This window comes from Magnolia sinica, chromosome 14 (genome assembly GCF_029962835.1).
Source record: "Magnolia sinica isolate HGM2019 chromosome 14, MsV1, whole genome shotgun sequence".
NCBI lineage: Eukaryota > Viridiplantae > Streptophyta > Magnoliopsida > Magnoliales > Magnoliaceae > Magnolia > Magnolia sinica.
Genome location: NC_080586.1, coordinates 27,535,672 through 27,607,760, shown reverse-complemented (window position 1 = coordinate 27,607,760; position 72,089 = coordinate 27,535,672). Strand labels below are relative to the sequence as shown.

At 39.6% G+C, this 72,089-nt stretch overlaps 2 protein-coding genes across 4 annotated transcripts; one reads left to right on the top strand and one right to left on the bottom strand.

Moving 5' to 3' along the window:
* The first annotated feature begins 20,528 nt into the window (after positions 1-20,528).
* Positions 20,529-28,842, top strand: LOC131226228 (inactive beta-amylase 9-like). The gene is made up of 3 exons (XM_058222007.1): positions 20,529-21,058; positions 25,997-26,470; positions 27,609-28,842. Exons 1-3 carry the CDS (start codon positions 20,813-20,815, stop codon positions 28,512-28,514), a joined length of 1,626 nt encoding a protein of 541 aa, XP_058077990.1. The 5' UTR covers positions 20,529-20,812; the 3' UTR covers positions 28,515-28,842.
* Positions 28,843-37,991: 9,149 nt separating this feature from the next.
* LOC131224823 (tubby-like F-box protein 3) lies at positions 37,992-48,434 on the bottom strand. 3 transcript variants are annotated; one of them, XM_058220228.1, is made up of 7 exons: positions 48,188-48,429; positions 47,574-47,952; positions 44,952-45,039; positions 41,844-41,973; positions 40,016-40,192; positions 39,277-39,755; positions 37,992-38,546 (listed from the first exon to the last, which is right to left on the bottom strand). In XM_058220228.1, exons 2-6 carry the CDS (start codon positions 47,934-47,936, stop codon positions 39,284-39,286), a joined length of 1,230 nt encoding a protein of 409 aa, XP_058076211.1. In that variant the 5' UTR covers positions 47,937-47,952; positions 48,188-48,429; the 3' UTR covers positions 37,992-38,546; positions 39,277-39,283. The 3 variants fall into 3 exon arrangements, with proteins under 3 accessions (XP_058076211.1, XP_058076213.1, XP_058076212.1); XM_058220230.1 differs by having other exon boundaries at positions 37,992-38,572; positions 47,574-48,434; XM_058220229.1 differs by having other exon boundaries at positions 37,992-38,549; positions 47,574-48,434.
* Positions 48,435-72,089: the final 23,655 nt, after the last annotated feature.

The following is a 72,089-nucleotide window of genomic DNA, read 5'->3' as shown; positions in this document are numbered from 1 at the left end:
TGAACTAAGTCCAGTGTGCTAACATAAACTTGGATTACAACTAAGGATTATCAGCAACTTTATTATTGTTATAGATTATGCTACAGAATGTAAAGCAGAGGATTTGAAAAGTAAAGATTACACTAAGAAATGTAACTTAATAAGAAAAGTAAAGGAATATACTATGGAATGTACATTGACTGGTAATTAAAAGATAATGTTGGGTTTGTTTGGTTTGGTATGAGACGAAGTTTTCTGTTGAATTCCTATGCTATTTATAACTTTGACAAGGCCATCTGGATCATTTCCACATTCTGACGGTTATGGTAACCACTCTCCATTATTTGGATTCTAGACACTTCCCATGTTCTACTTCATTCTCTTTTTGCCACTTATCTGGCGACCGTGTGAGCTCGATTGCTTCTCCAATCATTTAGGATCGACCATTATTCCTCTCAACCGCTTTAGTCGTTCACGGTAACAATTGATATGTTATGGCTCCACTTTTTATTTTCTTGTACCCCAAGTGCAAGGTTGCGCTATAGTGATAATCTTGGTGAGACTGAGGTCGTACCCACAGAGACTAAATATGTGTAAGTTTCTGAACTATCTAAGAATTAAAACTAGTTATTAATTTAATCTGGAAATTAAAGGAGAGAATGTTTGTGAATAAAAACTATTAATGAAATAAACGCTAGAGCACCAAGGATCCTTATGTAGTCATCATAATGTGTCCTTACTTGATCCAATCAATACTTCACCTGGAATTGAAGTCCTAATCTATCCAGTTGGATAATAGAGCGATTAAAACATCATAATTAATTCCAATATAAATATGGACATTCATAGCATTGCTTCAACATATAAATGTCTTATTTAATTGATTATAGGGAGGTCAAAGCATCTACCATACCCGTAGTCAATGGTAGATCAAGGAATTCTACACATCAAACAATCACAAATAGAGAATAAAGCATTCAGAGAGTTCCTAAGCATGTACCATGCCCGAGAATCAAAGTAATAATCAAAATACTTCTTAAATTCAAACCATAAACTATAAAATATCCAACATGAAGATCAAACAACTTAAATCAAAGTAAGAATAACATTAAAACAAACTACAAGCTTCACCTTTTAGCTCTAAATAAGGGATTAGCCACCCAAAGACATGATTACAACTAATACTCTTAAACAAAATATGAAAAACTAACTACAACGGAGGATTAAGAGAAAATGGAAGACTTCTTGAAGTTCTCCAGCTCCTTGCTCTCTTCCTTCTGCCCTAATTTGTGCTTAAAAACTCCTAAAGGACTTCTATTTATAAGCTTTGCTTGGACCGACTTTTAAACTGCCTCCAATTTATGCAATCGAGTTATGCTTTGGTCGCACTGAAGTCAAATTTGATTTATATCTGGACTCTCTGTCTCCCTTCAGTCGCACCGAATTAATCCTCGAGTGGACCGAATTAGCTCTGAAATTCACGTTCGTCGCTAAACTATTTTGTGCACTTTCAATCGCACCAAACCTATCTTTGGTCACACCGAATTTGTCTTCGGTCGAGCCAAACAGTCTATTTCTTCTGTTGCTTTTGCAATTTTTTCAGTCTTTTCTTCCTCCTTTATAGTTGGTTTTCTTGGGTCCTTGGCATGTAATTTCTTCTTTCTTGACCTCCAAATCTCCAAGCCTTACTTTGGTAATCTTTTAAGCATTAAATTATGCTTTTAGCACCATTTTCACATTAAGCTCTCAAAATCACATTGCACGAGAAAATTAGTAAAAATAGATCGATTAAGAACTATCATGTTCATAAAACCAGGGAATAAATAAGGGAAATATGCAATATTTCAATTCAAATTTTGATGAAATTAAAGACTACTCGATAGCATCGACAACGACAGATTTCTGCCCATTTTTTACCTCTCGATTATATCGAAGTGCACGTCGATAAAATTGAAGGGTGATCGATTAAATTGAGCATAATCTGTTCTACACAAAATAAATATATGTGTGTAGAAAATCGATGCAATCGAAGTAGTCTCGATAACATTTGAAATTTAAATTTCAATGGAATTGAAGACTACTCGATAGCATCGACAACGACAAATTTCTGCTCATTTTTTTACCTCTCGATTATATCGAATTACCTCTCAATTATATCAAAGTGCACGTCGATAGAATCGAAGGGTGATCGATTAAATCGAGCATAATCTGTTCTACACAAAATATGTGTGTAGAAAATCGATGCAATCGAAGTAGTCTCAATAACATTTGAAATTTAAATTTCAATGGAATTGAAGACTACTCGATAGCATCGACAACGACAGATTTCTGCTCATTTTTTTACCTCTCGATTATATCGAATTACCTCTCAATTATATCAAAGTGCACGTCGATAGAATTGAAGGGTGATCGATTAAATCGAGCATAATCTGTTCTACACAAAAATGAATATATGTGTGTAGAAAATTAATGCAATCGAAGTAGTTTTGATAACATTTAAAATTCAAATTTTGATGGAATTGAAGACTACTCGATAGCATCGACAACAACAGATTTCTGTCCATTTTTTTAATCGTTGGGAATCTTCATTTATAAATACCATAGGTTGCTTCTTATCAAAATGAGCTAGAATTTAGGAAAGTTTAAGAGAGTTACTTCAAAGATTAACTCCCCCTTCCTTATTCTCTCTTTCCTATTAGAGTTCATCATTCAATCTTGGTGTAAGCTTTTACTCATCATCTTCACTGCTTAGATTGAATTATGAACTCTAACATTCAATGAGTTTCCAACTATCCTCATCATCGAAAAATCTACTTAGATTGAATTATGAACTTTAACATTCAATGAGTTTCCAACTGCCCTCATCATAACCAAATCCTTAGGATTGGAACTCTTGAATGCATAGCTCATGGGAATCTTTTTTATGAATTTAAATCATATTATTTAAATAGAGAAGAACAACAAAATCCAAAACCTCAACCTTAGCGCATTCATCGAAGCATCAAAAGTAGTTGCGGTTCAAAGGAGCTAAAGATTCTTCAAATATCAAAGACCTTCAGATTGTGCGAGAAAGGGACTCACTCACTTATCAGTAAGTATATTTAGTCTATTAAGTCTAAAGCTTTTTCCTTGTGTAAGATTGATATTTAGAGTTTGAGTGATAAACTAGCCAAGACCTCGTTGTAGGCCTCCGACAGGAGAATACATAGTCCTTATGTAGGACATGTAGTCCTTGTGTAAGACGTGTTGTCCTTGTGTAGGACATGTTGTCCATGTAAAGGACGGGTTGCCTTATGTAGGCTCTCAGTTGTGTCCTTGTGTAGGACTTGTTGCCTTGTGTAGGCACCTAAGGCAACCTTGTGTAGGTCCCTTAATTAACCTTGTGTAGGTTGTGAAAGTTCATGGTTAGCCTGATTTAAAACCATTGGATAGTGAAATCTGGTACACTATAGGAGAGAGTGCATTCGCCGGGAGTGGAGTAGGCAAGTACCCGAACCACTATATATGACCGTGTTTGGGATTGCTTTGTGTACATTGATCTAGTTATGCCTATGCTATCAAATGATTATTATGATGCATGATTTAGTTACTGTATAAGTATCGATAGGAATCACATCCTGCACACTATTACATACACTATCCTTATAGGCTTGTTCTTTACATGTAAATCTTGTATAAGCCTATGTGATTTGGACCCTTTATTGGCATGGAAGCCATAGAGTTACTTTGCCTTACTCTTTTGTTTAAAGTTAGGCATTATTTATTCTTATAGGAAAATAATTTTTGAAAATTCCTATTCATCCTCCTCTAAGACATTTGGACATACTTTCATACTTCGGTAATAGCGGTTCTACCGCAATTTCAAGACATATGGTCTAGGATGGCTCACTGGACAATACGAGCCAGATGATGAGTACTTGGCCGGTCAATCGCACCACACCTTGGCCAGTTATATTCGCATCTGAGACCTTGCCTATGGGGGAACGATCGAGACAGGAAAGAATGTCAAAGCTAGAGTTGAATAGTACCATGCATCACTATTTGTTTGGCAACTCAATTTCGTTCAATGCATTCCATGCCCTCTTACTCACAAAACCCTCCCTATGACCATTTGATACTGATGGATGTGGCACTATACATATCTCTGAGTACCACATACTGTAAGGAGGCCATCGCTCTAGCAATCCCTAGCTATCCCGATTCCCCTGTGGTGACGAATGGTTTCCTTGTATGGTGGGATCTTCAATATTACAAGATGTTGGGTGATAGTAGTGTGCTCGAGCTCATCACACGTACAATTTACCTCCCAGTTAGAGGTGAAGAAAAGAACCGTTGCTCCTCTACCTGCTCTTATGGTCAAAAGGATGACGAATAGACCAAAAACCAGATCGGCTGCTATCCTTCCTGCTCCAGCTTCAACAACTGAGGCTATTGTTACAATGAGCCAAGAGGTTATAGAGGAGGAATTTGATGTTCCAATACCTATTCAATAATAAAGGGTGGCCCTGAGGAAAATCTCAGACTTGGGAGCTCTCCCTGACTATTGAGTGAGAAATATTGTATAATTTCCCCTATTATAACTTGCTTTTATGAGAATTAGTATGCTTAATTGAACTTATTACGTGTATTCTCTCTTGCAAAGTGATTTCGAGAGATAAAAGTGAAATGGATGCCAAAAGCATGGATTTGATGCTCAAGAATAACCAAGGTGAGGATTGGATCTTTGGTGGTCAAGATTAAAGAATTCAAGAGTCCAAGATCCAAGAAAACCAAGTGAAGAATGAAGAAAATCGAGATTGCAAAATGCATAAATCAAGAACTATTTAACTAAAGAGTTCGATGGCATCAAACATAGCTTCGATGCCATCGAAGTGTTCAATGTCATCGAAGGAGGTTCGATCCTATCAGAAATTAAGGAAAAAACAAGTTTGATTGTTGGATAAAAATATGTAGTTCTCGATCCCATCAGAGACAGGTTCGATGTCATCAAAGCCAGTTCAATGACATCGAAATTATCAGGAAATATGGGAATTACTTGTTGAACTGTTTCAGACGATTCTTAATTCCATCGAACATATGTTCGGTGACATCGAAGCCAATTCGATGACATCGAAGGTCGAGCAATCTTATCAAAGGACTTATGCAAAAAGTTACTGTCAGTTTCCAAATTCGAATTAAACTCGAAGATAGGGCTTCAATGTCATCGAAGTCCCATAGAAGGTGCCATCGAAGCTGCATAAAGTTGGGTAAATTGAAGTCAGTTCTGAAGTTAGTTCTTACAAAGCTTATAAACATTGGTTTTCTAGATCCTCCCAAGTAAGAATTAAGGTTAGAAAAGTAATGCAAGGAGTGGTGGAATCTTAAGGAGTCTCTTCTTCTTCTCTGATCTTCTTCTTCTAGTTGGTATTTATGTTTTTGTTTGAGAGTTTAGTTTCAATCGTGTCTATGTTTGGCTAAATATCTTAGCTAGAGATAAGAGGTGAAGCTTGTAGTTTAATTTGATGCTTTCTTTACTTTGTTTCAAGTTTATGTTGAACTTCCATTAACTATTTTTTTGAATAAAGGAATATTTTTAATTTTCTATGATTTATTATGACTGTAATTACAGTAGATGCTTAGGAAGCTTTTACTATCTTCTTGCCAATATTGCAATTGTGTGATGTATAAAATTCATGATCCACCATCATCTATGGGCATGGTAGATGCTTGAATTCCCTGCGATCCTTGCATTGATACTTCATGACGAAACTAAACCAATGAAAGTTCAGAATCTATTTTAACTGTTCTATCATCCAACTAGATAGGATAGGACTTTGATTCCAGTTCTGTTCAATTGAATCAAGTAAGGTAGCATCATAATAACTACAAGTGGACCCGTAGCACTCTAGTTTTCTCATTATTATTTATAGTTTATCACCATCGATCTCTCCTATTTCAGATTTTAGTTTTAGCCTAGATTCTAGTTCTAATTCTAGTTATTTCATAAGACACACACATAAAAAGTCCTTCTAGATTCGACCTTGGTCTCACCGAGTTATTACTACAACGCAACCTTGCACTTAGGTTTGTGAACAAGTTTTTGGTGCCATTGTTGGGGATTAATGTATTTTCTGGATTATTTTAATTTTAGAATTAATATATGAATTAGGACAAGCTCTTTCAGATTTTCTAATTTAGTTCTGATTTTCCTAGATTAACCTTGTTTCTATTTTAGTACTAATCTAACTTTTTGTTTTGTAGCATCTAACTTAGCGGTTCTTCTTTAGTAATATCCTTCTAACTTCTCTTCTTCTTTTTTTCTAGTTTCTGAATTTCTATTTTTTGGAGTAGGTTGTTTAGAACTAGAGGTGTGTTGAGTGTTTCATGCCAAGTGAGTACGTGACAACACTTTACATCTTTTGAGCGAATGAGGATTAGTTAAAGGGTTGTATATCGGTCACCAGATTAGACACCATTTAAGATCCTCTGAGTTAGTTGAAGTGATAGCTGCAAATCAACGTTAGCATCCAGCTAAGGAAGTTCAAGATGAAAATGAGGTGCATAATGCTCCCCTGCCTAGAACATTGCGAGATTACTTACAACCGATGAGGGCGAGTACACATTCCTGTGTGATTTTTCCACTCAATGCAGAAAATGTGGATTTTAAGTCGTGACTGATACAACTCCTTAAATTTCATGGTTTAGATTCTGAAAGCCCATACTTTCACTTAAAGGAATTTGATGAGATAGTTGTCACTCTATAGTTTAATAACGTTTCTGAAGATGTTTTAAGATTGAAATTATTTCCCTTCTCATTGAAAGAGAATGCTAAGTCGTGGTTATATGCCTTAAGGCCAAGGTCCATTGGCACGTGGACCGATATGACCAGGAAGTTCCTTAAAAAGTTCTTCTCGGTCCACAAAACAAACATCTTAAGGAGGACAATCATGAATTTTGCCCAAAAAGAGGAAGAGACCTTCTTCCACTATTGAGAGAGATTTAAGGATCTCTTGAATTCGTGCCCACATTATGGCTACGAAACATGGTGGGTAATAAGCTTTCTTAACGATGGATTGACTTCGCTCATGCGCCAGTTCGTAGAGATGATGTATAACGATGAATTCATGAATAAGGAGGTTGATGATGCGTGGGATTATTTTGACCAACTTGCCAAAAACGCTCAATCATGAGACACATCCTTAAGACTCACCACTTCTAAGCCTACTCAATCGAGAGAGAAGGGAGGGATTTATGTCTTAAAGGATAATTATGACATAAGCTCTAGGATGGCCAATTTCACAAGGAAAGTCGAGGCCATGGAACTTAAGAAGGTAGAAACTGTCAAGCCCAATGAAGTTGTGGAAGTTTCCTGTGGTATTTGCGCTAGCAACATACACTTAACCCAGGATTGTCCCATAATTCCTATGTTTCAAGAGTTGTTGCATGAGCAATTGAATGTCGTGAATAACTACCAATGCCCCTTTAGCGGATCCACCTCGAATATATACAATCCCAACTAGAGGAACCATCTAAACTTCAGTTTGAGGAATAGACAAACAGCTACACCTCAGGAGGCCTTAACTTAACTTCTTAATCAAAGTAGGCCTCAAGAGAATTTGGTTAAAAAATTTATCCAAAATCAAGAGCAATCAACCAAAATACTTACAAGCATTCCAAGATATCAAAACAACTTCGAGAGCATTTGCATCGTTTATCTAAAAAATTGAGTCACAACTAGCAGTTAGGGAGTAAGGGACTCTGCCAGCCCAACCTCTCCCTAACCCGAAACAACAATGTGAAATTAATGACCCAAGCTCATCTAATCAAATGGAGCAAGCTATGTCTATCACCACTCTGAGAAGTGGAAAGACAATTGATAAGACCATCCCAACGAGGGCTGAAAATCCCAAGGACTAGGAAGAAGCTGAGAGAGTTAATGGACCTAGAATTGCTCCACAAGAAAGAGAATCAGAAAAAACATCCTAGCCGATTGCACCATTCCCTAATGGTTTATTGTACCAAAACCTCTATCTAACACTTAGGATATTTTAGAGGTTCTTAAATAGGTGAAGGTCAGCATTCCTCTATTGGATGTCATTAAGCAAATTCCCTCATATACTAAGTTCCTAAAAGATCTATGCACTGTCAGAAGATGACAAAGCATTCAAAAGAAAAATCTTCTAACTGAGAAAGTGAGTGCGATCCTTGTACAAGGATCCATGTAGCCCAACCATCTCTTGAGTAATCAGGGATCACCGGATCGAGCACACACTTCTTGACATAGGAGCAAATGTGAATTTGATTCCTTACTCAGTCTATGAGTAGCTGGGTCTAAGTGAATTAAAACCCACCCGGACCACACCACACTAAATTGGCCCAACCCAACTCTAGTCACTTAGCATTGTAAGGTTACGTCTTGGGTCCCTAAACTTGGCCCAAGGGCCAATTTGGGAGCAATGATATATGGCCTAGCTCAGCCAATTGGCCCAGTCCAATTATCAAGTGGATCAATACTGTATAAAATTAATGAACAATTTAAAGACACTTATGAAGTCTCTATTTAACACACGTGTAATTTAAAAGCTAATTTAAATGTCAAATTCTTTTTATTAAAAATTTCATTTTATTAAAATCATTTATGTTATGCCTTATTGTGGAGGGAGAGATACTAAAAAAATAATGCGCTCTTAGGTCAGAGCATATTTGGTTTAAGAGATAAAGAAACCATTAGGTTGCTGTTTAACTTGCAACCCTAGAAAATAATTCAATTCTCCAACCATGCTCATTTCAAATTTAGACTTCATAAGATCTGCAAACTCAACAGTTATATTAGCACAGGTAAATCCATAGATAATATCATCAACATAAATTTGCACTATTAAAATGTGATCATTATATTTACAAACAATGTTTTATCAACACTTTCCATTATAAAGTTATGACTTAGTAGAAACTTAGTCAAATTTTCATACCATACCTTGGGAGCTTGTTTCAAACTATAAAGTGCCTTTTTTAGGCGATAGACATGATTAGCATGCTTAGGATTTTCAAAACCCGAAGGTTGTTCAACATACACTTTTTCATGCAAATCGTCATTCAAGAATGCACTCTTTACATCCATTTGATAAATCTTGAAGTTTCTAAAGCATGCAATGGATATAATTAGTCTGATTGATTCAATACGAGTTACTAGGGCAAAGGTTTCATCATAATCAATGCCTTCAATTTGAATGTACCCTTGTACAACCAGCCTAGCCTTGTTTGTAATAATATTACCAAGTTCATCAGACTTATTTTTGAAATTTCATTTTGTTCTAATAATGTGTTTATCTTTCAGTCTTGTAAGTAAGTACCAAACATCATTTCTAACAAATTGATTGAGCTCTTCTTGCATCGCAACAATCCAGTTTTCGCCAGTAAGAGTTTCTTTTACTTTAGCCAGTTTTATCTGAAATGTTAAGTACACGTAATTACACAAAAAGTTTGACATTCAACTTAACATTAGTCACCGGGATCTTCCTATCTAGGAGATTTTGGAGCATACTCCATCCACTGTAGGACAACTGACAGACGATCCAGATTACAGACAGATGGGCCCCACTTATCAAAACTGAAAACCCATGTACGCTGTGCCGATCCATGGGTCAACTATCATGTAATTTCTCATAATAATGATGTGGGGGAAAAAATGTTTTTGTGTCCCTATCAGTACACAGGAGATGGTCTACCAAACACCTCTCACCCACTTTCCTCAAAGTAGGTGGGAATCGACATTTGAAGGAACGCAGGGATTCCCGCCCACCACAAATGGACGGTGGAGATGTGCCCGGTAACAGCATCACGTGTACCAGTGACAACACGTGATGATTATAAAAATCGTGTTCGTGTCTACCTTACCAAGACGTTTTCTTGTGAAATTTCATCATCCACATTTTCCGACTCCGTTTCCAAACCCCAAACAGAGAAAACAAAAGCCCCCGTAATTCGAAAGAATCAAGGATAAACCAATCCAGACCAAATATTGCAAATTGGGAGAGAATTCGATCTAAAACTGAAATTCCCCAATTCGCAAACAGAGAGAGAGAGAGAGAGAGAGAGAGAGAGAGAGAGAGATGCCTGAGTTCTTGCAATGAGAAACGATCTCTTGATCTCCACAAAGAAAACCACATGTTGGAGAATCAGGTCCGGGATCCAAACATGGCTTCGATTCCAGATTTCTCGATTCCCCGAAAATCCGTTCTGCTTTTCTTCTTTCCGTTTTCTCTTTTATCTCTGAAAGAGAGAGAGAGAGAGAGAGAGAGAGAGAGAGAGAGAGAGAGATTTCACAGTTCTTCGTTTTTCCCCGTCTGTTTTGTGGATGAAATGTCGGGTCTGCCCGATGCATGGGAGAGGAGCTGTATGATACGTGTGACCCGACCCGCATTTTCGTTCCTAATACATGCATTCTCAGTTCTGATCAGTGGGGCCCATTTTTCAGAAATTGGTACCGTTGATATGTTGAGTCCCACTATTTTGAATGGTTTACATCGTCAAAAATATCTCATACTGGTAGATCACAGCGACTATATTCAGTTGAGTGTGGACCATTGTTTTGCTTCTATCCTTTACTGTCTATATGCAGGCAGTACATCGAACGGTTATTATTGTTCTTGTTGAAAACGATTTTGAGGCATGGCCCATCCATGGTGGGATACACAAACCAACGGTATGTATTGGCTAAACATCCCACTCGTGGGAGTTGAAAACTCGTGTGTATTGTCAATAACGTGGGCCGCGTATCTTGTAAACTCCTGTATTTTTCGGTTCCCGCGGTTCGTTGATGTTTGCCGTTGATCTGATTGGGATCCTCGGAGAAGAGGGGAGCGGATTAGGTGTTACCCGGGTAACCCCGTGGTCGGTGTTTCCCTGACTGTGGGGTCCACCTTGATGTATGTGTTTTTTATCCACACCATCCATCAGTTTTTTCAGCTAATTTAAGGCTTGATACCAAAAATGAAGCAGACTAAAATCTTAAATGAACCACGCCATAGGAAACGATGATGAGTGGCCATTAAAAACATCCAGTGGGCCACAAAAGTTCTGAATGGGTGCCTGTCATGCTTTGTATGGGCGCCCATATCGAGCTCCACATTGTTGGGTAGAAGTTGGCGAGAAAAGTCTGGTTGGCCCAGACTTGTTACAGGTGACCTAAGAGAATATCGATATTATTAAGCGTCGACTTCTTGCAGTCCAGAGCAGACAAAAAAGTTACGCTGATACAATACGGAAACAGCTGGAATTCGATGTTGGGGACCATGTATTTCTTAAGGTTTTCCCAATGAAGGAAGTCATTCATTTTGGCAAGAAAGAGAAACTCACGCCTAGATTCATGGGCCCATTCCAGATCCTAGACTGAGTGGGTGTCGTGGCATACCGCCTCGCATTGCCCACACCACTCGCCGGCGTGCACAACATATTTCACGTGTCCATGTTGAAGAAATATGTTCCTAACCCTACCCACATTATCAAATGAGAGTAAGTACAGTTAAGTGAAGATAATACCTATGTACTACGACCAACACGTGTTCTCGATAGGAAGAAACAAGTGCTACGCAACAAAGTTATCCCACTCATGAAGGTATTATGGATGCATCACACTAAGGAAGAGACTACTTGGAAAACGGAAGCCGGGGTCCATAAGAACAACCCTCAAATTCTCGAGGAGTACGAAAAGGTACTAATTTCGGAGACAAAATTTTTCTTTTAGGGGGGTAGATTGTAACGTCTCGAAAAAATCTGTACAAAGACTCGAGTACCACCTCAGGAAGAAAGATCTAAAGACTGTATTCTATAGTAATTTAAACGGAAATTAATTAAGTACTAAACTGAATTAATCGATGGATTTAGCTCAGACCACCATTTGCACAAACATCAAGACCCAAAACCATCAATACCATTGACACAACACTACTTAAAAACCTAGGAGAAATCCCATGAGTCTGCTACTCTCGGAAGTATATTGAAACTCCGTATTGGACTTGGACCGCACATTGAAAGTCCGATGACCGCGAAACTATAGGATTATTTCCATCCTACTGGGCTTGACGACCTTCACGAGAATCGAGCCTAGATAGTGTCTAAAAACGCACAACTTAAGCCCTGAGTGAAGCATGTGAGAAATGCGAATACCTTTAGAAAATGTATTGAAACTTAAGTAAATTGAGTCGTTTACTCACATGTGAAATTAAGAAATTCAGACCGTCAGTTTCTGACCAAACTTCACCCATGGAAAAAGAAAATTTCGCTACACGAATCCATATACTTGTGGCCCCGATCGAGTAAGTATGACCTTTGATCTGACATAGGTCTTCCACGGTCGATCGGCCTATCCAATCGCACCGAAACTACATCCTGGCTTAGATCCATTATCAGGGAACCTACCCTATGACATAGATGATAAATGGACCTTCCTTTGAGCCCTGTTTGCCAAAAACAGTCACCCATTGGATGGAAACTAAGTATATTATGGCCCTTGGCCATTTACATCAGTTCTAGGCCTATATAGCCCTTAAATCACCTCATTTTTATTCCATACGAATATCTCTAACCCTATGAGAGAGAAGAGAGAAGAGAAGAGAAAAGAGTAAGGAGAAAAGAAAAAGTTTGGGAGATCGTTGTTGTGATTCTTCCCCACGACTCCACACACTGAATCGCCTTCCTGTTATGCTACACGATCCGTTTCAGCTACGATCTGCGTAAGGAAACCTAGCCCTAATCTTGATTTAGAGATCCGGATAGCGTAATTGATGAACTAGCTAACCTATTTCATTGTTTAGGTGTCCGACGTTCCGTTTTCGGGAACGTAGTGTTTAAACCTAGTCCGAATCGAGTATTCCGACGAAAGGTGCGGACCGTAAACGTTTAGGTTATGATTTTCAATGCTTTCAATGTTAGCTAATGATTTGTGTCTGACTTGACTGCTGTCATATTGCCTTAGATACGACGTTTTTGTTATATTATACATGTGTGAACTATGTTGAATACAAAATGCATCCCATGTGTGTGTTGAAATATTTGAAATCCTGATTTGTGCTTGCCGTGACTGTTAATCTAGGATTCATATTTGTCGTATGCATGACGATCTTTTTGTGTAAGGAATTGCCATAATATATGTCATAACTAATTTAGTCTATGTACTTGGTGAAGTGTAACTTAGGCGTTTGATGAAATGTCTGAATGAGAAAATGTTAATGAATTGTATTTATTACAGGTATTAAGATAGGATTCTCAATCACCTTAATCATGTGCATAGCTTTTTTCTCGTAACCACAATTGCCGCTACGCGATTTATGGATAAAATACAAGCGTCTGGTAACATGTTCGATGTGCTCGATGAACTGCTCAAATGAGAATTTTCTCTTGGATTGTTTGTTAAATACTGAATTGGTTATTCCGTGTACTTGATTGCTGCATCTGAGTAAGATTGGGGCTACGACCTAGCCCAGGCAATCGGTAACAATCTATGTACAGGTGATTGGATTAGTCTCGCCACATTGGGTAACTTGACAAATCCAAGTCGCACGACGATTATTGACAGTGGTTAGGACACAAGGGGTGCTTATGCACTTCATGTCGATTAACTCAACGTGTGCTCGTACCAATCGAACTTACCAAACAAACCGATTAACCTAATATGTGTTTACCATGTATAGACATCATTGCTTGAATCTAAGGTACCACTTACCAATGTAAAAGTCCGTTTCAACCACGGTACCACGATCCGCTAAAACTCATAAGCCGAGCATGGTGGTATGGGACACCGTGGTCGAGCTGTCGACCTACACTGGGGTGACGAACCTCCCCGTAGTGATCAGTGAGAAGCCTAAACTCGTAAGCTGGGTATGGTGGTATGGGACAATATGTTCGAGCTATCGGCCTATGCTGAGGTGACAAGCCTCCCGTAGTAACCGTAAGTATAAACAATGAATTTGTCTATCGACTGCTTTTCATTAGGGGTGATGCCCTACAACTTGCCTATCATATATGATTAACTAGGATTGACAACCCTGGATGGATCCTTTGGCTTGGGTAAATGATATTAAAGGGGGTACCTTAGCTTCCTAAATATGCTGTATGAATGAGCCTAATTAATTACTCGGCTAATACGACCATGCACCGCATTGCATATGCTTTGGCGAGGAAGGTGCACTTTAGGGAGGTTGTCATGCGCGAATTTGGTTGTCGGAGTCGCTTGTGAGGGAGCTTTGTGCGAGGGCATGCATCATTACTACATTCCATCCCTGCATTAATAAGAGTAGTTAGGAAATAATTGTTGTATTACTTTATCATTACTACTTGATTGACTTGATAACATGTTAACCTTTACCTTATAGTACCACTGAGTTGATCACTCACTCCTACTCTGGGACAGTGTTCTAAAACACCAACCAGACTCTATTGTAGATGCAGGTGATGACAAACCTATGCAGCGGAGTTGGACTTCATAAATGATAAGGAAGAATTTTCCTATGTTCGGCTCTCAAGCAGGTCTATGTAGACCTCGTGCTGATTTGACGGGATTCAGGGACACACGGATTAGCTGGACACTCCACATTTTGATATTTTCTTTATTTTGAAATAACACATGTGTAATTTCAGCCCGGTTACATAATCATACTCCGGAGATTGTGAAACACTTACCTATTTGTATACATATGTTTCAGTCTTCCGCTTACTTGATTTAATTGTATCTGGAATATGCTATGTTGTTTTAGTATAATCCTACTCATGTTTAACTCACTAATATGGACAAAATCATAACATCATTATTTATGTTGCATAAGTGATGTGTTGGATCTCAGGAGTGGAGCTTTGTTCGACCCTCGAAATCCGGTGCGTTACGGTGGTGGACACCTCGGGCGTCCTCTTCGGTGAAGGTCAACTCGTAGGAGGCTACTTTTTGTTCCTTTGGAGGCTTGCTGGTGATGTGGATTTGATGTTCCTAGCTATTGTGGTCGATACTTTGAGCATGAGCTCTACATGCTCAGTTCGAATCTCCTCCTCCAGCAGGTCAGCCAAAGATGGCGCGGATTTCTCTACTAGCCTCTTTATTATTGATCGGCTGCTCATTTTTCCGATATGACCATTCTTCCCTCCTATTAACATGTTCTCATAAATGCCCGTCACGGATGAGGGCCTCGATTTCTTCTTTGAAGTCGAAGCAGTCGCTAGTGGAGTGGCCCTGGTCTCGATGGAAGTGGTAGTACTTCCATTTGTCTTGCTTGTCGGTGTCAGTCTTGATCCAGTTCGGCCATCTAAGGATCCATTTGTCTCAAACTTCCATGAGAACATACTCAGGCGTTGGGTTGAGGGGGGTGTAAGAGATTAATCTTCTCTCGAGTCGTCTACTCGGATGCTGCCCTCTAGTCGAATTGTCATCCTTTCTCTACTTGTTGCTGGGGGACCAATGCCTGTTCTTCCTTGGGTCGCTTCTCTTTGGTCAAGCTTCCCTTGTTCTGAGTGGCTTTTCATGAGCTAAAAAGCTCCTCGGCATTTGAGTATTTTTTAGCTCGATTGAGGAAATCGGTCAATGTTGTCGGCGGGTTCTTGTCGAAAGAGAAGAGGAACTTTCCCTCCCATAGGCCAGTCATCATGGTGGCCAGGGCAATCTGATCTGAATAGCCTTCCACCCGCATTGCTTCCAGGTTAAAGTGCTTGATGTTGTCTTTCAGTAGTTTGTCTTCTTTCTAGAAGATGGTGAGGAGATGAGTTATCATTTTGAGCCTTTCCTTTCCCCCGATAAAGTTAGTGATAAAGGCTTTGCTGAGCTATGTGAACGAGCTAATGGACTATGGCTTTAATTTTCGAAACTACTTCTGAGTCACTCCTGTTAGAGTTAAGGAGAATGCCCCGCACATAACCACAGTCGACATGCTATGAAGCTCCATCCATACCCTAAAATATTCCAGGTGCTCAGCAGGATCAGTGGTTTTGAAATAAGGAGCGATCTGAGGCATCCAAAATCTGGGTGGGAGTTGAGCATACATGATGTCAGCGATGAACGATGACTTAATTTCCTCCAACATGGCCTCTATTGAGGTCTGAGCATGTATGCGGTAGGCCTGCCGCATGTTGCCGATCCGACCTCGTAGTTTGCTAAGCTCGGCCTCCCAAGGGTCCTCGTTCTCGACTACTGTTTTAACCTCAACCTCGAGAGCTTTGTCACGCCTCTTTTTCTCTAACCCATGGCGTAAGTCGAAGGTAGCCAGCGCAGCAGTGCCCGAAGCGTGGGAGGGTGCTCGCCTTAGTGTTTCGTCGACTTATTTGTTCCTTCAGGAGCCAATGGGTGCTTGAGATGGTGCAAAAACTTTCATAAGTGCTCAAGCAACAACTTCCTTAGCCCTCTGGTCGAGGGGATGGATTTGTCGTTCCAGCATTCACCTTATCTGATCAATATTCCTAGTTAGGGCTTCAACTTGATGTTTAAGAGAGACGAGCCAACCTCCCCAATTCCGGGACCACTGCGCTTGGCCTACGGGTGCATAATCAGCCTGAGGTTGGGAAGATGAGTCCTAGTGATCCAAAGACTACTCTGGCGGTATAGGGCTGGGCACAACAGTGGTGGTCTGAGCTTTCTTTCTCCCTTTTATCATTGTCGAATCCTGTGGGTGCTGAGAATGGCTTCTGATGTCATTCCCACAAACGGCGCCAAACCATTGATGCATAAATCTAGTTAACCTTTCTTGATCCTTCGAATATCATCACATAGAGAAGACAAAGGAGAGCTTGGCAGCAGCAGGGGATCCATCGATGCCTAAGTTAGGTAGGGAATCTGAGTCTAGTGGGGAACAAGGTTTTTGGGTTGAAGATTGTGCGTACCTTTTACCATTAGAGGTACTCCTATTTATATGTGAGGAGAGGCGGTGGCGTAGAGGGATATCCCCCGTTTAGTAGGAATGCATTGTAATGGGATTCAGATCCCGAAAGGGATTTGTTTCCAAATATGCTATGGACATCTCCCGAGATCCTCGATTGAGATCCTGGGGAGATCCGTGTTGCAATCGCTTTCCGAGATCCTTGTCTGGGATTTCGGGTAGAGTCGGGTGGGGCTAGGTCGGAACTAGCAAAAGTGAGTTGTGTCGAGGTGGAGAGTCTGAGGTGACTCACATGATTGTTCCAAAGAGTGATTTGCCAACCTAAATATTATGGTGGATTGTTGTCGAGCTTTCCTTCATTGAATGGCAGGTCGACCTGTCAACCTTCTTTTGTCTGAGTGCTTAAACTGAGCTGCTTCCTGCGGGCCAAGCTCGAGGAGAATCTCTATCCCAGCAACAAGTTGGCGTTCTCTTGTCATCGAGGATCTCTTAATCATAACGAGTATTGACCGACCTTATTTCATGCACAAGCGTCCGACCTGACCTTATCTATTTGGTCAGTGCATTTTTACCCATAACAAAACTAATGATTAAGTATTGTTAATAAATGCATCGGAAAAGAAGGAAAAAGTGTTCCCATGATGGAATTGACTGTGGTGTTTATGTGCAATCTACCCCAACCATTATGTGTGTAACTCCATGTTAGGCGTGGGATTCAAAAATTAGCCCCATATGTGATTGAGGTGGACCATGTAGTTAGAAAAATTGTACAGGTCAAAGCTCACCCTTCAAACCGTTTCCCTTGGCGCGGGCCATCTAAATCACTAATGACCTTGGTTTTTTTTTTTTTTTTTTTGGCCCCAAGACTATGTTTTAGTGCAGCATCCAATGGTTAAAGTAGATTTAATATAACAGTTACAAGTTACAGTGAGCCCTGTAAAAATTGAGGGTAGACATTTCTCTCCTAACAGTTTTCATTGTTATGACCCACTTGAATCACAAGTCAACCTCATTTTTTGGATATAGGCCTAAATGGGATTACACATCTAATTGTCATTATGACTCTCACGTACACATATGGTAGACCCCGTCAAATATCAAGAAAGGGCGTTCGTAAAACTGAATGGAAAAAATTAGGTCGTGAGTCCAACTAGATGGAATATAGGTTAAGTTACTACTAGAGACAACATCCAACTCGTGTAATAGGTTAACCCCATCATGATCATGGCCTTTCGAGAAACTCATAAACAACCCCTCATTGAGTAGACGATACTTTTGTTTCACCGTTTACCAATGTATGTACGATTTGTTTATATGGTATGCCCCGTTTAAGTCTAGATAAGACTGAACATTACACTAGGTCATCCTTACTTTGGGGTCAATCTGCTGGAATGGCTTAGATATCACACTCACTTAATAATTTGAAAGTTACGTATGTGTCCCATAGCCTGTAGGTCAACAGGTTGGACTAAAGATCTACTTTTTGGAGAATAAATGGATGGTCCTTTGATAGACAATGCCCAAGCCTTAATTTTTGAAGGGTCCACCCCGATGGGTATTTGAGATCCATATCAACCGTTAGATGTGTAATCCCCATTTTAAGCTCAGATAAAATAAATGAAGATGTCCTATGATTCAAGTGAATCACAACAATGGAAAGGATCGGGAGAGAGACTGTCAGTCCTTGAATGTTATATGGCCACCCTGATTATTGCATTGAATCCACTCTAACTATTATATGTCACACTAAAACATAGTACTGGGGCTAAAAATCAAACTCATATTTATTCGGGTGGGCTACGTCAAGAGAAATAGTTTGTAAAATAAGCTTTAACTTGTGTATTGTTTCTAACTGTGTAGTCCACCTCAATCATAATAAGGTTGATTTTTTTTTCTTTCTTTTTGTTGACTTCTCCACCTAACATGGAGTAATACACATGGTGATCACAATTGATTGCACGTAAACAACACAATGGGGTCCACTCAAGCCAATGACCTCTTTTTCTTTTCCCCTTTCCATTTATTGACAGTAATTATCTATTTATTTCTATGCTGTTGAACTTAAGGTACTCAAGCCAATGACCTCTTTTCCTTTTCCCCTTTCCATTTATTGACAGTAATTATTTATTTATTTCTATGCTGTTGAACTTAAGGTATGGTCTAATTACAGATTGGATGGGATTGGATGGTATTAGAGTGGATTGCACGGATTTAAAGGTAATGATAGCTGGCCAGTGCATTGGTGCAAGATCTATGGGATTGCTATATCCAGTCTGTTTGGCACGCCCAACCAATCCCGGGATTAAACCTTCCAATCCCTTTCAATCCCTCAAGCCAAACACATCCCAGGCAATTTTGAAGGGATTAGGGTGGATTGGATAGGATTCAAAGGTAATGATGGTGATGTCAGTGGATTGTCTTAAGATCCATGGGATTGCTATATCCCAGGATCAGGATCCTGTGTCTGTTTGGCACTCTGGGCCAATCCCGGGATCTATCTTCCAATCCCTTCCAATCTCATCCAATCTGCCCGGCCAAAGAGGCAGTTAGATTTTAGATTGTTTCACACTTTCCTTGACATCGAGTAGCCTTGCCTAAGCATCATACCTCAAAAAAGGGCCAGGCCCTCATAGCCTAACACCAAGACCCAGGGATAAGGAGTTAGTGATAGCCTAGGACCAACGCTAGCCCATTTTGACCCTTACGTAAAATATTCACTCGTTCAAAATATCAGTAGATAATATAATGGAAATACAGATGCTTTACATCCAAGATAATTTTATGAATGGTCAGGAATACCTATCTTTGTTTGGTAATATAAAAAAATAATTAAACAGCGGAAATAAAAGGAATAAATGATCTAAAATTCTAACAATAATCATCATAATTGAGAAAATCATAAAGGAAACATGCAATGGAGCGGGCCATCACTACAATCATGGAGTATGGAATTCAATTACTACTTAGGTTGGATCCGGCGAGGATGAGACCTCCCGATCTTGCATGGTCACACCCACTCGATCAATGAAGATCACTAGTCCGAAGAACCAAGAAGTTTCTCTGATTAGGGATTTGAGAATTTGTGGATTTAGGTTTTTGATCGGTTCTCAATTTTTTGATCGAAGAGTAATTATCCAAAACTGTAAAATAGAAGGAAGAAAGTTATTACCTTGAGGAAGTTGGAGGGGCACAGAAGAAATTAGAAGAAGAAGATCAAGGGGAGAGAAGAAGCACCATTAGAGAGAAGAGAGGAAGGAGCAACCAAAGGGGATGGTTTACATCCAAGATAATTTTATGAATGGTCAGGAATACCTATCTTTGTTTGGTAATATAAAAAAATATAACCCTAATTAATTATGACCGTTGATAGGGTGGAACGGTGGAAAAGGATTAAAGCAATCGACGTCAATTAACTGCAATAAACATCCGATGATGAAGAATACAGAAAAATAACTCCACTTCGCTCTATCCGTTGGAAGAAAGCGCTCCGAACTGTTATTATTCTACAAGCAAAAAATCCATAGTTGCGGACTACACTTATTGAATAAACCGAGGGCTACCATTCCACTTGACTTCCCCTGAAAAATATAAAACAGACGGATTTTTATGCGGCTTGAGTGCATCTACCAGCACGATGCCACGTGGCATCCCATATGCTTTACTTTCCTTTCTCTTACACCTGAAAGCGCGTTCGTCGTTGCCCTATATAATCTCTTCTTTCTCCGCCCATTTTCCTTCACTACCATCATCTGCAGGATACTTTCCTTGTATCTCTTTAACCTTTCGGAAATCTTTGAATTTTCTAATTTTCATTTCATCTTCGAATTTCAAATCCCTGTAGCCTTCTTTGTTTTTTTTCTTCCTTCTCTGCTCTCTCTGACCTTATTTGTATATCTCTCCTTTTCTTTCCCTTGATTTTTCGTGAAATTTCAGATTCGCTTCCTTGAGATTTCCGTTGTTTTTTTTTGGTGAGCTTTGGGGAAATTAGGACTTTTTCTGAGATGGAGGTTTCAGTTGTCGGATCTTCCCAAACGATAGTTGGGAAAACAGAATCTCCGTTTCGGAATCTCGGTTTCTCTAAATCGAAGCAGATCCCCTTTAGATCGAGTCGAATCGGTTTCGATCCGATGAGGAATTGTAGAAGGGCTTCGATTCGAGTTGCTTTGAAAGCGATCCGATCTGAGATGTGTAGATCGGCGACGGTTGCTGGCAAGAAAGCCACGGGGAAAATATTGCGAGAAAAATCGGTAAGTTTCTTTGTCATGTAAATCTTCGTAGCGATTTTTTTTAATGAAAATTGCTTATCTTTTCCTCTCCAGTCAAATTCACATCGGAGCTGTGTTTTGGATTAGTTTGCTGAGCTTCTTGGGTTATTTCGTATTTATTTTTGGAGGGGAAATAACTGTATCCCGCAGGACCACCTGGATATGTGGTGGCGCTCAATCTCGTAGTGGGATTACCGTGGATGAGCACTACCGGAAAAAATTGCCAACCGATTGGGTGATCTAACCGTCCATTAGCATGCTACTGTAATCAGTGATTAAGCTTTTCAGGTCAGTTTAATTTTCTGCTATGACGATCATCTACGGTTGGAACACCCAATGAACGGCTGTGATCGGAAGTTGGAGGTTTCTCTTAACAAAGAATCCGGCGGTGGTTGCAATGATAATTTACTTTCTAAGATGTCTTTTTGTACAGCGCTGCTTCGGTTTTCTCCGAAAAGAAAATATTGCCGAACGTCACTACCTTTTAAGTCGTGGTGCCGCACGTCAATCTACACCGTCCAAATTTTATGGCCCTTTTTGGATAGAAGGTAGCTCAAAAATCAGGTTGGGAACGGTCCGAATTCAATAAGAAAAAGTGGCAAAAATCAATTCATCAATATAAATTTTAGGATATGCTCCTTCCACAGTTGAGACCATGATTTGGATGGTCTCGATTGGTGCGATGAGACACCACGGGTTTGAACATGGTGTAGAACTGGGAAATGGATTGGCTGACCTGGCTGGTGTGTCCCACCACGAGGTATGTGTTATATCCAGACCGTCCGTCCATTTGGCTGTCTCGTTATAAGGCTAAAGCCAAAAAATTAAGAGATCGAAAGATTAAAGAGGACCACACTGCAAAAGGCAGTGGGTGATTGAACCTATACCATTAAAACCATTTTGGGGTCACAGATGTTTTGGATCAATATGCTATTTGTTTTTTCTTTTCATCCAGGTCTGTGCTACCTATATGAACGGTTTGGATGGAAAATAAACGTTATGGTAGGCCCTACCAATATTTTAACGGTGAGCATCATTGTCCCACTGATATTTACAGTGTGGTCCTGAAGCTTTGAATATGATTTATTTTTGGGCTCGTGCTTTAAAATGTGGTCCACTTAAGTTTTTTTTATATGACTCCCGATATTGATGAACTATATGGATATAAAAAATACGTTGTGGAACCGTTCTCCTTGGAACCGTTCATACAGCCCGGAGCTCGAGGAGCGTCAGCGCTCTTCCTGCCAATCCGCTTCCGTTGGACTCGAACCGTATTCTAATCCCAATATTTATGTCACAGCGTTATATATTTTTTTAATACAGTTTTTACATTTCGTAATATAAAATTCCCTGGATTTGTTTATGACGCGCTTATCCGTGTACTGGTTTGGATAACAATAGAGGTTCGCCAATCAAGGTGAGCGTGGACGGTACGCCACGACAAGCCACCACGTGCTACCGTGGCAGACCGGTGCAAAATCCAACTGTCCATCAGATGGGTCTGACTCTCAGTGTTTTCAACCAAAATTCAGTTATCCATTCATTAAGTAGGCCACTATTTTAGAAGAATCCCGTGGGCACTTGATTAATGGATTGACTTGTTTCTTGCGCATGGTCTATATTCTCCAGCTGGGTGATTCAAATGGAAGCGGATTGCGTACTGAGTAACTCAGTACAATTGGCGTACTGAGTAAACTTTGTAAGGTTCATCATGATTTATGTATTTTATCCACTTGGTTCATCCATTTTGTGGGATAATTTTAGAATTATAGATCAAAAATGAAATATATCCAACGCTCAAATGGGCCACACCACAGGAAACAATGTGAATTGAAGATCTATCGTTGAAAAATTCTTAGGAGCCACAAAAGTTTTGGATCAAGCTTATTTTTATGTTTTCCCTTCATCCATGTCTGTAAGATTGTTTGAACAGTTTGGATGACAAATAAACATCACTGTGGGGCCTAACAAGGTTTCAACGGTGGAAATCATTATTCCCACTGTTTCTTGTAGTATGATATGCTTGATCTTTGGATATTCTTCAATTTTTGTCTCAACGCCTTAAATTATATGGAAAAACGGATGGACGGCGTGGATAGACTAAATACATTCACGGTGGGGCCAACTGAGTTTACTCAGTACGATAAGAGCGTACTGAGTTACTCAGTACGCAATCCGATTTCGATTCAAATCATCCATTTGGTCTTTTGACCCACCCGATGGCGTACGACAAGCGGTACGTGTGGCAGAATCCCTCGGATGCTGGATTAGCTACTGAAACGTCGAGTAGCGAGACTCGCTACTGAAGTTGCGTGGCCCCACCATGAAATATGTTTTGTATCTACACCGTCCATACATTCGTAGAGATTATTTTAGGGCATAAGCCAAAGAATGAGCCAGATCCAAAGTTAGGTGGACCCCACCAAAAGAAAACAGACCATTGAAACCTTTTAACGTCCACCATGATGTTTATTTGAGATTCAGTCTGTTGATAAGTTAACGCAGACATGAAAGAAGGGAAAACACATATATCAGCATGATCGAAAACATATGTGGCCCTTGGAAGTTTTCTGTGGTGGGTCCACTCGAGCTTTGGATTTGAATCATGTTTTTTTGGCTCGTGCACTAAAATTGGTGGCGTCACTTCAATAGCGAGTTTCCAAATAGCTAATCCGCGTCCGCCTCCGTGCTTCCTATCTACGGATTCACCTGCGTATAACTGTGTGGGTCCCACCTTGTTTTCCATCCAACCCGCACATTAAGCGAGCCCTATCAGGCCTGCCTATCTAATCGTTACGCGGACCACGCCACACCATATAAAACAATAGGCAACTACCCAAAACTCTCCAAATCCACGTGGTGGCCAACCGATGGTTGGATCGACATGATTTTTTGGTCGTCCGACCTGGACAGTGGAGCCAACCCTCTGGTCTTAGACGGGTTGGAAGTCATACACGCAAACGGTGGGCTGGGATCACCATGAGATGATCCTAGCCGTTTGATTTCATCCCTTCAAAAGTCGATGATTTGCTTATGGATGTCCTTTTGCAGGTCGCCACCCGGATGGTTAAGATATGCAAGCCATTCGTCAGTAGCGGCCCCACACTGAACATTCCATGCGCCATAAAATTAGGTGGCGCATGATGTTCCCTCTTCAACAACATCTCACACATGTATGCCCCTTTGGCACGTGTGGCGTGAACTTGTAGCACGTGCACAGAAAGAATTTGAATGCACTCATCACCACTCGCACAGATTTGTCTGCTGTGATGGGTGTGAACCGCCGCCTGACAGCTGCTGTCCAACTCATGCAAGTGGAGGACCCCACGGAGCATATCAGACGTTTAGTCATCTCAGGTGAGCCAGATCAAGATCAAGGGAAGCATGTGGTATGACACCGATGCATTGTGCAGTGACAGGCTGCACCCACATGTTAGATAGAGCCAAGTGTTCGCTTCTTTATGCTGCCACGTGTCAAATAACAAAATTTTAAATGCAAAAGGGTAATCTTTCTACAACCAAAGGTCCAAAAGCCTCATCAATAGGGCAAACACTTTACTTATCTAAGTTCCTGTTTGGCTTTCGGTCCAGCCCAGGCTTGTTTCTTATGAATTAGTAACGATTTTTTAATAAATTCATGGGTCATTTCTCGATATGAATATGACAAGTACTAGAGTTGGGCATTGAGTCGAGTCGGACTGAGTTGGGACTGATCGGGGCTGATCCAATTCGATCCAATTTTAAAATAAGCCTAACTCGAACTTGACCCGACTCAGTACCGAGTCCAGCATACCTGACCCGATCTGAGTCCGGGTCTGGCCTGGACTAGCGGGACCGAGTCCGACCCAGTCACAATTACTGAGTCGGGTTGAATTCACAACTCAAAACCTATATTCACTTGACAGAATTGCAACCTCTTCATCAGCTGCACGGCATTTCAAATCTGAAACATCAAATTTGGGTTTTCTTTAACATATATGAACAAATCTAGTTTCGGATCAAGTTGAGTCAGAACCGAGTTAGATTTCAGGTCAAGTTGAGTTACTGGGTGACTCAAACTCAACTCGGTTTGAGTTCGGATTGGACTAAGTCAACTTGATTTGAATCGACTCACCCACTCGGTTTAGATCGAGTCGGATCTAAACGAGTCGCATGAGTAGTTTACTCGTCCCCAGCTCGATCCATTCAATTAGTAAAGTGCCGGGCCATAATGGCCACCTTCGTTATTGTAACAACCAGCGCATAAATGTCCCACATGTCAAGTCTGTATGACATCCAATCCATCCAAAAGGTTAGACTCACCGTGAAAATCACCTAGTGCAAAAATAGAACTGATCCATTTACCAGGTGGGCCATGCCATAGAAAACAACAGACAACCGCCAATCTGATTTAAAGTACAAAGGTGGTAGCTCAACTGATGAGTGGATCACTCTGACTTTTAGATTAGGTGATCTTCACGGTGGGGCCAAAATTTTGGAGGGGTTGGATATCATACAAGCTTGCCTTGTCATGTCAAGATGTATTTGCATGTGAGACCTCATTTTAATAATTCTCAAGATTAACAAGAGCTACAAACCAGTACTCTTGTCTGTTAACTTGTTGCTACGTGAGTTAGGTTTTTGGGGTCCACTGATAATTGACAAAGATCATCTGATAAAAGGATTAAATCGATTTTAAGAACCTTTTCAATCCATTTTTGGATGACCTTATTTATATGTCTTTGATTATCTGATCATGGTTATTTTGTAGAGCATGCCCAATCTAACAGTGCATTCCATCCTATCAGACTTTCTTTGTTGATCATTGGTGGGCCCAGTTGGGTCCCACTTAAGAATCTGCACGTCGATCATAAATTTGGAGTTTGTAGATAGTATTGAGATAATAATTGTGGAAGTCAATCTACTTGTGATGATGTGCAGGACAATCGAGTTCATTTATTCGTTGGGCTCCCTCTAGACTGCCATAACCTACAACACACGAGGGCCATTGCAGCAGGACTCAAGGCACTGAAGCTCCTTGGTGTGGAAGGCGTGGATCTCCCAATCTGGTGGGGCATTGTGGAGAAAGACACCCCAGGAAAATATGAGTGGTCTAACTATCTAGCACTCGCCGAAATGGTCAGAGATGCGGGCCTCAAGCTTCATGTGTCCATCTGCTTCCACGCATCGTCCAAAGATCCTGCGGTTCCACTCCCACAATGGGTATCTCAGGTCGGTGAGGCCCAGCCTGATATCTTCTTTACAGATCGATCAGGAAGGCGTTTCAGGGAGTGTTTGTCGTTGGGAGTAGATGATCTTCCAGTGCTTGATGGAAAGACGCCAGTGCGAGTGTTTGAGGAGTTCTGCGAGAGCTTTAAGTCTTCCTTCTCTGCTTTTATGGGCTCCACCATTACTGTAAGCATACGAGCTCCCCTTAGTTTTTATTGTTTTTAGGGTTTTTTTTTCTTTTTCCCTACACCTAAAAGGGTATTTTCGTCGTGTTGGAAAGAGGAATGTTAATAAAAACAAGTATATCAGTTGCATCCTCTTGCAGACATGAACAATGATAGGGACTGTTGGACTGGTGGGTCACCTTCTACAGAGTCTGTAGGCTAATAGGGTGGTTGTCTTTGTGATTTTGACTTGCTCTGTTCGAGCAAAACTCACCTTTTCCATATGTTAATTTAATGGCTAGTGCAGTCCGATCCCCCTTGATTTTTTTGGGGGGTATGGCTATCTACGTGGTGTTCCAACAAATCAACAGCCCTGTGTATCATGAATACAATGACGTGTTTTCCATACCCACGCATCACGGTACTCCCGTTATGGGAGCACAGCATAGCATTGGTCATGGTGATGGACAATGCACCTTGATCGATCAATAGCTAAGAATAGTGGCTTTAGCAGCTGCCCTGAACGAATGAGACAGATGGATGAATCATGTGATCATCGCTCAAGATGGAATCCTGATGGGAATTCAGAAGCAGCCTGCTTTGACGTTTTAGGAGGTTGTGGCATCAAGGTGTGGCCCCCATTCCTGTCAGCATAGAATCTGGACTGATGGTGATGGGGCTCACCAATAGAACTTCCTCAATGTTTCGTGCAACTAGGAATTTGTGATGATTGGTGTCAAACACACAGGAAGATCCATGATGGGTGAATCTCATTGTTGTTCATTTCATGATTGAACAGTGATCAAATGTTGGCCAATATACCAGAAGATGATCCTGTTATCGGACAACCATAGCAAAACTTGGCTATTTATAAGTTCAATGATCTCTAACCATGATGGGATGGTGATAAACAGCTTCTCTTTGGACCTTTTTAGGACAATGGGTCAAATGGCACAACGCTTCTTATCACCATCCAAATTCACCCATGGTGAATTTTCACTATGGTGCCTCAACATAGATCATTTCACTATAAAACATACCTGATGTGCATGCTTGCGACTAAAACGCGGCTTTCTCTTTTGAATGACAAGTGGTTTAGCTTGTATATATTGCTCATAATTGGACTCTTTACAAATTTTCTTGTTATTGTGATTCTTCAGGACATCACAGTAGGCCTAGGGCCTGATGGCGAGCTCCGATACCCTTCATTTCAGCAAGCAACGGGCCATCAAAGTATGGGTGTCGGTGAATTCCAATGCTATGACAAACACCTGCTCAACCACCTCAAGCAACAGGCTTCATCAATCGGTCACAGCAACTGGGGCCTCTCTGGGCCCCACGACGCCCCTCAATACGACGGGTCCCCAGATTCCCACAACTTCATCAGAGAATCTGGAGGCTCATGGGACACTCCGTATGGTGAATTCTTCCTCTCCTGGTACTCTAACCAGCTCCTATCCCATGGCAACCGCCTCCTCTCGCTTGCCTCCTCGGTGTTTGCTGATTCCAACATAACAGTATCAGGCAAGGTCCCAGTCATGCACTCATATTACAGAACACGCTCCCACCCATCGGAGCTGACAGCCGGGTACTACAACACGGTTCACAGAGATGGTTATAACGCAGTTGCGGAGATGTTTGCAAGGAATCATTGTAAAATGATCATACCATCAATGGAGCTCTCCGACGAACACCAGCCCAATGGGCTAAGATCAAGCCCAGATTCTTTACTCTCACAGATCATGGCAGCATGTAAAATGCATGGGGTGGGGGTCACTGGAGAGAATTCTTCTAAATCTAGCATTCCAGGTGGATTTGACAAGATCAAGGAGCGGATTTTATCATCGTCGTCCGAGAATGTGATGGTGGATTCATTCATGTATCAAAGAATGGGTGCGTATTTCTTCTCCCCAGAGCACTTTCCAATGTTTACGAAATTCGTTAGGAGCCTCGACCAGGTTGAATTGCATTCAGATGACTTGCCCGACCTCAATGAGGAGGCAATGGTCTCTTCAATAACGACAGGTTCAGAACTAGTGAATGATTTACAGAGGCAGGCAGTGTAAGGAACTCAGTTCGCCGTTTCTGCCAACAAATGCAGCGCTGTGTAGTTAGATAAACACAGACGTTTTCCAGTTTTAGGACATGGGATTAAATCATGCTATGATTTGAAGCTACTTGCATATGCTGAGGGACTGGGATTATCATCAAAACATGATATGATGCAGGCGATACTGATGTTGTATATGATAATTAGCTTATATGTAGTGTTAGATTATTGTTCTCTATAGTTTCTCCAATGATTTTCTCATCCCATTTGACATGGGATGCTCGTAATTCTTTTATGTATCATGAAGTTTGGAAAATTAGTAGCATCACGGCTGCATGCGTCCATATCCCAATTTGCGCATCCTGCACCGTAAGCACAGTTTTTACCTTTCATAGTGACTGATCTGCTCCCATCTAATTTTGAGATGTGGTATAACTTATGCTGTCCACCAAGTCCTTGATTGCAGAACAAACACTGAATTGCAAGCTACGTTAGCCGTTCTTTTACATGTAACCAGAACGAACATATAGGGGGGGGGAAAGCCTGGCAATTGCAGGACTCATATTTTTACTAACCCTACCAACCCAAAATGTATGAACCCTCTAAAAGGGTTCCACTTGATGAGTTAAATGTTGAAAATTATAGAATAGAAAATATTCAAGTAAATAAATCTGCTTAAACTAAAACGTCACATATGTTAAGATGATTGTGAAAACAATACTCCCATCAATTTATAAGGTGTCTTCTTGTTGGACAAGGCACGGACTAAGTCATTTTCTTTGAGATAGTTCCCGCCCCTCAATAGAATATTCGGTGCAAAAGGTTTGCAGCTCTCTATCTTCATGACACAATTGCCCAACATATGAGACTTAACATCAAGAATATCTACTCCTTTATACGTCCACAGATAAGAAAAAGAAGAATTTTCAAAATGAGGGAGGAGATGATGTGTAAGACACGAGATGAAAATTATTTTTATTTTTTTTACAAATGCAAAAGAGAAAAAGAAACTCAGTCCCACTACGACACTGCTATACCATATGTACATGCCAAGCGTACATAAATATGGTTCATGCGTGTGAAGATAGCACTACATGTAGGGAAACGAAAGTAAAGGTACGTCACATCTAACCAACTAAAAAAATCAATCAAAATAAAATCAAACTCATCTTGACTCAAACAAAGGAATTGGCTCAAGCCTATCGTTAAGGCCATGTGCAATATCTCGATTCGTGGGCGCTCTAAAAATTTAGCTCAATTATTATATGAAGTGACCCTACTTCCAAGCTAACATAGGTGAATTTATCTAGGGTGTCTCTATAATAACTGTCACTCCACCTTAAAATAATGTAAATTTATTAAAGGATATACCCATCCTCGATTCATTGTAGAGATTCGTATTACATGCTTCATAAAGAGGGACCAAGAGAAATATTGTTTCCTCCTACATGTAATGCATTCGACTAAATATCACACAGAAACTGTTCTATTTTTATTTTTATTTTTTTCCATTCAACTTAATTCTTAAAATCTTCAGTTCTTAGGTTGGTTTGTTATTTTTTATGATTCATTTTTCTTCCCATCTCCTTCGATGTTTTTTAGACTTTTTCTATGCCCACGCCTTTAATTAAAGGATACGTTATATTCTCCTAAGTTCTTATAAAATATAAAGTAATTATATCATTCTTCAATAGTTATCTCACACAACCATGCCTTAGACGAATTTACCTGGATTTTTCATTATGACACTCATTGTTAGCCCTTCTTTTGGCAGTCGTGTTGTCGCAATGAGTGTATATAGTTGGTACTGGTTTCACCCAAAAGGGGTATTGTCTATCATAAGAGTTTTTATACATTTTGTCTCCTCGCTAGTTGATCTTAAGTAATCAATTCTGACTCCATTGTAAATTAGTTATACGCGTTTGTTTCTTTGTTTTCATGAGACGTCTCCACCAACCATGATGAAAAAATAACCACTAGTAGATTCGAAATCTTCAGTACCTAAATTCCAATTAGCATCACTATAACCTTCAATTACAGTAGTGGACCTCTTATAATGAAGACCAAAGTCTCAATTCCTTTTAAGATACCTTAAGACCCTATGAATAGCAATTTGGTGTTCATTACTCGACTCGTTAGAATATCTACTTAGTTTGCTCACGGCAAATGCAATATTAGGCCTAATACAATTCATAACATAAGCAACACTACTAATAACACTCGCATACTCTAACTAAGATACATTGTCTCTCGTATTTCGATCTAGCTTGTTATTAAGGTCAAAAGGTATACATGTAGATTTATATTCAAAATGATTATATTTTCTCTATATCTTTTTTATATAATAGGATTGAGTTGAAGTTATAAGTTTCATTTCAAATAATTTTAATCCCCTAAAATGACATTGGTCATTCCAAAGTCTTTCGAGTTAAATTGAAATGATTTAAAACATAAATAAATCATTTCATTGATGATCTTAAAATGTGTCAAAAATCAAAAGATTATGTACATATAGACAAACTAAGACTCTAAAATTTATAAACAATGTAAAATAAAAATATCATTTACCCTCATTAAACTTAAACCCACTAGACATCATGACTTGGTAAAACCTTCATGCCATTACATGTAAGTTTATTCAAGTTCATATAAGGATCTTAATAATCTTCGCACTTCATCTTTTTTACATGATCCTACAAACACTTCAGATTAAGTCTATAGACATCCCACCTAAAATAAGCATAAGCCACTTTTCGATATTCAGTTTGATTTCAATAAAATATCTCCTATTGACTTAGAAATCATTGAAAATCTAAAAGGGTTAAACGGAGAGCATCAACGGTATATCCTAGAGACAACCACTGGACCCGATTGGCCAGTGTCAAATCCAGTAAAGATTCGATTACCGCCACGCATCCAACTCCAGAATTCTGAGAACTCTCTATACATAGCAATTGATGTGTGAAAAAGAATAATATGAACTCTCTCTACCCAATGATCATTCTCTTTATTACTTAGTCTCCCCCAAATAATGCAATGTTAAGATTTAAAAATTTATATCTCCGAGATTAAAAATAGTATGTTCATTCTTATATGTAAAATGATCGTGATGTTACAAATAGTAAATTTCAATGTCAAATAATCTCCGATCAAGGTAATTTATATTTCATTGGAGAGGTGGTCAAATGATCTTACAAACAAACTTAGGTTTTCTCCAATCCAAGTTATGATGAAAAAAATCTTGCTCATTTACAAAACTGTGCATTATCAAGCCCCCAAAATCGTGGTAACTCAAGCCACATTTTTTACAAGTTACACGGGGCCTAGTTAAAGGAATTTCAGGCCTATTTAAAAGTTTATCAGATAAGCTTTCCAATAAACTTAAGATCACCAAAATTAGAATTATAGTGATGAAGATATGAGTATTTGGTCAAATTGCAAGTAGCCGGTTTCGTACACCAAATGACTATACTTTTAATAAGTCAAACGGAATCCGATCAAAGTGATTTCAGTCTCGTTAGAAAGCTTATCTAATGATCTTTCTAATGAATCCAAAATCACTAAAAACAAACAAAAAATGAAGAAAAAATAGACATTTGTATAATAGTAAAAAGAAAAAAGTCAAATACACACACACACACATTCCAATGCTCAGCTGCGGACCAGTTCTCGCGAGTTCTCATGAGAACTTTTGAGAACTTATCACACATGATATGAGCCCAACATATGAATAGTCCAAGTGATGCAACAACCCATAAAACTCCCCATAGCCCAACTTTTACCATGATCCAAAACTTTAGTGGGTCATGGCAAAAGAAAATAGTTTCCTCTCTTGATTTGCATTTCTCATTGTTATGACTCACCGTAGTTTCGGATCGAGCTAAAATTTTATCACAAGGGTTTCATGGGGTGCCGCATCACATGGACCGTTTGAATTTTGGGCCCATGACACATGTGCAATGGTGCGCACTTCATTAATGACTTCCAAATATCAAATTCGTCATTATCTTCTTTTGAGCTCTAAATTCATTCTTTTAAGCGCATATTTATTTTTAGGTCTAAAACCACCTCGCATGACAAAAATATATATAATTAAATCAAATTAACACTTAAATGCTCGGAAAACTAATACGATTGAAGGGTTAAATATGCAATATTTAAGTCTCAACATACACCAACCATAGGAATCACTTGAGTTAGAGAACCGTGAGATTTTCCGACCCTTAAGCGATTCTAAAGTTTCTAGTCGGCTGTAAATTTTAAGCTTTATTTTACTAATGGCAACTCCAAACCAAATGCATATTTACACCTAAGTCAATACCATACTCCAAATACACCAATAAATCAATATCAAAGCCAAAGAAGTGATGGCACCACTACACTCACGTAGGAGAGCGTTCACAAAGCTATGTGTATTTCTTCCTCTAGTTTACCATTTAGAAAGATAGTTTTAACATCCATTTGATGAATTAAAATGTTATATGTGAAAGCAATAGCAATTAAGATATGAATAGATATCATTTTTTACACAGAATAAATATGAAAGTAATTGATACCTTCTTTCTACTTGAACATTTTGGCTACTAACCTAGCTTTTCAATTTTCAATTTAATCACCAGTCCAACGTTTCTTCTTGAATATTCATTTACAAGCTTAAGGTTTTGTCACATGGGGTAAATTAATTAATTTTCATGTGTTATTATATTTGATAGACTCTATTTCATCATTGACCGCCTCTTTCCAAACGCTAACATTATGAGAAGACAGTCTCCTTAAATGTCACAAGGTCACCATTTAGTTGATATTGTAACATGCAGAAATTAAAACTATAGTCATTAGCAATCGTAGGTCGTTTGCTTCTCCTACACTCATTATCAGGATTAGATTCATATAAATCTAAAAGATCTAAGCTATAATGCTCAAAGATTTTCACGGAAGACAAATTCTCACTTGCCTAAACCCCACCATTTCTTAACGTATAAAGAAAAATATCTTCAAAATACTTTACATCTTTATACTCGGTTATAATATTTTGACGAATGCCTAAGATTCCATGTGCCTTATTAGAGGAACCATAACCTACAGGCACACATGAGGAAGTTATGACTCCTAATTTAGATCTTTTAGGGTCTGTTAATTAGTTGAACATAAGCAAAACAACTCTATACTCTAAGATAATTAAGGTTTCGTTTTTTGCCTTTCCACAGTTCATAAGAAATTATTTTTAATTTAACATAAGGCAGTCTATTAAGAACATAACATGCAAAATAAAGAGTTTCCCTAAAAGCCAAGAGGGAAACCAGAGCTAAGCAGCATAACATTTACTATATTAATTAAAGTTCTATTTTTTATTCTACTACCTCATTTTGTTGAGGATTATATAGGGCAAAACCCTTATGAATGATCCCATTAGATTTACAGAAGTCCTTAAAAATATATTCTCCACATTTGTCACTTCTAAGAGCTTTAATTTTTATGTTTCATTGATTTTTAACTTCAATTTTAAAAATTATGAACTCATAAAGTATTTCATCGTTAAATTTCACCAAATAAACATACATGCATTTAAAATAATAATCAATATAACTAATAAAGTAATTACTACATTTTCTTATAAGGATTTTTTTTTTTTTAAAATCACATATGTTAGAAGTAATAAATACTATCTTTTTCTCTTAGGTATATACCACTTACAAAGGCAACCTTTTAACTAAAAAAAAAAACAATTGCTTGAATCGCGCGCGCGCACACACACACCAAATGCTAAGTTGCACACTAGTTTCCACAAGTTCTCGTGAGAATTCATCATATCTGATGTGAGCCCAAAATCTGATTGGTCCACATGATGCAGCACCCCATGAAAACCCCAGGGGCCAACTTTTACTTTGATCGAAAACTTTGGTGGGCTATGACAAAAGATGCAGGTCTCTCTCTCTCTCTCTCTCTCTCTCTCTCTCTCTCTCTCTCTCTCTCTCTCTATATATATATATATATATATATATATACACACACACACACACACCCGGTCTCCTACGCACAGTACCGCAAGGAGTTTATATGCGAGTTTTCATGTAAGCCATATGATAAGGAGAACGGCTGGGATTTAGCTTCATTGAGAGAGAGAGTCTTCACAAAACAAGACTCTCTCTTACACTCATGGAGAGACTCTTCAAATTGCAAGCGGATTTCTCGCTAAAGCCTTTAACATGAAGATCCTACGCAAGGTTTCTGTGTGAGGCTCACTATAATGTTTGTGATAAATCCAACCCGTCCATCTATTTTTCAAAATCATTTTAGGACATGCAATCAAAAATGAGGAGGATCCAAAACTTAAATGGGTCAGATGAGAGGAAACGGTGGGGATTTAGTGACCACCATTGAAACATTCATATGACTACAAAAGTTTTGTATCGGTATAAGTTCCCGGTGTTTTCATTTCATCTCAGTGAAAATGAACTTATAAACGGTTTAGATGGAATATAAACATCCAGGTAGAGCCTAGGAAGGTTTCAATGGTAAGCATTCTTTTCTCACGTTTCATCTCGTATGGCCCACTTGAATTTTGGATCCTCCTCAATTTTAGTATAATGTCCTAAAATGATATCTAAAAATGAATGGACTGGTTGGATTTCACACAAACATCATAGTGGGCCCCACACAGAATCCTTGTGCAGGATTTTCATGGGAAAGGCTTTAGCAGGAAATCGCATCGCCTGGAATTAGGAAACGAATTGGCTACTCCCCTACCACCAGCCAATGGCGGGTGGTCAGTGCTATGTGGGCCCCACCATGATGTATGTGTTTCATCTATGTGTTGTCCATCTGTTTTTCTAGATCATTTATGGTATGAGACCAAAAATGGGGTATATCCCAATCTCAAGTGGACCACATTAGAGGAAACAATGTTGAATGGACATCGACCATTAAAAAAAAAGTTTTGGATCAAGTTTATCTTTGTTTTTTTCCCTTCATATGGGTCTACATGACCCAATCAACAGATTGGATGTCAAATAAACAGTACAGTGGGCCTTAGGATGATGTTATTGGTGGATATCCAATCAGTATTGGTTTCCTGTGGTGTGGTCCATCTGATATTTATATTCCTCTCATTTTTTTAAATCAAGCCCTAAAATGATCTTTAAAAATGGATGAACAGAATGGATGAAACACATACATCATGGTGGGGCCCACAGAGCACCGACCACCGGACTCTTATAGTACTGAGTAAACAAAGTTGGGCCATGTTGAATATATGTGGTCAATCTACCCCGTCCATCCATTTTTCCATCTAATTTAAGAGGTTGAGCCCAAAATTGATACATATCGAAAGATCAAGTGGATCATACCACTAGAAACAGTGAGGATATTGATTTCCACCGTTGAAACCTTTCTAGGCCCCACAGTGATGTTTATTTTTCATCCAACCTATTCATAAGATCAGACAGAGATGGATGAAGGGAAAAAACAAATATAAGCTTGATCCAAAACTCTCGTGGCCCTCCAAGAATTTTTCAACGGTAGACATTTAATTCAACTGTTTCTTGTGGTGTGGTCCATTTGAACATTGGATATACCTCATTTTTTGGTTTAAGTACTAAAATTATCTGTTAAAATGTATGGACGGAGTGGATAAATAAATAAATCATGGTGGACCTCACAGAGTTTACTTAGTACGCTAAGCCTAGTGTGTTACTCACCACTCTACAGAAGTGACGTCACCAAGTTCCGTGGACCCCACTATGATGTATGTGTTGTATCCACGACGTCCATCCATTTGGAGATATTATTTTAAGCCATGAGCCAGAGAATGAGGTAGATCCAAAGCTTTAGTGGACCCTACCACAAAAAAAGGTGAGAAGATTGATCCGTTGAAACCTTTCTAAGGCCCACCATGATGTTTTTTGAAATCCAACCTGTTCAAAAGTTAACAAAGACATTAAAGAAGGGAAAATACAAATATTAGCTTGATCGAAAACTTTTTGTGGAGGCATCTCTCCCCACTCTTTTCGCTTGATCGAACACTTTTTGTGGATGCGTCTCTCCCCACTCTTTTCTGTGGTGGGGTCCACTAGAGCTTTGGATGTGACTCACTCTTTGGATATTACCCTAAAATGATCTCTCCAGATGGATGGACGGCGTATATCATGGTGGGGCTACAAATTCAGTAGCAGTTTTGCTACTCAACGTGTCAGTAGATCCGCGACCAGACAAAGGTCTCTTGCGGTGGGAATTGGACCGCACCAAAGTATCCCATGGGATGGAGACCATTACTCTCTCTCTCTCTCTCTCTCTCTCTCTCTCTCTCTCTCTCTCTATATATATATATATATATATATATATATATACGGAAACGCTCACCTGCGAACCGGTTCGTACATACTTCATACGAACTTTTTTGAGAACCCACCATACGTGATGTGGATCCAAAATCTGAACCGTTCATGTGAAGAAGCACCTCGTGAAACCCCCAGGACCAAGTGTTACTTTGATTTAAAACTTTGATGGGTCATGAAAAATGAAAACAGTTTCCTCCCTTGATTTGCATTTCTCTTTGCTATGGCCCATCAGAATTTTAGATTAGGGTGAAAATTTATTCCCCAAGGTTTTATGGGATTCCGCATCACATGGACCGTTCAGATTAGACACCCATGACACGTGTGCAAAGGTGCGCACGTGCGTAGCGCTCACCTGCGAACCAGTTTCGTACCTATTACATACCAACTTTTTTGAGAACCCATCATACGTGATGTGGATCCAAAATCTGAACCGTTCATGTGAAGCATAACCTGGTGAAACCCCCTAGGACCAAGTTTTACTTTGATCTAGAACTTTGATGGGCCATGAAAAATTATAACAGTTTCCTCCCTTGATTTGCATTTCTATTTGCTATGGCCCACCAGAATTTTAGATCAGGGTGAAAATTTCTCACATGAGGTTTCATGGGATTCCGCATCAAATGGACTGTTCAGATTAGACACCCATGACACGTGTGCAAAGGTAAGCACGTGCGTAGGTGCGCAGGGGAGCATGGCTATATATATATATATATATATATATATATATATATATATATATATATATATATATATATATATATATATATATTCTCCCATTTATATATTGGAGATAAGGAGTTGGCTTCAGCCGGGTTGTCTTGCCCCAGGTCTCAACACAAGCACATTCCAACCTGAGGTCGGTTGAGGATTTCCAGACTAAGCCCAAGCCAGCTTAAACCACAACCCAACTTGTCCAAGGGTACAGGCCTGGCCAGCCGCTTGGGGCCAAGCCAAACTCAAGTTCCCATGAAATGATATGAAGATCAATAGCTCGCACCAACAATAAAATAAATAAATAAATAAATAAAACTCAAGGCTCAACACATTTCCCTAGTTTATTAGACCATGAATTGAGTCACCCCATCAGCACAATCTGTCATTGGTCTAGCTCCCCAAAAGCATCCCTTTCTACCACTGCACCATAGTGGGCCCACAGATACATGCCTGCGGCACAGACAATCCTTTTTCCATAGACATAAACACGGGGGTGGAAGTCATGAAGTAGCATTTACATAATAACATATACTGGTTAAGGAGAATATCCTTGCCATGTCGTACCAACCTAAGAGGAAGGGGACAAAAAGAAAAAGAAAAAAGCAAAAGAACAAACCAACAACATACAGCTCTCTTGCAAGCAAACGATTCCCATAACACCATTGAACCACCAGCAATCTTGCAATGTGGGCCTTTCCTCATCACACGATAAAGAAGTACAAATAAATACGAGCACCGCTCCGTTCATTTCTGCAGAAGACAGGAGGATACAGTTCCAGGGCAGCTGTGCATGAACATAGCCCAACCATATTGGAACAGTTCTGTACACAACACATCAAATATACAAAGGGGAGAGGAGATGGAATATGAGATGGAATATTGCCCCACCAGCAGCTTCAACCACATTCTCGTCTTACTTCGGCCCCCACCCTTGCTTCTCCCATGAGCTCTCACAGAGCACCAGTCACATAACCACAACAACTGCTTCTGGAAGTTGGCTGCTTTAGTAGACAGACAATGAAAACTGTTTTGTCAGCAAGCGGAGACTACAAGTCAAAATATATAACATCCACATCGGTTGTCAAGCAAACTATCTCTGTACACATGGTGCATATTCAAGATCTAGACCATTGATTAGACCAAACAGAAATAAAGAAAGTAACTGGATGGTTAAGCTATCAATTGGTTGCCTTCTGCACTTCGAATGGTGATCATTGGTTGGCGTTCTAAATGGTCATTTTATAATCCTCGAAAGTATTTCAATCAGTGGATGAGATCATCCAGTCTGTGCAACATTTGGGATAACACCAATGGACAGTAGGCCCCACCAGATGACCGGCTTGGCAAAATGTGTGCCGATAATTTAGATGCAAGTAACAGCATATTTTTTTCAAGGTACGCTATGCAATGCTCGGCTGAGAGTTGCTCCAGGATGCTAGGGTTTTCATATAAACAGTTTCAGTCACTGAAACATGCAACACTACTACTGCAAACTGAAAACCCAAGAGTACAATACAAACTCCCGGGTCAAGCATTAAAAACCCATGTACAGTACAAACTCCTGGGCCAGGCATTTTCCCTCCCCACTACCCAAACAAAATTGGAATAAAGCTTAAAGATTGCAATTCTCTATATGAGAGAAAAAAGAAAGGGGACAAAAAAAAGGAACAAGAAGTCTATCCTCTACAATGTCCAGCTGTTTCAATTCTGGGAGGTAGACGAACGCACCTGTCTGTCATTCACAAGCAATCTTGGTGTCGAAGCTGCTGAGGCAGATAGCAAATGCCTGAAAAGCAGAGATTGGATACCGGTAATCCATGGTGAACAAATCTTTCCCCACCTTCCCAAATTGGAGAATAACCTTCTCATGCTCCTGCCCAGCCTGCCCATTTTCTGCTGAGGCCACTAGCTGAAAATTCTTCACCGAAGCAACTGTCACCCGTCCTCGGAAATTCAGACACCAGCATTGGAGCTGCTCATGCCACCTTGGAGCCTTGTTCTTCAACACCAGTACACTGTCTTTCTGGGCAAACAATGGTCCAGATAACAAGCTTTCTGCTCGGGTGGACTTGGACCTGAAGAATGGGAATGATGCTAAGGAATCGAGGCTGCTGAGAGGGAACTCAGTCTGAGTGGGAGCCACACCTCCTGGCTCAACAGCAGATGCAGGAATGGAGTCCATGACACACTGCATTCTCCTCGGACCTCTGGTTGTTCCATGAAAAACATAAGAGTGGGTACTATTACTAATCATGCTTATCTCACAACATGAAAAGGAAACATTCCTGAATATGAGTTTTGGAAGATAAATGAAGATGACAATGCAAAGGAACCAAAGTTTCTTTCAGGAAGGAAGGGTGGGCCTAGTTTAGAAAGTTTGACGTCCTTACAGAGCATGTATAACCACAGAGAAGAAAGAAAAATAAAGCCAAGAAGAGGAAGAAGAAGAGTCAGATGTGTTCCTCACCTGGAACCCATAACATTCAGCTCATAAGCAATGCGAGCAACTGGATAGTTGCCAGCAGGGACTCTAGGGGTGACTTGCTTCAAACCCACTAGCCGCATGGAACGACTTTTTGTGACCATGGCTCCAGCATGAGGATGACCATCATAGATGGTAAACTTGGTCCCCAAAAAGTTCGATCTGCCGAAAAGAAGTGCAATTAGTAGTAAAAAGAACCAGAAATGTTTACTTTTTTTTTTTTTTCAGGAAAACACAAATTTTATTAAAGAATGCAATAGCATGATGATTGCCACTGCGTTAGTGCCTCTCTCTCTCTCTCTCTCTCTCTCTAAAGATAGAAGGCATTACAGCAGATTTCCTTAATGATAAAGGGAGTCTCCATGGTAATGAATCCACAGATGAAGACTAATCATTGATGTTTTCAAAATCTCCTATAATTGAAGGAGCAGAATAATAAAATAATAAAGGCCAAAAAATGCAAAGACCTTGTCAAAGAGCCCTAACTTCCACTTCATTAGAATGGATGCTTCTAGGTAGTCTAGGAATAGCCAACTTGATTGTGCCATTCGCATCTCCATATACACCACACAAGCCGAAAAGACCCAGGTTTTATTTAAGCAACAAGAAACCAACAGGGGGAGCCTGCTGCCTAACTTCAGTAATTTCCTTCCTCCTGCTGGGGACATCGCCATGCTACCAATCTCTCAGAAGGGACGAACAAAGCCCAATGCACCAGGTAATTTGTAATTATCTCTAATTGTCTCCTTGAAGTCATTTTATTTTTAAAACCCTCCTATTCCTATCTTTCCAAGCCCCTACATTGTTGCATAGGGTAGAATCCTCCAAAGAAATTAAGAACTGAGTATCACTAACCACAAAACTGAACTTGCAAGGTTCTATGCACTAACAGATGCCATGAAATGGCATTGCAAGAGTCACAGTCAACAATAATGGGACCACAAAAAATTCAGAAAACCGCTTCAATTGTAAATATGTAGCTCTAAGTACCAGTTCATTTCAATCAAACCAGAGAGAGCTAGCTCAATTTCACCACAATGATTCCTGATTACGACCGGTGATGGGTGATAACACCCATCATCTTAGATGCAAGTAATCATCTTGTAAAACTGGGTACACAACAAGCTTTGAGATCTCCTCTTTACTGATATTTTGCACTGAAAAAATGAACAAAATACATACATAAAATGAACCAAGTGAAAAACCTCAAATCCTCATCCTCAATGGTAATCTGGAATGTCCATGCCAAATTGTGGTAAGAAAAATGTCTATTCTTATTATGGAGAGCTCTTTACCAGGAAGCATCTCATCCTTGTGTTCTGCAAATATTGTTCCGATTTATTCAATGTTTCTCATTTGCTCAGCTTCACAGGTCTATATATGAATTTTCAAACCACAGACATATAGCACTTACTGAAATTACGCGAGTTCAATTCATACATAAGGGGCTGTTAGGTCCTCGAAAGAAAATACCTTGCGATAGGGAACAGCTGGTGACATTCAGCATAATTATGATCATATCAGGATTTTTTGTCGTTTTTAGCAGGGGAAAAAAAAAAGAAGCAAGATAACATCAGGGCTTCCCAACGGCTTTTCCCACCACAACATTTTGTGTTAGTGTTGCCGTACAGGCTGGCAAGCTTTAGGGGGCTGCCTATTCTCAAGGTATTATCACCTCATGGAACCAAACAAGCCCTAAACAGGTATGTGTATTATGTCTGTAACCCCTAAGCCTGGATCTGTATTATAAATTGGTAACCCCTAATCCCCCTGAATCTTGGGGCATTTTTATTATGCGCAAGTTGAAGCTCACCTCAATTTTCCAATATAGGTACCGCTTCCCTTCGACATATCATCGGCATCTAGAGATATGATGTAGTCTGTGTAGGTGGGACGTCGACATTTGCGTGCAGCGAGTAGGAATTTTCCACTATCATTCAATGCTGCAAGATAAGTTATTGTGATCAGCATAAACATATACAATAATAACAATCTATAATGCTGAAACTATTCAAATAAATGTGAGTTATTAATATATTGTAATTGGGAAGAAATGGAAATGTCCACTTGGAGTTTTATGTGATTGTCATGTACCACTCAATCTGAAAGGGGAATTTTATTAGATGGCTATAAGACCAGTCATTATTTATGGGCAAAAAATGTTGCATGGCTAAGGAACAACATGTCCATAGGATGTGTAGCTGAAATGAGGATATTGAGATGGAAGAGTAGCAAGACAAGAAAGGATAGAATTAGATATGAATGCATGCGAGGGAATTTAGGAGTAGCACCAATGAGTAATAAGATGAGGAAAGTAGCAGTCATGTGCAACAAAAACCAAGAATTGCGCCGTTTGATACAAGTTGAAGGCTCTAAAAGGGCAACGGGAAGGCCCAAAAGGACGTAGGTGGAGGTAATAAGAAAAGACTTGATGACCTATAGTCTAACTGAAGCTATGGGCCCGTGGTACAGAGGAATGGTGGAAAAGGATTCACGTAGCCGATCCCAATTAGTTGGGAGAAGGCTTGGATGATGATGAACATATGAAAATAGAGGGCTTGGAAAAATCTTTTATCACAGTTTAATTTCATAATGGTGACCACGCAAACATATGAAAATAGAGGATAACACGGAAGAATCCTCCTTAATAAGGGATGTTACTTGGTGTCTTCCACACAAGGAGCTTAGGAAATGATATGGAAGTGTTCTCGGGTGCTGCAGAGTGCCTCTAGCTCGGCAATCATCCAACCACAATTATGACAAGTTCATGCCATGATTCATGCTTATCAAAGCAGCAAAAGATTAAGGAATAATTAAATATAATATATGTTTGCAGCTCCAAGGATACTAGATATCCTTGTATCAAAATGCCATACCCCATGAATTTTAAAACAACCAGTTCAGCTACGACCCACGAGCAATTGCAAAGTTGAACTCCACATAATGCCTAGGCTATAGTCACTTCGTCCTTGGGCTGTTCTGACTCTGGGTAACTGTCCAGGATTCTGGTGGTTAGTTGCATAACCCCAACTAGGTCCCGAGAGAATGCCCATGACCTGAGATAAAAATAACTGCACCCTCGAGTCTTATAACTTGTTTCACTTTTTCTTTTTCTTTTTCCGAGAGAGAGAGAGAGAGAGAGAGAGAGAGAGAGAGAGAGAGAAACTGTGTTTTGTTACCTTCACCTAAACACTCAGATTCCTTCTTTAGGAACCCTTAGACACAAATACCATAAATTCCTTCTTTTGGTCATTTTATTCAAAAAGTTGAACAGTTTTTTTCCCCCCTTTATGTTTAATTAAGCACTCCCTTATTGCTGCCAAAAAATAAAAAGACAAAAAGACAAAAAGCCATTTGAGCATGTGGAGTGTTGAGTCAAATTGGAATGAAATGCAACAATTTTGATGAAGATTCTAGCTTGGGTAAGTGACTGTAATTTGTATTTTACCATTATTTTCCCTTTATCCTTTTTTCCTTCTTCCTTTGCTCACCCCTTCCATGTTATTCATAGCATTTTCAATTAATTAGTTTCATATTGCTCTTGATTTATAGCGTCTTTTTTGAGCTAATCATACAAATGTTCAAACAAATTCTTTTTATCAGTAACAACCAATTTTATTTGAGTGAGAAAAGTAAAGATCGCCTCAACAAAAGCGAGGAAAGGAAAAGTTGTGTAGACGGATGATATACAAAATAAGTGTAGAAGATCATAGGTGAAATCAGATTTGTTTTGTTAACTAGTTAACTAGTGATTTAAAGAATTTTTTACAACATAGAAGAGGCCAAATGGGTGGAGGACAAGCACCATGCTATTATTGGTGGAGGAGAAGCATCAAGACACCCCTGTTTACAAGAACTAAGGAAATGCACAAAGTGGCAACAACTATTGGCAGATGAAACCTATGACTTGCACTAGAAAGTTCTGAAAAGGGTGATTGAAAAGGGTGATTGGACAGAGACTAAGACAAGTATCTTGCCCCTTTTATTGTCTCTTTTGTTTGGTTTGCTAAAAGCCTTTGTTACCATTCAAAGAAAAAAGGGAGAGTGATCCGCACAGCAAAAGACCAGTATATTCTTTTCCAACCCAAGAGGGAACTTTCCACTCTTTTCACAACTGTATTCCACAAATCAACAAAGGTTTAACAATGCAAAGAGGAAGGCAAAGATACAAATTGCCCTACTCGCACCAAAAAACACGACCTAAGGATATCATAAGACTCATTATACATGGAATGATTAGCAGATAACCAAAGAGAACTAATTTTGGACTCCTAATAAAATCCCTCAAAATCTTTGACAAAAAAAGACTCCAAATATCAATTTACAACCACACATGGGATCCATCTCTTTAAAAATCTCAAAGCACAAGTTCATGCTTGGACCCACCAGATAGACCTTAGGAGTCACAAATTGGGTTTTTGGGATCCATGTCTTCATCACACATTTCTTGCTTAATCCCCACTTGCATTACCAGTCACCATGGCTTTATAGGCATTTACCACCTTGAAAACATGATCTATTTCTTTAAAAACCTAGTTAATAAAGCAATCAAGCAAGCAAATACTGACAGTGGAAACAAAGTCAACCAAGTGAGTATGATCACTTGCCTTTGCTCAACTTTTAGCCAAAATTTACCAACTAGGAGTCATCTACTGTCATAAAATATTTTAAATTACACAACAGTTAATGTGCACTATGAAAATATGCCTTGTAGCCGATGACCTCATGCAAAAATTCTATCAAGTCATTCTAAAATTATTACAATGTGGAACAGTTCTAAATTGATAGAGACGGTCACAACAAAAAGGAGCATAGAAGTTTTATGTGGCTACAGCACAGATTTTAATTTAAAAAGGAAAAAAGAACAGAAAAAAGAGGAGGAAGAAGAAGATGATGATGAAGAAGAAGAAATATAACTCACCTTGAGTTAAACCCAAGTAAAGATGGTAAGTTTGTGTGCTCCGGTTCCGTTTAATGAAACATGGAAGAAGGGAGTCCCTAGGGCCAGGCTGCAAACAGCAGTTAAAGATTTCAAACAGCGTAACAAAATTTCTGAAACGAGGAAAAAAATTTGGTTGATCATGAAGTTCCTAAATTCAATATTTTAATCGCGATAGTAAAGGATTTCACAGTGAACTGAAGAAAAAATAAACGGTGACTTGTTATACAGCACATACCAAAAAAGCAACTGCAAGTCCCCAATGCCACATAAAATAACCACAATATAATAGCCAGTTGTTAAATCACAGAGGTATGGGAGCAAATTGGGAGCAGAAGATGGGAAAGCTTGACCTAGCAAAAGCATTTCACATCTTTCATCATCATCACCATATAAACCTAATCCCAATTAATTGGGGTTGGCTACACAAACCATGTTCCTCCATTTCGCTCTATCAAGGACATTTCCAGATCTTTATGGTTCTCTAATTAAATAAAGAAACAAAACAGAAAACGAATTTAACTGAAAAAACAAAGGAGAGCTTTTATTTTCTTTTGTTTCTTTTTTATTTTCTTTTCATTTTTGATGTGTAACAATAAATTTGACAGTGTCTACTTAAAGGTTCAGATAATATTTGTAAATCAGAACATAAGCAAGTATACCTTGAGAAACTTCAATGAATCCTCTGGTTGCAAGAATTCATTAAAATCCACCTTTTTTCTATGATTATCAACTTATTCAATGCCATCTGAATATGGGAAGCTGTTGATATTGTTTTCTTTTACACCCAAATCATTTTTGTCCATCCATTCTGCTTGTTACTACAAGAGGACTCTGCATCAAAGCAATAAGAGAGAAACTGAGAATGCAGTTACGTTCTGACCAGAAACTGGAGCTAATGTTTCAAGATGTCCAGCCTTTTAACTCCACCCAAAACTTCCGACCTAGTTCCATTCTAATTCACACAGCATGGAAGCTGCATAAGGACTTACAAATACAGGAGTTGACCCCCAATTGTATTTTGTCTATAGTCAAATCAAGTAGAAAATCTTTTAAATTCTGTCATCTCTAGAAAGTATTGGGTGAGTTATTCCCAGTCAAGTCTTTCAGAACTCAGCCGTGTCTCCTTCACCATTCAAAGTAGTCTTCCTTAAGACTGGAAACTGGAAGGGGGGAACCAAAAAGAGAACAAGAGTATACTAGGGGACTCAAATCTCAAGTCCTATCAATCAGAACTTGTAAATACAAATATATTTATATAGGTGCTCTAAGGTTTGGAGCTGAGACCACATGTTTCAGAGGTTTCTAATTTGATGATTGGTGGAAGCTTGGATTTCGTGGAAGCTCGAATGGTAAGATCCATATTATGAGGATAGTGAAGAAAGAAAACCAGAGATGCTTTATGATATTTTTTTGTCTTTAAATTAAACTACCTAGTTCATTGCAGAATTTATCTCATGTAGATATGGTGATAAACCAAGGTATTTGAACATAGAAGGAAGATACACCATAAATGGTGGAAAGTGCTGAAAGATCATGGAATGGCAAAACAGGATCCGTGTAGTTGACTCTAATTAGTTGGGATAAGGCTTAGATGATGATGACAATAAACTGAATGATGGATTGCATCGGAACTGCATGATGTTGGCCTATTCTAGTGTCCACTTAAAGAGCAATAGAATCATCCTAAGTGTAAAATAACAGCCAAACGTTAACATCAAATGGTACAAAAACATTTGAGGAATTGAGGCTCATGGTGGGCAAAGAAAAATACATTTAGGATCACTTCGCCGCATCAGTCCAACATCGTTACGAAATTTTTCTCTACTTCTCTTGCTTCATGAGTCACCTCATCCGTCCACCATCAGTTCTCTTCCTTCAAGTCAAATCTATGAGGTGCTTCATCTCAGTGAGCCTCTGGGCATGGATAACCATGTATCCAACAGAACCTATCTAAGTCATGGTCTTTTAGAAAATCCCTAATCAGAAGTCATGCAAATTGGCCCAAGAAGTCAAACCTCGAACAGCCCAGAATCTCAATTCTCATCCTTTAACTTTCCATTCTCGCAAGCTGAAAATCTAACAAAACAGTTCTATCTTATATACTTATTTAATCACCTATTATCATTTATGGTATGCAAGAACATAAATCGAAAGAATATACCAATTAGAAGCCATGTGTATAGACAATTTCAATGCATGAGCAAAACTGGCCTCATAGTTCTTCAGGTCACATGAATCAAAATCAATCAAGTTCATGAAAAGTAAGGCAGCAAATCACTTCTCACAAGCATTGTTTAACATCACAAAAATGAAGAGTAAGTTTCGATAATTAATTTATTTTTAGTTTCTATAATTCATTTATTTACTTTTGGACAACTCTTCAAATTCCAAAAACAAAGAAGAAAAAGAAAGGCTTCCAACCATAAATTCCGATTAGTCTATTTTCCCATTTTAGTTAACAGTAATTATGTAATAGGGATCTTCATCTCTAATACATAATTACTGTTAACTAAAATGAGATGAGCTCATTTTTAGGCGTCTACCAAACAAGGCCTAATGTAATTTCTTTTGGTAAGTTAACAAAACATCAGACACCCTCACCTGCTTCAAGGAGATTGGGAATGTCAATTTCCCAGAAATCTCTGGCGTCCTCACGATCTCTTTCATGATCTCCCTCCAGCTCCTGCAAACCCCTGCGCAAGCGACCACATGCTTCCGCACAGGCCAAACGCTCTCCTCCGCTTCCAACCTCACAAGCACATCCCGCAGCAGCTCTGGCGGCATGTTCGCCCAACAACTCTGCTTCAGACCGTCGATCGCTGGCACCACTGGCACCAAAACATCCTGAACGACCGATCTCTGCGACCGTGACCGAAATCCATACCCAATCTTAGCTTCAAAACCCTTCCTCGAAATGCTTCCGATTTCGCCCCTCATTTCTTGAACAATACCCTTGATAGTCATCAAATCTCCCTACACTCTACATATACAACCCATCTTGGAAATAAGGGCAGAAAGAGCTGATTTTTACGGTTTTACCGCATAACTGATACTTGTAAAAAGCTACAACTTCCATGATTTCAATCTTAGAACGAAAATCACGGCATTATTGCTTCGAAGACAGATTTGAGAGCCATTTTCATGGATTCGTTCCTTCAAAGCATCAAATTAGCAAAAAAAAAAGGAAAAAGAAAAGAAAATCGAATTAGCTGAACCTCTCTCTTTCAGAGCTCCAAAAGCTATGAAAATCACGTTGACGGAAAGCTAGGGAAGTGACGAAAACGAATTCATGGATAAGAGATTTTGGGAAATTTTGACGAGGGTGAGAATCGAGGAAGAGATTTTTGTATTTGTTGGAGAAAATTTTTAGGGTTTTCTGGGCTTTTTCAAGTTCTGCTGCCTGCCTATGTTCTGTTTCGGTGAGGGATTCGAGAGGGCTTTTTATCCTGACTCGGTTGTCGCTGTTGTACGGCATCTCCGTTCGCGCCGAGCGCGGGAGGGGGTTACCCCTGTTTTTTAGTGAAATATCGAGAATACCTTCGATGTCTGCTATTGCTACACGCGTGTAGATCCCTATCAATTTACACCCCGTTGCACATGCCACTATGGAAATCGTATGAGAAATGTGATATGTTCGTCACGTGAGATACACTGTCTAGATGCTCTGGTAAAAAATAGATTGGAAAATTGAAGAGGTGAAAAACCGTGGATGAAATTAATTAAAGGCTAAAAAGACGAGGGAACCTATACAGTGCCCTACCCGATGGATCTTTGAGATCTTGTACACGTGCTTCAGATTGGCATGTGCAGACAAGCGTGTAAATCAATGGATGTAGACGCGTGTGGATTTAGAAAATCACATTTCCAGCAAAACGGATCAGGTAGGCAACGCAGCAGTGGGCGTTTGCCTGACCGTTAGGCCACCTACGTGCATGCCTGTAATGGGTCGTTTGGCACCACGTATACGGGGTATCTGAGTGAATTTCAAATTTTCTAGTTGTTTGGCACTATGAATGCGAGGGGATTTTCTTTGTTTGGCACCATAAAGTAACTGGTGGTCTCAAATCCAGAGGGTTTTAAATGCCCTCCCAGAGAGAGTTTGAAATCTACGGTGAAAACTTGGCTTACATCTAAAATCCTTTCAAGAGTTGCATGTGTAACATGTGTAACAAGATTATTAATCTATTAGGCACATGGCCCACTAATGATATCCTAAAATAATTAGATTATCGATTGCATCATTAGTTAAAAATCATTGGTTACACTATCTTGTGCTTGTGGCCCATCCGAGACTTGAAAATTCATCCTTTTTAGGCTAAGTATATATTTTAGTGGGCTTATTACAACTATTGTGTCAAACATTACATACATTCACTAATTAGATATATTGGACGAACATCAATGTGTTTAGTACGTGAGTGATAAACAGAATTTTTAATCAAATTGATAGTGCTCTCGATATCACAGTTAACCGGTATGGCCTCCTGCTGAAGTTTCAACTGATTTATCATATCTCTGATACCACTTGTTAGGAATTTGTGCTGCGGAATCACACAGATCTAGATTTAGGATAGCAATTCAATAGTAACAAGCAATCAAGAAGAACACAAAGTTTTAACGTGAAAAATCCTTGTAGGAAAAAACCACAGCACAAAGTGACAGAAATCCACTATGAAATAGAAATTAAAAGAGAAAAAAGTTACCCGATTCGAACAACCTCGAATCTCACCCTTACTACACCATTTGATGACCCTAAAACCCTTTAGAAAGCTTTAGTATATTTTAGAATAGCCCTAAGGATCCCTATTTATAGTTTAGGAAACTTTCCTTTCATACCCTTGTGAAAAGCGACACAGAATCCACGGTCCGCATTAAATTCGGAAACGAATTTGCGTAACCACGACCAGTCGAGCGGACTGCACGACCAGTCGAACGGATCCCACGACCGGTCGAGCATGGTCCACGATCGGTCAAGCACGTCAGACCCAAAAACTAATGCTCGCTGGAGTTTGAGCGGAGCGGGTCACGACCGGTCGTGCAAATCCCACGACCGATCGAGCCAGTCCCTCGACCGATTGTGCACGGTAAAAATCTCAGATTTAAGACATCCGACAACATCATGCATAGCTACTTTTGGATTAAAGTTGATTATGAATCAAGGGTGCCAAACGCAATAGGAAGCCTAGATTCAAAACCCCCTGGAGTTGAAATCCTCCTATTGTGTTTGACACCCTGGATTGGAACTCAACTTTAATCCTAAAGTAAATGTGCATGATATATTCACAAGGGTTTGAATTTAATTACTAAATCAACTTTAATATCTTTAATTAGTGAATATATGTAATGTTTGACACAATGGTTGTAATAAGCCTGCTAAAATATATACTTTGCCCGAAAATGATGAAATTCCAAGTCTCGGATGGGCCACAAGCACAAGATCATGTCCGAGTGACTAACCAACAATTTTCAACCGTTAATTTAAATGGACAATGTTTGGATGCATTGATCATTGTATTAAAGTGATTGCAGTGATGCAATTGATAATCTAGTTGCTTTGGGATATCATTGGTGGGTCATGTGCCCAATACTTTAATACTCTAGTGACACATATTACAAAAGCCATTCTTGGAAGGATTTTAGATGTAATCCAAGCTCTCACCGTGAATTTCAAACCCCCTCTTTGAGGGGATTTGAAATCCCTTGGGGTGCGAAACAACCAGGGGATTTGAAATCCCCCTAAATCCATGGTGTCAAACGGCCCCAACTAGGGGTTTCAAATCCCCTTAAAGAGGGAGTTTGAAATCCGTTGTAAAAGCTTGGATTACATCTAAAATCCTTCCAAGAGTTGCATGTGTAACATGTGTGTCACTAGACTATTAATATATTAGGCACATGGCTCACTAATGATATTCCAAAATAATTAGATTATCAAGTACATCACTATAATTACTTTAATATGATGATCAGCGCCGTCAAAACATTGTCCATGTAAATCAACAGTTAAAAATCGTTGGTTAGTCACTTGGACATAATCTTGTGCTGTGGCCCATCCGACACTTGGAATTTCATCATTTTTAACCAAAGTATATATTTCAGTGAGCTTATTACAACCATTGTTTCAAACATTACATATTTTCACTAATTAGATATATTAAAGTTGATTTAGTAATTAAATTCAAACCCATGTAAATATACCATATATAGCTACTTTTAGATTAAAGTTGATTCCAAATCTAGGGTGCCAAACACTTAGGAGGATTTCAAATCCAGGGGATTTCAAATCGAGGGGGTTCCAAATCCACACTCCCAAATAGGCCCTAAGTATTTTGAAGTCATTTAAGAACGTTACATGCATATCAAAATCTTGGATCATACCAAAGGAAGTGATGATCATTGAACGCCTATCATAAAAAACTTTCTAGGCACATTGCGGTGCTTATTTGCCACCCAATCAGTTAATAAGATTATGTTGACCTAAACAAAGGGAAAACACAAATTTCGACTGAATCCAAAACTTTTGTAACCCACGATAAGTTTTTAATGATTACTCGCCATTATTTCTTATGGTGTGGTCCACTTCAGATTTGGATTTGATTATTTTTTCTGACCATGCCTGAGAAGAATCTAGAAAAACTAATGGATAATAAAAATATACAACACATATATCAAGTGGGCTCATGGTTAGGGAAACACATGCTAACGCAGACATGTTTTAGCTAGTGTTTGGGATTCTGGGATGGAATCGACTCAAAGTCGCTTTCTCTACAGGTTGCCTCTTCCAAGAGCTTTGCGCTGTGATTAGTTGATTATATTTTATCGAAATCGTCACTAGCCAATTTCTTCATTTCTACAGTTGGCTAGACTTTATAGAAATGTTAGGGTGTGGATGCTTGAGGATTTTTTGGGGAGATGGGAGATTGGCACGTTTTTCCATGGGTTTTCTCATTCAAGGGCTTTCATCTGGGGTAAGAGGGTGTATATTTGACCAGAGTCGTCACTAACCAATTACTTTGAATCTATAGTCAGTTAGACCCTGTAGAAACACTTAGGATTGAGAACCCTAAGATCCTTAATCTTAAGATTACTCTTGAGTTTGCGTTTTAGATATTCTAAGGAACTGCGATTACAGAGAAGGAAGGTGTTAGGCACCCACTCTTCTTGTACAAATGTACGACCTTTACTTCACAATATCTTACTGTTTTTTTAGGAATATGATTAGATCTTGCATGTAAAAGATTTAATGTGATGCAATGGCAATGATGGTGGGTAATCGATCTAAATTTTTTTATGGGCTGGATTCGATTGTATTGGTAAGCCATAGAGCATACGTTCGAACCGACCTAGTGCAGGGTGCAAAGTATGTAGAAATATGATGTCTAGGTTACTTGATGTTGTATTGATACTTATGATAAATGGCGACAAATTAGCTAAGATTTCTGGTGGGTAGGCTTCGATTATATCGATAAGCCACAGAGCATACGTCTGATAATTAGATACGAGAAAATGATGGAATGTGATGTAATGATGATGTATATGAGGAGCAAGGGGGTTGAGAAGGGAATGAGTGTTATACAATGTTAATGCTTAGAAGTGATAAAACTGATTGAAGCTTGAATAGTTAGATGGGTGATAGTCTCGCAATGTTAGATTGAGTGGCTCGAATTTAAACTTAGGTAGCTCAAGATACTCAGGTTTTGGCTAGGCTAGGCTAGGCTAGACCAAAGTCTCTCTCTCTCTCTCTCTCTCTCTCTCTCTCTCTCTCTCTCTCACGGACCAAACTCGAAAATCGGGCTCACAAAATTCCTGATCGCCGAATCTAGCACTGACAGCCTCCATAGTACCCCATTCTCGGCTCCCGGCACTCATACACCAGGTTCCGATCCTGCGATCCTACAAGGAGGATTTCAAACATGATTTTGATTCAGTATAAGCATAACCATAAGCATAACCCATGAATAATAACCACAAGATCACCATCACACAATCCACTATGATAAAAAAAAAATTAAGTATAATGCGTATGAAGGGAAATGCAAGATAATGATAAGAACAGAAACTCCAAAAGCTCGACTGCACGCTCTAACTGTGACGAGGCTATGGCTGCATCTAGGCGTCACCTGTACGCATCAATCGTACATAAGTTTATAGAAATCTTAGAGGGTGGTGTAAGTGTGTGGTAGTATGAACGTGCTCATAATGTAATGCCAGAATAATGCGGAATCATTCTGATGGGTATATGAATGCAATCAACTGTACCAAGGCTATGCGGTGCAAGATATGAATGCTATCGGCCATATTAAAACCATGCGATGCATGATACAACTCAAGTATACCAATCCTCATCCAAATCCACAAACAGCTCATCACATATCAGTACAGTTCTCATTTTAGATAATCACCGGGATTTAGTATACTCCAAATGGCACTGCCCCTCTCCCAGCCGCACAATCTAAGTGAGTGTAAGAAACCTCACTATCCGCCTGACCAATAGTCTGTCAATATCTATCCGGCACGTCGATAGCGAACCCATTCACAAGCTAGCCAAACTCAGCCTAGTAATGCTCCCTACCCTCGGGCGAGTAAGGCTACACTCCTTTTCAACCGACCACGACACAGTGGGAGACACGGCCTCCTGGTATTCGGCCCTCGTGCGCTCATATATCCACTCGGTCTCAACGTTGAAGTCATCCTCTAGTACCATCGAGTTTAGGGATTTTCACCCAGGGAAATCTATGACGCCCCGATGCTAGAAACAATATTTTCGGTATCCAATCCAGCCACCCCCGATATGTCTGTGGATGCCACAGCCCTGATGTCGCTAGGGCATATAGTAATCACAATCACACAAATGCAAGGTGCATAAGTCACGCAGTCCAAATCATGCATCAATCCTGTACATACCGTATGCTCATGTGGAATAATTTCGCCTATCAGGGAGTCCCATAAACCACCTGCACTATGGCGTATGCAATGGCCAATCACGTCTCATAACAAACATGCAGATGATGCATATAGGCATATATCATGATGCTATGCTATCAGAAACTCATAATCGGCAACGGTAGACGGTATTGGCAATCGACACCGATAATCGACATCGATAATCAACCTCGGCGTGAGGCAGGGTCCATAGATAGACGGACGATGATGGACCAATTAAAATCAATGAGGCCCAAGCATTTGGGTTAACCCACTAGAAAATGATGAGAATGGGCCTAAAAAGCCTAAAGGAAGGTCACAATGTGGACATTCAACCATCAATGCCCATAAATGTGGTCATTTAACCAACAATGCTCCCATGGAATGACACTCATAGGGCCAATCAGATAGGGGCCCACCTCCTAGCACAAGGGCCTTAGTTACATCAAATGGGTCGAATCAATCAAATGGGCCAAATCAAGTGGGCTGATCAATGGGCCGATACAGATGGGCCGAATCAACTGAGCCGATACAAATGGGCCGAGTCATTGGGTCGATCAAATGGGCCAGATCAAATGGGCTGGGTCGAATGGGCCGCATCATTGGGCCGAGTCAATTGGGCCAATTCAAATACACCGTTCATCCATAGTTAAGGATCATTTTAGAGCATTATATAAAAATGACTCATATCCAAAGGATCATCTAGACCATACCACAATAACAGTGGTGATAATGATCAAAATATCATTTGGACCGCATCACAAATAGCAGTAGAGAATAACAATGGAGTTAGTGATTTTCACTGTTTAGAAAATTACATAGGGGTCACCATAACATTTGTTTTCTATCCAGACTATTCATACGGTCATAAAGACTTGAATGGGAGGAAAGACAAATTTCATATTGGTCCAAAACTTCTGTGACCCAAACGGCTATAGTGTTGAACGTTCAATCCCCACTGTTATGGCAGTGTGGTCTACTTGATAGTTAAATCAATCTTATTATTTTTGTTCTCAAACCCAGGGAGGAGCCCAATAAATGTATGGACGGTTTGGATGGAAAATATCCATCGTGGTGGGGCGCTGACCGTCCAGCAGATGGACGGTCAAATATAGTCAAGTGGATGGAAGATATCCATCATGGTGGGGCGCACGTGGCACCGTCCAAATGGACGGTGCAAATGAAACACATACACTATGGTGGGTCCCACCAAATGGATGAATGGCGTGGGTATACAAATACATACACAGGGTGGGTCCCACGTAGGTGGGCCACCAACTCCTCTCTCTCTATATATAATAATATATTATATATTAATTATTATATTACATTTTTTTGAAATGGATCACCGTCCAGACCCATGTCTGGATGGACGGTGTGGATTTAACAACTTCAGCAGCATTTGCTGCAAGGGACCCACGTCCTATCTTTCTACGGACGGTCTGAATTGAAGCGGGTGGGTCCATGTGGTGTGGCCCACTATATCATTTAATATAATATATAATATTATATAATAATATATCATATATATATTACATATATATAAGTGCGTGTGTGTGAGGGTGTGAAAGTGCCAGCGTCTAGACCCTCTGGACGCTGGATGGACGGTTTTGATGTAACACATGCATCTTGTGGTGAGGCCTACATTCACCAGCTTGGTGACGTCAGTACACACACACACCATGCTAGCCGCCCTTGCTAGGGATCAACACCAAGACCTCAAGTGCTGAAATGAGGTATCTCCACTCGGTCTGCCAGTTAAGCTATGGATCTTGGTGAGTACTTCACGGTGGAGTCCCACTGTCCATGATGGATGGTGCAGATAAAACATAAATTAATGGGGTCCACTTCATCAAAACGGATAGAGAGAGAGAGAGATCGTGATGGAGAGGAGGGACCCCGCCACTATGGGCCCTCCATTTCTTACATTATATGCTTCAAACGGGTCCCACCACATGTGGTCCCAAAAAGAAATTTAACGGTGGATCACCCACCTGTCGGCCTCCTTCTTGCTCCCTTAGGCTTGTATGCTCTTATGCTTAACTTTTAACGGTTGATGATGGAGTTTTGATGGTGGGGATGAGAGATGAGAGGGTGGGCCACACTTATTGATTTGGGAGAGCTTGGGAGGGCTTGGACGTGTAGTATTTGGGTTGCTTGGGAGATTTTTGAGAAATGAGAGAAAATGAGAAAAATAATAGATAAAAGAATGGATGGAGTGGTGGGTGCAAGGAAAGGAGATGGGGAAGCATGGGCTAAGTTGAAAATTGTGTAAAAGAGGGATGGTGAGGGGAGAGAGAGGGTTGACTTGTGGGAAAAGAATGAGTGGGTTGGTTGTACTTAGGTTAAGGTGGTGTACTTGACTTGATTTGATGGGACATGTTGTAGAGATTCCCTCGAAATTCATAACGCGCGGCGTTTCTACCGGATAAACTCGGACCCACATCTCCTGGCCTGGGTATCAGTTCTGTGCGCGAGTCGCGACATTAGAACCACAGCGATAGTGCGGTCGCTAATGTGCAAATTATGGGTCGAGCCGACTTCGGTATGCAAGACTCGGCTTAGGTTCAGCGCAAACTTTGGATACAGGTCGAGGGTTGCTAGAATTCGACCGGAAGGACCACGGAAGCCTACAAAATGGTACGGACTAGGATACGGGTCTCTCTCTCTCTCTTTCTCTCTGTCTCCCCCTCTCCCTCCCCTTGGTGGAGGGATAGCTATATGGCTAAGGTTAAGGGATCTTTAGACGAGAAGGGTGTCGGGCTGATAAGCTAATTGAGTTTGAACTGATAGATGGTCGACTAAACCCTAATCCTAAACCCTAACCCTAGAAGCCTAAACCCTAGGAGCCCTAATCTCAAACCATAAACTTAACCCTTTCAACCCAGTCAGCCTAACCCTAAACCCTAGGAACCTAAAACCCCAGAACCTCGAGTCAGCTCGACGAGTTAACTCACCTGGTAAGCCTACCCAATCCAACAACCCAGTCAACTAACTTAGTTAAGCCCAAAACTAAGGCAAAACCTCAAAACATCAACTCTCACAGCAAAAACTCTACACGCTTTGAGGCAACCTACCGAAGTAAGGAGTCTAAGTGGGGACCGGAGGCAACAAGGCTGCCGCCGACCATGTGGCACTCCCTCTCTTTGGGGTGGCATCTCCTCAAGCATGTGAAATTCTCCTATTTCAAACCCCAAGTATGTAGTTGAAGTGTATTTACTCTAATGCTCATCTACTTACCTAAAATTACCATTTTACCACCTCATCTAACTCAGGAGATGATGTCATGTGTCAATCTCTAATCATAACCCTTCAACTACCTTTTACGTCTAGGAATACCAGGAATTATAAGAAAACCGGGTTTGGAGACTATAAATAGCCCCCTCTCATTCTCATTTCAAGCATCCAACAGATTCAAGAAGCATCCCTTCTCATAAAAAAACACTCATCTATTCTCATTTTAAAGCCTCTTCATCCCTTAGGGCTTTAACCATCTAGTCATCCTTCCACCAATGAGAGTGAGAGAGAGAGAGAGAGAGAGAGAGCCCAACCCTAGCCTAGACAGAGTCCACGCCTCATAAGCTACCTAAGTTTAAATCTGAGTCACTCAATCTAACCTTACGATATCACCACTCATCCAACCATTCAAGCTTTAATCAGTTTCATCAAAACAGAGCATTAGTATCGTGTAACAGTCATTCCCTTCTCAACCCCCTTGCTTCTCATATATATCAGCATTACATTGCATTCATTGTTTTCTCGCATTTAATTGGTGGGTGTATGCTCTAAGGCTTGCCGATATAATCGGATCCTACCTACCACAAACCTTAGTCAGTTAGCCATCGTTTTGACATATGCATTACATTCCATCATTTTCTTATATCTGACTGGCGGGCTTATGCTCTGAGGCCTATCGATATAATCAGAGCATATCCACCAAAAATCTTGGCCAGTTGGCCGTCATTTTATCATAAGCATCAATACAACATTAAGCATCTCATACATACATACTTAACACCCTACACTCGATTGTTTTAAATGTGTGCTCTGCAGCTTGCCAATATAATCGAATCTTGCCCATTAGAAATTCGAATCGATCAATCATCATTATTATTGCATTGTATTAGATCTTCTGCAAATGAGAACAAGTCTCATTCCTTAGAGATTAGTCAGATTTTGTGAAGTGAAGATCGTACATCTGTATGTGCAGAGTGGGTGCCTAACACCCTCCCTCTCTGTAACCGAGGTCCCTTACTCAGAATCTTTAGAACTTAAACTCATGATCATCTTAAGGTTAAGAATATTTGGATTCCTAAACCTAAATTTTTTTGTAGAGTTTAATCGACTGTAGGATTATAATAATTGGTTAGTGGTAACTCCGATCAAATAGAACACCCTCTTACCCCCAAACGAAAGCCCTCGAGTGAGGTAACTAGTGTGAAATGAAGAGCGAGCGATATCCTAGAGGAGGGGTGAATAGGATAATGCCAAACAATCGACATAAATGCGAAAAATAAAAAGATTACAAAATTTTCAATCACTTGAATATTGAAACCTTGATTCCAAATAATTCGTAGGACAACCTTTACCTAAAATTAGGCAGGACAACCTTATTTCACGAATGTCTTTAAAATTAAAATTTCGAACTAGTAAGAGTATATAAAAGGATTACAACATTCACCATTAAAATAAAATAATAAATTACATCCAATCACCAAAAATAATAATAAAGCATTCATTACATAGTACAAAGAGTTATAATGGTTCAGTGCTTAAAAACAATTAGACATACTCTACTCCCAAAATTACTTCCCTCATAATTTTAGCTTTCACTATAAAAAGGTTTTTACAGGGTTACCTTAACAATCTGATACGGTTCCTTGTGATTTTCACGGGCTATCACAATAAAAACTCAACTGAGATTTTCACAGGTTATCTTAGATAAAACCTCAACTGAGATTTTCATAAGTTATCTCAGAAAAACCTAAAAAGAGTTTCAGAATGTATATTTATCTTCAAATGTAGAGATGTAGTAAAAGCTTGTGGTAGAAGGACCTCTTTCTTGAACGTATATGGCGGAGCGTTCAATCAGACAGAAAGAGTCTAAGTTAGAACTTCGGCTAGCCTAAGATAGGCTTCAACTAGCCCAAGTTCACCGGATTCAGTTCAACGGATTTCGGATTGTGCGGGATAAGAATTATCCAAAATTTGGCTGGCCCGAGACATCAAAATTCGGCTAGCCGAATTTTCCCTTCGGCTGGCCGAATTCCCGCGAATTCCAAAAGTTGGTGTTGCTGGAATTTCACCCGAACTTTCTCGAGTTGGCCGAATTTCAAGCTTGGGCTAGCCGAACCAGAACTTGGGCTAGCCAAATTTTTAACAAAAGTTGTTATTTGCTTGGACTTAAAGTTGGGCTGGCTGAGGAAGTTTAGGCTGGCAGAACCAGAAGTTAGGTTGGTCGAATTTCAGGCAAAAACACTAGAAAAGAACCATGATAAAATAGTTTTAAAAGCACATAGTCCTAGAGTCTTTCTAGGGTTTATACCACCTGAGATATATCAAATATCTAAGTCATTTTGGCTTGAACTTTATCTTGTACTATGTCTTGAATTTTATCTTGAACTTTGTCTTGGATTTTGTCTTGAACTTTGTCTTGGACCGTCTTAAATTCGGGCAACAATTTCGTGATGATTTCTTTAAAATTTTGTGTGACGATTTCTTTGAGAAGTTATGCCGATCTTTTCTTGAACATAAGCCGATCTTGAGTTGATCTTCAGGTTCTACCTTGAAGCACTTTTGTCTCACAAAATTTAACAATCAATGTGTACTCACCATCATAGCACTTACAACTCCCCCTTTGTCAATTTCATGACCAAACACACAACATTACACAAATATACATTCTTTTACAAGATCAATCATATACATCAAAGCCACCCTTGAAGTTTTCGTAGCTTGAAATCTTCAGCTCACAACTGATGGTGCTCAACTGACACTCCCACTTAGAAATACATATATAGCATTCCACACACATATAATATTCCATCATTCTCTCCCCCCTTTCGTCACAAGTTGACAAAGGAAGAATAACATAATAATATGAATATCAAAGTACAGAATGAGCATGTAATAGGTAAATCAAGGTAATCACATGAAATATCCAAACCATATTATCTAAAATATTCAAATGTTATCAAACACATCATCAAGGTTTTACGCTATGATTGGTTTATTATGTTTGACCAAAGTCGTCACTAGTCAATTTCTTCGTTTCTACAGTAAGTTAGACCCTATAGAAATGTCAGGGTAGGGATATGAAGATTTCTTTCCCTAAGATGACTATTTGGTTACGTGATTAGAGATTCTTAGTTAGGGACCATGGTAATAGAGAGGGAAGGTATTAGGTACCCACTCTTTCCGTACAAATGTACGATCTCTACTTCATAGGATCTGACTGTTCTCGAGGGTTATGATTCAATTCTCGTATATGAATGCGTATAATGCATGTGATGAAATGTGAAGTAATTGGCAAGTTTTCTATTGGGTAGGGTCCGATTAAATCGAAAAGCCTTATATCATACTTCCTAGCCAAATTGGTACAAAGTGTGTTAAGTGATGAGATGAATGTTGCGCTATGAAAATGCAATGGCTAGATATAGCTTGATTGAAAACAGTTTGGTGGACGGTGTCACAAGGATTGTATTGAATGACTTAGATTGAACTTGGGTTAGCTCAAGAGGCTAGTGTTAGGGTTGGACCTAGGCTAGTCTTTCTTCCTCACTCACACTCTCCTTGGTGGGATGGATGGATAAGGGAAGGGATGCTTGAAATGTGAAGGGAATGGGGGTATTTATAGCCCTCCAGGCCAATTTTCTAGTAATTCCTACAAAGCTTGAGGTTAAAAAAGGGTTTGGATGGCCGGGGTCTGAGATTGCCATGTGGCAAGATCTCATGTGTTGGTTTGGATGGCCGGGGTCTGAGATTGCCATGTGGCAAGATCTCATGTGTTGGTTTGGATGGCATAAGATGTAATTTTAGCTTAAGGGAGGGGTATCAGAGTAATTGTCGAGATTTGCACATGTATGGAATATGCAGGGAAGATAACAACACACGAGTAAGCAGCTGGCCAAAGTACGACTAGTGCCACATGGCAAATGGCACCCTGGGTTCCGCTTGTCATTCAACTTTGCTTTAACTTTAGGAGAGGATCCCCTTATACACGTGAATAGGTTTGGTCCTCCAAAGTTGCATTGTTGTCTCCCCTTTTTTCTGAATTGAGCTTTGGAACGGGTTTGGGCCAAAATGGGTTATGCACTTGGTTTGATAAGGTGAGTTGATTGTGTAGGCTATGTGGGCTGACTAGGTAAGTTAACTCAGTGGGTTGACTCTAAGGATTAGGTTTTGCCTAAAGTTTGGGTTTGGGACCAATTTTAGTTTTAAGGTCGGTTTCTAGGTTTTAGGTTTGGATTAGGATTCAGTTTAAGTTGAGAGTATGGATTAGGGTTTGAATCAGGGTCGAGGCTATGAACTAGGGTTATCGTTCAATCAAACTTATCAGCCCGAGGTGAAGTGTCTACCAATAGCGACCTTGCTTTTTTAATGGTTAATTGTCGCTATTTCTTATGGAGTGGTCCACTTCTGATTTGGATTTGCTTATTTTTTTTAGATCATACCTACGAAAAATATGGAAAAACTAATGGAAAATATAAATATACAACACAGACATCAAGTGGGCCAATGGTCATGGAAACACCCACTAGTGGTCCCACCATGAAGTATGTGTTTTATCCACACTGTCTATCTATTTTTCCATATCATTTTAGAGCTTATCCAAAATGAGGTAGATCTAAATTTCAGGTAGACCCCACATACGAAAACAATTGTGATTGAATGTCCATGGTTAAAAACTTCATAGGGCCCACTATAATGTTTATTTGATATCCAACTTGTTGATTAGGTCATATAGACAGGGAAAAATAAATACTAGTTTGATCTAATACTTTTGTCGCTTAAGAAGTTTTTAATAGCGAACGTTCAATTACCATTGTTTCCTATGATGTGGTCTACTGGATATTTGGATTTACCTTATTTTTGGGCTCGTACCATAAAATAATCTAGAAAATTAGATGGATGGTGTGGATGAAACAAATATATCATGGTGGGGCCCATAGAGCACCGACTACTAGTCATTATGTAGTGGCAAGGTCACTAGCCAATCTGTGTCTAGCTAGCACCTGATCCACTCCACCAACACCCTACGGTCTTCATTTGGCTTCAGTGTGCCTATGACTTGGTAATCCAAATCGTTGATATGATTGGCCCACCGTTGAAACCCAAACACCATATAGTGTTCATCCTTATTGTCGTCATTTCTTATGGAAACCAATCAGAGTAAGTTACGCGTGATCTGAATTGATCCGCGTGGTGTATTTGAAAATTTACAGAGATATATGAAGAAGATTTTATGATAATACAGCTGGAGCACATCAAATAATGTCACATTATTGTTTACGCGGCGAATGGAAGAATGATTATGTAGAAGCGATTATAGGACATGATAAGAGTAGAAGCAGAGAAGCCAACGAGGCATTGAACGGTTATAACAATGGTCAAAATGTGTGAAGGATCTAGATGGTTCGAATCAAGGTTATAAATAGCTAATGAATTCAATAGGAAGATTTCATTTCATACAAACCCAATCAAAACAAAAAATTATCTTTCAATTACTCGTATTTTTACATTCCGTAGTGTAAATTGCTTTACTTTCCATGCAAAGTCAATTACATTTCTTAGTATAATCTTTTACTTTTTACATGTTGTTTATATTCATTGTATAATCCGTTGAGGTAATTAAATAATTGATAATCTTAGCTGTAATTTGAGTGCACGCTCGTCATATGTTGGATTCAATTATTCATTCAAAAGGTATTGCACAATTATTCTCCTCAACTGTCTGTAATAATCAATTTCTCATTTCTATCTTATCTATACTAAAAAGCCCTTTAGCAAGTAAGGCAAAGGTGTAACTTACCATTTGAGGACGAACAATGTTTTCACACATTAAACAAGTGGTTGAATAGGCTGCTGATCTCATCCAATCTTTGTCATATATTGCACATCTGCCTATCTCAGCCCTTGGGGTCATATTTGTTCGGTTTGAATTGAGCCGCAAACTCAATTCTGACACGAACATTCCAATGGCCGAAAACGAGCACCAACACAGAGAAAACGCCTACTTCCATTGGTGGGCAGCAAATAAGAAATAAGAAAGAAGATACAATACTTTTCTACGCTCAACCCTTGATGGTACAAAAGATCAACGGATGCGATATTTCAATCTGCAGACCTTTTCGTTTTAGGATCAACGGTTTGGATCACAAAACCGTGGTCCCAGGCTCCCAGCACGCTTTTACCAAAAGCTTACGGCCAAAACTTTACTCCCCTGCCGAGCATTGTATAAATAATGACACAAGCCTTGTTCTTTGTCGCGTTCCTGTCTTTTGATTGATCAGTGACCTTTTCCCGTGCTCGTCGTAAACCCGTGTGAGATCACAAGCAATCATCATGAAGATAGATGGGCCATATCCCAAAAATCACAACGATCAGATGATTCTACTATGCCCCAGGAGAAAAAAAAGGAAAAAAGAAAAAAGGTTATAAACAAGTCAGCAAAAGTTACCTTGACTGTATGTTTCTTATTAAAATGTCATTACATTCTAGGAGTCCAGTTGGTCTGAATTTTTGGTTATGGTCCATCCTTGAAAGGTTCTACCGATGATCGGTTCAGATCATACACGTTTGCCACATCCATGAAAGTTAAGCTGAAAAAGTGTTTTTTTCTTTTCTTTTTTTTCTTTTCTTTTTTATAAATGAAATAAAGTGCCCATCTCGTCTTTTTTTCTTTTTGTTTTTTTGTAGAAATCATTCCACGTTCTTTCTTGCGTGACGCCTACGATAAGTGCTAATGAGCCTCCATTATTCTGGAAGTTCCATGTGGCTCCCTCCTTATGGCACGCTCGTCTAAATCATAAGCGTTTACCGGGACTATTGATCTTGTGGGCCACAAAGGCCACATACCAGAAGGCAAATGAACTGATTAATTTAAAAACCCGAAACAACTAGATGGTCGGATTTTTAGCCTACAGGCCATCACACCGTGGCCCACCATAGCAAAACGGCTTATGGAAGGCGGGGCATGCATGATGCTCCGAATAGTTTATTAGTTTTGGGCCATAAAACGAAGTTTTAAGGGGAGTGGATTGGCTGGTGTACCACATACCACCAACCTACTGGCGCGGGTACGTGTCGTGTGAAGACGAGCGCTGACCCTCCTCCAGATTCCAGTTGTAAGAACGGTTCAAAGGAGATTAAAGTTACATGGGCTCTGCGATAATATATTTATTAGATTTACACCGTTCATCCATTTGGAGAGATAATTTTAAATCTTTATGCAAAAAATGAGTAATTTCTAAGGCTTAAGTGGACCACACCACAAATAACAGTGGGACGATGATTCTCACCGTTAAAACATTCTTTGGGCCAACGTAACTTTTACTTTTACTTTCCATCCAATCTGTTTATAAGGCCACAAAGATCTGGATGAAGAGAAAAAAAAAAAACCATATTGATCCAAAAATTTTGTGTCACCCAAAAGGTTTTTAATGGCGGCCCACTACTTTTTACCGTGCGGTCCTCTTGTTTTTAGGCTCAAGCGTTAAGAAGAGCTCATCAAGTATACGGATGGTTTGGATATAACTCATCCGTTGTGATCGGACTCATATAACTTGAGCCGTGTGTGGTACACCGGCCAATCCCCTTCTAGTTTTAAGACGGTCCTGACGGAAGCGGATTGACCAGTGAACCATACCTCACCGACTTGGCTTATGTGTTGACGTCCGTTCATCCATTTGGCGATCTCTTAGTAAAGCCTGAGCAGAAAAAAATAAAATATATTTAAATATTAAATAGACTACACTTCAAAAAGAAGCGGAGGATTAAACAACTATCATTGAAACCCTTTAATAGTTCATCCAAGTTTAGATCAATATGATATTTGTTTTTACTCTTCATCCAAGTCCTTGTGACCCAATGAACACTGGAAATTAAACATTATAGTGTGGCGTACCAAGTTTTAATAGGTGAGAATCATTATTTCTACTGCTATATGTGGTGTGGCCTACTCGGGCTTTGGATATAACTCTATTTTTTTGGAGTTATTCCGTAAAATAATCTTACCAAATGGATAAACGGTGTGGATATAATAAATACATACGGCCATGGAGCTTTGATATCTTTTGAATGTTTGTACAACTTTGAACTGTTGTTACAACTCTGACCTCGAGAGGCGTCAGGGCTCGTCTTGTACCCACGCTAACTAAGTTGGTGTTGTGCTGTACACCAGCAAATCCACTTTCAGTCTTAACTGTTTGGTTCTAGGTAAATAGTGTTGAATGAGCGTGGACCATTAAAAACTTTTTAGGGCCCACAAAAGTTTTGGATCAAGCTGATCTTTGTTTTTTCCCTTCATGTGGGTCTTTATGACCTAATCAATGTAATTGAATGTCAAATAAACAGTACAGTGTGCCTGAGGAGGATTTTAATGGTGGATATCCAACCACTATTGTTTTCATGTCGTGTGGTCTAACTGAGATTTATATCCCTCTCATCTTGGGTAGAGCCCTAAGATGATATGTAAAAATGGATGAACGGAGTGGATGAAACACATAAATTATGGTGGGGCACAAATGGGTGACTTACTTGAAGAGAAAACATTTATTATTATTATTATTATTTTATTTTATTTTTTGTGACCGGACCCACAAACCGGTCTTAAAGATGTTAGGTTTCCAAAGGCTCCGATGCATCCAATGCAATCCATCGGAAATTCCACATGCACCTTTTATGTACGCTAGGGATTGTCTTTATTGTTGAACAGGATGCGCTTTGTACTAAAATGACAGGGAAATAAAAATTGGGCTCACCTATTTTTGTCTCACATGCAATTTGGGGCAGAAGCGTATACAACGCATCAGGACCGTCCACCTAAGTGGGCTCTTCTTTATTGGCCGATGGTTCATCATGAATTTGTGAGATGGATGTGTGCCCAACGTTTATTAAAGGTCTCGCATGAATTCATGCACGGAAAAAAAGAAGACATTATGTCTGACGGGCATGGAACGCAGGTCAGCCTTCTACTGTTTAGACAGCTTTCGTGGAATTGACGCTCATCCGTTGACGCAAATCACAAGGTAAAAAAGCAACAGCCAGGATCTGTTATTGGCACTTTTTGAGTGATGCTTTCCAGGAGGATTATTTGTTTGGAAGCTAAGAATAAGGACGGAGAATATTCTCACGGAGTCGTAGATGATGAATACGTACACTTTTACCACTACAAGATGACATACAGGAGCGAGCCACGTGGGTGGGCCAGGCCCCCACGTGGCAATGCAGACGCGCGGTGGTGATGACCATATGGTAGGCCCCACCAGTGGATAAGCCTCGTGGAAGGAATTTGCACGGTTCAGGCCATCGGACGCCCATCGGGCACAGATTGAGTACTGACGCTACTGGACGGTGCTCCATGGTCCCACCATGATGTCTGTATTTAATCCACTCCGTCCATCCATTCTATGGTCCCAACATTATGTATGTATTTTATCAACTCCGTCCGTCTATTTTGCCAGCTCATTTTAAGGCATGAGCAAAAAAAATATGCATAACCTTACATCCAGGCCGTCCATTCATTTGGCCACCATTTTAGTGCATGAGCCTAAAAATAAGCCAGAGCCAAAGTTGAACCGGACCACACCAACCGAAACGGTGGGACCATGACCCTACCGGTGAAACTTTCCCAGGGCCCAATATAATGTTTATTTGCTATCCAACCTGAGGTGAGGGGTGGGCCCACCACAGGAAACGATTGTGGTTGATTTCCCACCGTTGAAAGCTGTCCAGCACCCACCCTGATGTCTATTTGTCTTCAAATCAGTTGATAGGGTCTCCCAGACCTAGGCAGAGGGTAAACACACACACACAATCAGCTTGATTCAAAGACCCAATGGGCCCCACCATACTGGAACCCACTAATGTGTAGGATGCCCACACCGTCCATCCACTTCCTTGCCCATTCTTGGGTAGAGCAAAAAATGAGGCAGATCTAAATATCTGATAGAACCGCATCACAGCAGACTATTGATTGAGTGTCCACCGTTTAAACCTAGAGGTCCGCTGCGATGTAGTGTGAAGAGAAATTTGGGACTGTGGACCCCACCTTTTATCCAGCTGTTTTTATGAAACAATACAAACGTGGTTTGGGAAATTAGACCTGCTCGTATGGTCAGCTAATTTGAGGACGAAAATACCCCTCCCTTCCTTTCGTAGACGAGCGCTGACGCTCCTCCAGCCGAGAGTTGTACGAACCGAGAGTTGTACGAACGGCTCAAAAGAGATCAAAGTTACATGGCCCCACAGCTATGTATTTATTATATCCATATCGTTCATCCATATTCCGAGATCATTTCAGAGCATTATTCAAAAAAAAAAAAAATCATACCCTAAGATCAACTGGACCACACCACAAAGAGCAGCGGGAAAACTGATTTTCACCGTTAAAAATTTTGAAAGGCCCACCATAACATTTATTTTCCATCCAATCTATTCATAAGGTCATAAACAAAGGCTTGGATATAAAGGAAAAAAATAAATTTCAGAATGGTCCAAAACTTCTGTAACCCCTGAAAGGGTTTCAATGGTAGATGTTCAATTCCTCACTGACTTTTACAGTATGGTCCACTTGATAGTTAGATCTGTCTTATTTTATATCTCAAGTTTAATATGAGCTCGCCAAATAGATGGACGGTTTGGATATAACACAGACCTCATGATGGGACCCACAAAAGGTGGTGGGGATTATAAAAAAAAAAAAATAATAAAAAATAAAAATAAAAACAAGGAACGATGTTTTAAATAGCTACAGATTATAACCGTAGCTATAGCCATATCCCCTGCTTTTTCAATACATATTGAAGGTCTTTCGAAATAGGGAAAAAAAAAGAAGCCAACAAGTCGGGGTTGACTGGGTTGGGACCCTAACCATAGCCATAACTGTACTCTGTTGCAGTCTATGCATGTTTTTTAAAACTTTATCCTACCTACATTTTTCTCTAATACATATTTATATAAATATGTATATATAAGCATATAAATTTTTTTTTCTCTTTTAATTCATTTCTTTGTTTATTTATTCAACAAGCATATCTCCTAAACTAGAATTATTTACTTAACGTACCACATATGATTTTGAGGAGGGAGAAGCTAATTTAGCCAACAAACCTAGTTATTTTCCAAGATTCCATCGGGTCGATGGTCAAAAATTCATTTAATTCACTTCGTGGTCAATTTCAATCACTTCGCAGTCAAACTGGAAACTCAGCGGGGCAAAAATGATATTGAGTGGGGCAAACATGAAATTGAAGCGGGGTGAACATGAAATTGAGCAGGGCAAACATTAAATTGAGCAGGGGAAACTATAAATTAAGCGGGGAAAACGTGAAATTGAGCGGGGCAAACATGAAATTCAACGGGGCTAACAAGAAATTGAGCGGGGCAAAAATGAAATTGAGCGGGACAAATATGAAATTGAGCGGGGCAAACTAGAAATTCAGCGAGGCAAACATGAATTTTAGTGGGGCAAATATGAAATTGAGCGGGGCAAATATGAATTTCAGTGGGGCAAATATGAATTTCAGCAGGGCAAACACGAAATTCAGCAGGGCAAGCATGAATTGAGTGGGACAAACTAGAAATTGAGCGGGGTAAACATGAAATTCAACGGGGTAAATGGTGGGAAACAAAATATATTTGTGTTTTCCCTTCATTAATATTTAAAATACCTTATGAACCAGTTTAATGGCAAATAAACATGTTAGGCCTAGAAGCACTAGTTCGTCTGGAGCTCAGAACTGGCAGGGTAGTACCTAGTCCACCATTAGGCTTTCTTAACATGTCAGTGCCTCAAATGATCACGTGTTGTGCCGGAGAGGGAAGCTGATTGGCTGGTGTACAACTGCTGTAGGTACATATTATTGGAAGAGGAGCACTGACGCTCCTCGATCTCCAAGTTGTACGAACGGTTCAAAGGAGATCAAAGTTACATAGCCACACAGTGATGTATTTATTATATCTAGATTATTTTATAGCATTATCCAAAAACTAAATCATATCCAAATATCATCTGGACCACACCATAAATAGTAGCATCAATAATGATTTTCACCGTTAAACAATTTGTAGGGCCCACCGTAATGTTTATTTTACATCCAATCTTTTCATAAGGTCATAAACACCTGAATGAAGATTAAAAACAAATTCATATTGATCCAAAACTTTTGTAACCCCAAAAAGGGTTTCAATGGTAAACGTTCAATCCTCTACTGATTTTTGCAGTGTAGTCCACTTGATAGTTAGATTTGTCTTATTTTTCATCTCAAGCCTTAAGACAAGCTCCCTAAATGGATGTACGATCTGGATATAACACATACCCCATGATAAGACCTACAAAACTCTCTCCCATAGCCACTCCCCTATATCAAATGCAATCGGTCCCTAACACAAACCTCATGTTTGCCCCGCTGAATTTCATGTTTACCTCGCTCAAATTCATGTTTGCCCCGCTCAAATTCATGTTTGCCTTGCTAAATTTCGTGTTTGCCCCGCTCAATTTCGTGTTTGCCTTGCCCCACTGAATTTCTAGTTTGCCCCGCTGATTTTCGACCATAGAACTGATGGAATCTTGAAAAATAACCATATTGGTTGGCTAAAGTAGCTTCTCCTACCCCAAAATCACATGGGTATCAAGTAACTAATTTTGGTTTAGAAGATATTCTTGTTAAATGAACAAAGAAAGAAATGAAATAAAAGAGAGATTTTTTTTTATATGCTTATATATACATATTTATATAAATATGTATTAGAGAAAATTGTAGGTAGACCAAAGTTCTCCATGTAAAAAAATAAAAATAAAAATAAAAATAAAAAAATAAATTTGCATAGACTAGTTATGGCTACGGTTATAATTCGTAGCTATAGGTATAATCACCTTCTTCAATATGTACCGGAAATTGCAAGATTTTTGAGGCAAACTCACTGTACAATTCTGAACCTTTTTCGATAATATCAAAAGACCTTTGATATATCGAAATACCTTCGATCTATATCGAAAGACATATCGAAAAAGCAGGAGCTACGTTATAATCCCTAGCAATAGGGAAACCCAACTTTCTGAAATCACATTTTTTTTGTGGGTCCTATTATGAGGTCTATGTTATATCCAAACCGCCCATCTATTTGGTGAGCGCCTATTAAGGCTTGAGACGAAAAATAGGATAGATCTAACCATCAAGTAGACCCCACTGTAAAAGACAATGGGAATTCAACGTCTACCATTGAAACCCTTTTAGGGGTTATAGAAGTTTTGAATCATTATGAAATTTGTTTTTACTCTTCATCCAGGTCTTTGTGACCCTATGAATGAACTTAGATGGGGAAGATTTCTCACAAACATCACAGTGGCCCCCAAAAAGTTTTATGCCCCCAAAAAGTTTTTAATGGCCGACGCTCATTCAATAGTGTTTCCTATAATGTGGTACAATTGAGATTTGGATATACCTCATTTTTGGTCTCATACCATAAAATGACGTGGAAAAATATATGGACGGCATGGATGAAAAACATACATCATGGTGGGGCCCACAGACCACCGACCATCCGCCGTTGGGTGGTGACAAGGGGGAGTCCCAGTCCGTTTCCGTGAAAGAGGGGTATTTTCGTCCTCAAATTCGCTGTCCGTACGAGCGGGTCTAAGTTTGCTTCGCAAAACCTGCTATAGAGAAAAGGTGGGGTCCACAGTCCCAAATTTCTCTAGTGTGAAATTGATTAGCACTGTCATTTGTCAGATCCTGCCAGGGCATGAGCCCAGAAATGAGGCAGATACAAGACCGGTTTGGCTAGCCAAGGTGGCTAGTGGTCGGTCCTCTGTATGCCCCACCGTGATTTATGTATTTTATCCATACCGTCCATCCATTTTTAAAGATCATTTTAATAATTGATTCTAAAACTGAGGCAGATATCAATATCATGTGGACCACACCACAAATATCAACTTAATCCAAAACTTTCGTGGCCTCTAAGAAGCTTTTAACGGTGGGTGGGAGTTCATGAAACACTGTGTGGACCACTGGAGATTTTGATCTACCTTATTTTTAGGTTCATGCCATAAAATAATATGGAAAATTGGGTGTACGGCATGGATGAAACACACACATCACGGTGGGGCCCACAGAGCACTGACAACTAGCCATAGGCTAGTGGCAGGGTCAGTAGCCGATCCGTTTCCGCAGATACAATGCTCATGTGGGTCCCACCGTTAGGAACAGTGGGTTGCACCCACGGTTTAAGCCTTCCAGTGCCTACCATGATGGTTAAGTGTTATCCTACTCAAGTGGTGTGGGCTCACCGGACCGTAGAACCCGCATGACGTATGTATTTAGCCATGCCGTCCATCTCGGTAGGCTCCACCGCTAGGCAGGGTGCAACCCATGGTAATGCTTATTTGCCATCCACACTGTTCAAAATCAAGTGTCCATTGTGACGCCACTTAGATGACGCGTCTTATCTATGCCGTACAACCACGATTCCACCTGGATGTATATATTATACCCTCGCCCCAATCACGGCTAGCCATGATATATGTACGTGGTCCACACCGTCCACCTATTATGGACCCACTCTGATGTTTATTTGTGATCCAATCCGTGATGGGTTTACTTGGGAGTGGGACCCACTAGATTGTATGATTTTTATCGGTGGCCCATTTGTGTATGCATTGTATATCAATGCCGTCTATTCACTTATAATAGTTATAATATACAATTTACTGATTCAATACTAAATTGAAATCGAAGTCCTATCGTATCTAATCGAAAGATAATTTTGTTAAACCATCATTTATGTATCAAAAAAGATTTGAACTTCGATTGAATTAGTTCCCACATCATGCACCAAAGTATTGATCGCGGAGAATTCAAAGCATTTATCATGTCAAGAGTCAATGATAGATCAATGAATTTTATATATCAATATATTGCAAAATAGATAAGAAACCATTCTTAGCTTTCTTAAGCATCTAATGTGTTCGAAGTT

Coding starts and splice junctions, on each gene's coding strand:
- LOC131224823 (XM_058220230.1), bottom strand. CDS start 47,936: ATGACTATCAAGGGTATTGTTCAAGAAATGAGGGGCGAAATCGGAAGC. Junction 41,974..44,951: donor TTACTTGGGTTTAACTCAAG/GTGAGTTATATT, acceptor CTTATCTTGCAG/CATTGAATGATAGTGGAAAA. Junction 40,193..41,843: donor ACCTATATTGGAAAATTGAG/GTGAGCTTCAAC, acceptor TCTTTTCGGCAG/ATCGAACTTTTTGGGGACCA.
- LOC131226228 (XM_058222007.1), top strand. CDS start 20,813: ATGGAGGTTTCAGTTGTCGGATCTTCCCAAACGATAGTTGGGAAAACA. Junction 21,059..25,996: donor AAATATTGCGAGAAAAATCG/GTAAGTTTCTTT, acceptor GATGATGTGCAG/GACAATCGAGTTCATTTATT. Junction 26,471..27,608: donor TTATGGGCTCCACCATTACT/GTAAGCATACGA, acceptor GTGATTCTTCAG/GACATCACAGTAGGCCTAGG.